Here is a 72,089-nt window from a genome sequence, read left to right on the forward strand (position 1 = left end):
GGTAAGACGGGCATCAGAGTAACCTACTTGATTGTCCCGCCCTGACCTTAGATATCTCTGTTTTCTATATATTTTGGTTAGGTCAGGGTGTGACTAAGGTGGGTACTTTGTATGTCTAGAGTTTTTTGTATGTCTAGGTTTTTTGTATGTCTAGGGGTTTTGTATGTCTATGTTGGTCTGATATGGTTCCCAATCAGAGACAGCTGTTTATCGTTGTCTCTGATTGGGGATCATATATAGGCAGGCCTTTACCCCACTTTCTGGTGTGGGATCTTATCTACAGTTAGGTGCCTGTGTGCACACTAGTAGCGGCACGTTTCGTTCATTCGTTCGGTTGTTTGTTTGTTGTTTTGGTGAGTTTCAGTTCATTAAAAATATTGGTCTTCTTCATACAATGAACGTGACATTGATACACATTTCTGCTGGTTTTACAGTTCAGAGAGACTGTCTGTCCTTGGAAAACAGTTTTTGCTGCAGGAGTCTAAGTCAAACTGAACTGTCCTCTCGATTCTGAAACATAGAAAAACATTTTTTATATGAAATTAATATTACAGGGTCCTGTGTGGCTCAGTCGGTAGAGCATGGCGCTTGCAACGCCAAGCGTCGTGGGTTCGATTCCCGCTGGGGCCACCCATATGTAAAAAAAAAAAAAAAAGTAGTGGCCCCAGCCGACTTGTAAGTCGCTTTGGACAAAAGCGTCTGCTAAATGGGATATATATATATATACATATAGTAATCAATTGTTCTGAATAAAATATTAACATTAAAATACATTGTACTTTTGTGTAGATGTAATCATTTTCAAACAATAAACTCTGAAAATGGCAAAAAGCAAACTTCCAGATGAAGATGGTGATAAAAGTCAAGGTTGTATTGGGTTCTGTTCTCAGTCATGAAGTGTTAAACTCACAGGGCTGTAAACACTCATAGAGCCGTAGGACAGATGCATTTTGCAAATGAATATTTGCTCCCATCATTAGAATGCATTTTATCCTGCATGTGCTATCTTTAATAACTCAGATCACTAATGTCTGGCAAATTGTATGGCTCACTGTCGTATGTGTATTCTGATGATGATCAGATATAATGGACTGTCTGTTCACTCATGCTTGGTCTCTGATGTAAGTTCCTCTAATCAGTTAGTGAACACTTCTCTAAACTAAAGCTGGAAGGATTCCTCTGGTAGTGTTGTCTGTCCTCTGTGACTTTACCACCACTGTTAAATCAGAGATCAACATGTTTAATAAAGGATTATACAACATGGATCACTATCACTACTGCTGCTGCTGTTGTCTTTCATATGGACAATATGGAGGAATACTAGCAACACTGATCTAATGCTGGACTGTACCTCCGGACGAGGTGAACACCTGATACACAGAACGGAAAAAAGTATATACAAGGGATACACATATCTAATCTAATTGGGCTTTTTAAATGATGAGTGATTAGCCTATACTTTAGATTGGCTGTATGAATAAAAATACTGCACCCAGTAGGAAATGTACAATAAACAGTAGGTTTCTGCTCATTGTTAATTAAGGAAATCGAAAAATACAAAACACTGTTTTTCAAATTGATTAGGTGAAATCATCTTTGACAAGTATTCATAACATAGTAGAGTTAATGATTTGAACCACAGTGTAAGGGTTTTCCTCCTCTTCGTCTGAAAAGGAGGTGTAGCAAGGATCGGACCAAGATGCGGCGTGGTAAGTGTCCATGGTTGTTTATTTTAAAACATAAACTGAACACTCAATGAATACAAAACAATAACCGTGAACAAAACCGAAACAGTACGGTGTGGCGAACAAACACAGACACGGAAACAATCACCCACAAAACAACAGTGAAACCCAGGCTACCGAAGTATGATTCTCAATCAGAGACAACTAACGACACCTGCCTCTGATTGAGAACCATACTTGGCCGAACACAGAAAAACAACCTAGAAACACAAAACATAGAATGCCCACCTAACTCACTCCTGACCAACTAAAACAAACAAATAACACAAGAACTAGGGTCAGAACGTGACACACAGTCTAAAGCTTGACCAATGGTCAGGAGGTGTTTGTACCAGCAGTGATAGGGATTGTATCACCGTGGGACACTTTTGGTAGAGGCACCAGACTTGATGTTGGAAATAAGTAACAAGCTCTCTTGATTTTTCTTTCTAATAAAGAAATATGTATTTAACTTTCTTAAACGCTGTCTCTAAAAAAATACTGTTATTTTAGATACTTTACTTGCTAAAAATGTTTTTTTCTATTGCCACTGACTGATCCTGCCTTCAAACAACATTTTATTAAATCAAGGTCACCAAGAAAAAGAGCCTCATACAATTTAGACATACAAATAAACCTGCAATGTAAGGTTTATTTGTATGTGTGACTTGTATGATTGCAGACTTTATAACTCTTGAAGTGTGGTTTACTGTAGTCATTGTTGCATTGTGAAAGAGTCTCAGTTATGTTTGTGTTCAACCTCTTGGATTCTGCAAATACTGTAGATTTACAGAGTGTTCTGATCAGACACATTCCTAAAATACCTGTATGACATACTAGTAACGCTAAAGTTAACCACTTAGTAGATGTTATGTTTTGTGTTTTCTTTACAACCTTTCACCAATCTAACTTGTCCATTCATATTTAGAGTGCATTTCTAAATACATTTATTTTGATGTGTACTGCTTTCAGAAATCTTTTAGCCATAGTTGATGAAGTTGATATGTTCTTTATTCCAGGTAACAGTGTCCCCACCCTCACCATCCTCCCCCCTCTAGTGAGGAGCTGTCCAGTACAACAACAGCCACACTGATGTGTCTGGCCAACAAGGGCTTCCCCTCAGACTGGGGGGAGGACTTCCTAGCCACCATTCTAGGGAGTTTTTCCTAGCCACCAAGCTTCTACACCTGCATTGCTTGCTGTTTGGGGTTTCCGGCTGGGTTTCTGTACAGCACTTTGAGATATCAGCTGATGTACGAAGGGCTATAGAAATACATTTGATTTGATTTGGACCGTGAGCTGGAGAGTGGATGGGACAAGCAAGAAGCAGGAGGCCAGTCCCGGGGTCCTGGAGAAGGATGGTCTGTACAGCTGCAGCAGCACCCTGACACTCACTGCCCAGGACTGGAACAAGACAGTGTCAGTGATCTGTGAGGCCCACCAGAGCTCCCAGCCTACAGTCACCAAGACCCTGAAGAGGGCTGACTGTTCTGGGTAGGACCCCTCAGTCACACACCCCTGTGGAGAGAGGACGCTGGTTCCTCTGCTTTGACTCTGTTCTGAGATCAGATGTTTTCTGTCTTATTGATCACTGGCATGTAGACTAACAGAGGGCTTTGCTTGAGTCATTGTGTCAATCCTCTCTGTCGACTTAGTTTGTATCAGTGTTAGATTTGATGTGTTCTGCTTTATTACTACTAGATGTTGTAGGTATGTTTGCTTTGATGCTTTGATGAATAAGTGAAAAAAATATTTGCCTTTGGAGCAAATATGTAACGCGGTTCTTCTAACTCCTCTGACGAAGAGGTGGAACAAGGATCGGACCAAAATGCAGCGTGGTTTGTTAGATACATCTTTTAATGATGAAGTAAACACGAACAATACAAAACAACAAACGTCGAAAACCGAAACAGCCCTGACTGGTGCAACAAACAGAGACAGGAACAATCACCCACAAACACACAGTGAAACCCAAGCTACCTAAGTATGATTTTCAATCAGAGACAACTAATGACACCTGCCTCTGATTGAGAACCATACTAGGCCGAAACATAGAAATACCCCAAAACAGAAAAACAAACAGACTACCCACCCAACTCTCGCCCTGACCAAACCAAATAAATACAAAGCGTGACAGTACCCCCCCAAAGGTGCGGACTCCGGCCGCAAACCTTAACCTATAGGGGAGGGTCTGGGTGGGCATCTGTCTGCGGTGGCGGCTCTGGCGCGGGACGCGGACCCCACTTCACCATTGTCTTTGTCCGCTTTATGTCCGCCTCCGTGGCTTTCTAACCATGTCCACCCCTCTCAATGACCCCACTGGACAGAGGGGCAGAAGCTCTGGCGCCTCAGACTCCGGCAGCAGCGCCGGACAGGCGGGAGACTCCGGCAGCAGCGCCGGACAGGCGGGAGACTCCGGCAGCAGCGCCGGACAGGCGGGAGACTCCGGCAGCACTGGAGAGAAGGAAGGCTCCGGCAGTGCTGGACAGACGGGAGCACCTGTATGGATGAACCGGAGAGACAGCCTGGTGTGGGGGGCTGCCACCGGAGGGCTGGTGCGTGGAGGTGGTGACGGATAGACTGGACCGTGCAGGCGCACTGGAGCTCTTGAGCACCGAGCCTGCCCAACCTTACCCGGTTGAATGGTCCCGGTCGCCCTGCCAGTGCGGCGAGGTGGAATATCCCGCACTAGGCTATGCAGGCGAACCTGGGACACCATGCGCAAAGTTGGTGCCATGTAAGCCGGCCCAAGGAGACGCACTGGAGACCAGATGCGTAGAGCCGGCTTCATGGCACTTGGCTCGATGCCCAATCTAGCCCGGCCGATACGCGGAGCTGGAATGTATCGCGCCGGGCTATGCACCGCACTGGGGACACCATGCGCTTCACAGCATAACACGGTGCCTGCCCGGTCTCTCTCGCCCCCGGTAACCACAGGAAGTTGACGCAGGTCTCCTACCTGGCTTCGCCATACTTCCTGTGAGCCCCCCCCCCCAATACATTTTTGGGGCTGACTCTCGGGCTTCCATCCACGCCGCTGTGCTGCCTCCTCATACCAGCACCTCTCCGCCTTTACCGCCTCTTCTTTGGGGCAGCAATATTCTCCAGACTGTGCCCAGGGACCTTTTCCGTCCAATATCTCCTCCCAAGTCCAGAAGTCCTGTGATCGCTGTTGCTGCCTTTGTTGCTTCTCCTGTGGCTCCTGCCTGTTGACACGTTCCTTGGTCCGTTTGTGGTGGGTGATTCTGTAATGCTGTTCTTCTAACTCCTCCTCTGACGAAGAGGTGGAACAAGGATCGGACCAAAATGCAGCGTGGTTCGTTAGATACATCTTTTAATGATGAAGTAAACACGAACAATACAAAACAACAAACGTCGAAAACTGAAACAGCCCTGACTGGTGCAACAAACACAGAGACAGGAACAATCACCCACCAACACACAGTGAAACCCAAGCTACCTAAGTATGATTCTCAATCAGAGACAACTAATGACACCTGCCTCTGATTGAGAACCATACTAGGCCGAAACATAGAAATACCCCAAAACATAGAAAAACAAACATAGACTACCCACCCAACTCACGCCCTGACCAAACTAAATAAATACAAAACAAAGGAAATAAAGGTCAGAACGTGACAAAATATTTGTGTTGTCTATTTTAATAATTAGACTGCAGTCTTGAATGTTGAGTGATATATAAATATATTAATAAAGCCTGGTTCACAGTTTCATTGCAGACTATCAGACCTAAACCTCATTGCTTATTTATGTTCTCACTTTAAAAACATATTGTCCTCAACCAGTAGTCCATACTAACACAAGATACTACAATGTTAACAGATTAACAGGAGAGGTCTAGATACTACAATGTTAACAGATTAACCAGAGAGGTCTAGATACTACAATGTTAACAGATTAACAGGAGAGGTCTAGATACTACAATGTTAACCGTTTAACCAGAGAGGTCTAGATACTACAATGTTAACAGATTAACAGGAGAGGTCTAGATACTACAATGTTAACAGATTAACAGGAGAGGTCTAGATACTACAATGTTAACAGGTTAACAGGAGAGGTCTAGATACTACAATGTTAACAGGTTAACAGGAGAGGACTAGATACTACAATGTTAACAGATTAACAGGAGAGGTCTAGATACTACAACGTTAACAGGTTAACAGGAGAGGGTCTAGATACTACAATGTTAACCGTTTAACCAGAGAGGTCTAGATACTACAATCTAAACAGATTAACAGGAGAGGTCTAGATACTACAATGTTAACAGATTAACCAGAGAGGTCTAGATACTACAATGTTAACAGATTAACAGGAGAGGTCTAGATACTACAACGTTAACAGGTTAACAGGAGAGGTCTAGATACTACAATGTTAACAGATTAACAGGAGAGGTCTAGATACTACAATGCTAACAGATTAACAGGAGAGGTCTAGATACTACAATGTTAACAGATTAACCAGAGAGGTCTAGATACTACAATGTTAACAGATTAACAGGAGAGGTCTAGATACTACAATGTTAACATATTAACCAGAGAGGTCTAGATACTACAATGTTAACAGATTAACAGGAGAGGTCTAGATACTACAATGTTAACAGATTAACAGGAGAGGTCTAGATACTACAATGTTAACAGATTAACCAGAGAGGTCTAGATACTACAATGTTTACAGATTAACAGGAGAGGTCTAGATACTACAATGTTAACAGATTAACAGGAGAGGTCTAGATACTACAATGTTAACAGATTAACCAGAGAGGTCTACATACTACAATGTTAACAGATTAACAGGAGAGGTCTAGATACTACAATGTTAACAGATTAACCAGAGAGGTCTAGATACTACAATGTTAACAGATTAACAGGAGAGGTCTAGATACTACAACGTTAACAGGTTAACAGGAGAGGTCTAGATACTACAATGTTAACAGATTAACAGGAGAGGTCTAGATACTACAATGCTAACAGATTAACAGGAGAGGTCTAGATACTACAATGTTAACAGGTTAACAGGAGAGGACTAGATACTACAATGTTAACAGATTAACAGGAGAGGTCTAGATACTACAACGTTAACAGGTTAACAGGAGAGGTCTAGATACTACAATGTTAACCGTTTAACCAGAGAGGTCTAGATACTACAATGTTAACAGATTAACAGGAGAGGTCTAGATACTACCATGTTAACAGATTAACAGGAGAGGTCTAGATACTACAATGTTTACAGATTAACAGGAGAGGTCTAGATACTACAATGTTAACAGATTAACAGGAGAGGTCTAGATACTACAATGTTAACAGATTAACCAGAGAGGTCTACATACTACAATGTTAACAGATTAACCAGAGAGGTCTAGATACTACAATGTTAACAGATTAACAGGAGAGGTCTAGATACTACAATGTTAACAGATTAACAGGAGAGGTCTAGATACTACAATGTTAACAGATTAACAGGAGAGGTCTAGATACTACAATGTTAACAGATTAACAGGAGAGGTCTAGATACTACAATGTTAACAGATTAACAGGAGAGTTCTAGATACTACAATGTTAACAGATTAACAGGAGAGGTGTAGATACTACAATGTTAACAGATTAACAGGAGAGGTCTAGATACTACAATGCTAACAGATTAACCAGAGAGGTCTACATACTACAATGTTAACAGATTAACCAGAGAGGTCTAGATACTACAATGTTAACGGATTAACAGGAGAGGTCTAGATACTACAATGTTAACAGATTAACAGGAGAGGTCTAGATACTACAATGTTAACAGGTTAACAGGAGAGGTCTAGATACTACAATGTTAACAGATTAACAGGAGAGGTCTAGATACTACAATGTTAACAGATTAACCAGAGAGGTCTACATACTACAATGTTAACAGATTAACCAGAGAGGTCTAGATACTACAATGTTAACAGATTAACAGGAGAGGTCTAGATACTACAATGTTAACATATTAACCAGAGAGGTCTAGATACTACAATGTTAACAGATTAACAGGAGAGGTCTAGATACTACAATGTTAACAGATTAACAGGAGAGGTCTAGATACTACAATGTTAACAGATTAACAGGAGAGGTCTAGATACTACAATGTTAACAGATTAACAGGAGAGGTCTAGATACTACAATGTTAACAGATTAACCAGAGAGGTCTAGATACTACAATGTTAACAGATTAACAGGAGAGGTCTAGATACTACAATGTTAACAGATTAACAGGAGAGGTCTAGATACTACAATGTTAACAGATTAACAGGAGAGGTCTAGATACTACAATGTTAACAGATTAACCAGAGAGGTCTAGATACTACAATGTTAACAGATTAACAGGAGAGGTCTAGATACTACAATGTTAACAGATTAACAGGAGAGGTCTAGATACTACAATGTTAACAGATTAACAGGAGAGGTCTACATACTACAATGTTAACAGATTAACAGGAGAGGTCTACATACTACAATGTTAACAGATTAACAGGAGAGGTCTAGATACTACAATGTTAACAGATTAACAGGAGAGGTCTAGATACTACAATGTTAACAGATTAACCAGAGAGGTCTAGATACTACAATGCTAACAGATTAACAGGAGAGGTCTAGATACTACACTGTTAACAGATTAACCAGAGATGTCTAGATACTACAATGTTAACAGATTAACAGGAGAGGTCTAGATACTACAATGTTAACAGATTAACAGGAGAGGTCTAGATACTACAATGTTAACAGATTAACCAGAGAGGTCTACATACTACAATGTTAACAGATTAACAGGAGAGGTCTAGATACTACAATGTTAACAGATTAACCAGAGAGGTCTAGATACTACAATGTTAACAGATTAACAGGAGAGGTCTAGATACTACAACGTTAACAGGTTAACAGGAGAGGTCTAGATACTACAATGTTAACAGATTAACAGGAGAGGTCTAGATACTACAATGCTAACAGATTAACAGGAGAGGTCTAGATACTACAATGTTAACAGGTTAACAGGAGAGGACTAGATACTACAATGTTAACAGATTAACAGGAGAGGTCTAGATACTACAACGTTAACAGGTTAACAGGAGAGGTCTAGATACTACAATGTTAACCGTTTAACCAGAGAGGTCTAGATACTACAATGTTAACAGATTAACAGGAGAGGTCTAGATACTACAATGTTAACAGATTAACCAGAGAGGTCTAGATACTACAATGTTAACAGATTAACAGGAGAGGTCTAGATACTACAACGTTAACAGGTTAACAGGAGAGGTCTAGATACTACAATGTTAACAGATTAACAGGAGAGGTCTAGATACTACAATGCTAACAGATTAACAGCAGAGGTCTAGATACTACAATGTTAACAGATTAACAGGAGAGGTCTAGATACTACAATGTTAACAGATTAACAGGAGAGGTCTAGATACTACAATGTCAACAGATTAACCAGAGAGGTCTAGATACTACAATGTTTACAGATTAACAGGAGAGGTCTAGATACTACAATGTTAACAGATTAACAGGAGAGGTCTAGATACTACAATGTTAACAGATTAACCAGAGAGGTCTACATACTACAATGTTAACAGATTAACCAGAGAGGTCTAGATACTACAATGTTAACAGATTAACAGGAGAGGTCTAGATACTACAATGTTAACAGATTAACAGGAGAGGTCTAGATACTACAATGTTAACAGATTAACAGGAGAGGTCTAGATACTACAATGTTAACAGATTAACAGGAGAGGTCTAGATACTACAATGTTAACAGATTAACAGGAGAGGTCTAGATACTACAATGTTAACAGATTAACAGGAGAGGTCTAGATACTACAATGTTAACAGATTAACAGGAGAGGTCTAGATACTACAATGTTAACAGATTAACAGGAGAGGTCTAGATACTACAATGTTAACAGATTAACAGGAGAGTTCTAGATACTACAATGTTAACAGATTAACAGGAGAGGTGTAGATACTACAATGTTAACAGATTAACAGGAGAGGTCTAGATACTACAATGCTAACAGATTAACCAGAGAGGTCTACATACTACAATGTTAACAGATTAACCAGAGAGGTCTAGATACTACAATGTTAACAGATTAACAGGAGAGGTCTAGATACTACAATGTTAACAGATTAACAGGAGAGGTCTAGATACTACAATGTTAACAGGTTAACAGGAGAGGTCTAGATACTACAATGTTAACAGATTAACAGGAGAGGTCTAGATACTACAATGTTAACAGATTAACCAGAGAGGTCTACATACTACAATGTTAACAGATTAACCAGAGAGGTCTAGATACTACAATGTTAACAGATTAACAGGAGAGGTCTAGATACTACAATGTTAACATATTAACCAGAGAGGTCTAGATACTACAATGTTAACAGATTAACAGGAGAGGTCTAGATACTACAATGTTAACAGATTAACCAGAGAGGTCTAGATACTACAATGTTAACAGATTAACAGGAGAGGTCTAGATACTACAATGTTAACAGATTAACAGGAGAGGTCTAGATACTACAATGTTAACAGATTAACAGGAGAGGTCTACATACTACAATGTTAACAGATTAACAGGAGAGGTCTACATACTACAATGTTAACAGATTAACAGGAGAGGTCTAGATACTACAATGTTAACAGATTAACAGGAGAGGTCTAGATACTACAATGTTAACAGATTAACCAGAGAGGTCTAGATACTACAATGCTAACAGATTAACAGGAGAGGTCTAGATACTACACTGTTAACAGATTAACCAGAGATGTCTAGATACTACAATGTTAACAGATTAACAGGAGAGGTCTAGATACTACAATGTTAACAGATTAACAGGAGAGGTCTAGATACTACAATGCTAACAGGTTAACAGGAGAGGTCTAGATACTACAATGTTAACAGATTAACAGGAGAGGTCTAGATACTACAATGCTAACAGATTAACAGGAGAGGTCTAGATACTACAATGTTAACAGATTAACAGGAGAGGTCTAGATACTACAATGTTAACAGATTAACAGGAGAGGTCTAGATACTACAATGCTAACAGATTAACAGGAGAGGTTTAGATACTACAATGTTAACAGATTAACAGGAGAGGTCTACATACTACAATGTTAACAGATTAACAGGAGAGGTCTAGATACTACAATGGTAACAGATTAACAGGAGAGGTCTAGATACTACAATGCTAACAGATTAACAGGAGATGTCTAGATACTACAATGTTAACAGATTAACAGGAGATGTCTAGATACTACAATGTTAACAGATTAACAGGAGAGGTCTAGATACTACAATGCTAACAGATTAACAGGAGATGTCTAGATACTACAATGTTAACAGATTAACAGGAGATGTCTAGATACTACAATGGTAACAGATTAACAGGAGAGGTCTAGATACTACAATGCTAACAGATTAACAGGAGATGTCTAGATACTACAATGTTAACAGATTAACAGGAGATGTCTAGATACTACAATGTTAACAGATTAACAGGAGAGGTCTAGATACTACAATGTTAACAGATTAACAGGAGAGGTCTAGATACTACAATGTTAACAGATTAACAGGAGAGGTCTAGATACTACAATGTTAACAGATTAACAGGAGAGGTCTACATACTACAATGTTAACACTAGAGGTCTAGATACTACAATGTTAACAGATTAACAGGAGAGGTCTAGATACTACAATGTTAACAGATGAACAGAAGAGGTCTATTCGTATTTTTGGAATGTTTTCGACCTGCTTGATTTATAGATTTATAAAGACAGTAATATAATGTTATTGAACATTTGATGCACATAATAATACAAGTATCACAGCATCAACATAGTCATTGAGTATTCTCTACCTCCAACCCCTTGAGGACAGAGTGACCGTCTGGTGACTGTGCTGCTCTATTCTGGGACAAGCAGAACCACTCAGCCCAGTCCATGCCATTGCAGTTGAGCAGTTTCATTGCCTGAAATACCTTGGACTGAGTGAGATGTGAGGTAATGGACTGGTTTTAACCTCGATGGAGGATTAGTAACAGATCAAATTGATATGAATGTAGATATGTCTAATGCCTGAACCCAGCATCATGTCTCATTCACAGATCTAACAGTCAGTAACCTGCTCATCAAAATAGTTCATATAATGCTAGATGATCACATCAATATTTGGTTGTGAGGTCTGGTTGTGAGGTGTATATAGGGATTTGATGTAATGGGGCTGATGCTGATGTAATAGTACTATTACTGGTGTAGTCCTCAACACTATCACTGGTGTAGTCCTCAACACTATCACTGGTCTAGTCCTCAACACTATCACTGGTGTAGTCCTCAACACTATCACTGGTCTAGTCCTCAACACCATCACTGGTGTAGTCCTCAACACTATCACTGGTGTAGTCCTCAACACTATTACTGGTGTAGTCCTCAACACTATCACTGGTGTAGTCCTCAACACTATCACTGGTCTAGTCCTCAACACCATCACTGGTGTAGTCCTCAACACTATCACTGGTGTAGTCCTCAACACCATCACTGGTGTAGTCCTCAACACTATCACTGGTGTAGTCCTCAACACTATTACTGGTGTAGTCCTCAACACTATCACTGGTGTAGTCCTCAACACTATCACTGGTCTAGTCCTCAACACCATCACTGGTGTAGTCCTCAACACTATCACTGGTGTAGTCCTCAACACTATTACTGGTGTAGTCCTCAACACTATCACTGGTGTAGTCCTCAACACTATCACTGGTCTAGTCCTCAACACCATCACTGGTGTAGTCCTCAACACCATCACTGTTCTAGTCCTCAACACCATCACTGTTCTAGTCCTCAACACCATCACTGGTCTAGTACTGAACACTATAACACTGTGTCTAGTCCTCAACACCATCACTGTTCTAGTCCTCAACACCATCACTGGTCTAGTACTGAACACTACAACACTGTGTCTAGTCCTCAACACCATCACTGGTCTAGTACTGAACACTATAACACTGTGTCTAGTCCTCAACACTATCACTGGTCTAGTCCTTAACATTATCACTGGTCTAGTCCTCAACACTATTACTGGTCTAGTCCTCAACACTATCACTGGTCTAGTCCTTAAAACTATCACTTGTCTAGTCCTCAACACTATTACTGGTGTAGTCCTCAACACTATCACTGGTCTAGTCCTTAACACTATCACTGGTCTAGTCCTCAACACTATTACTGGTCTAGTCCTCAACACTATCACTGGTCTAGTCCTCAACACTATCACTGGTGTAGTCCTCAACACTATTACTGGTCTAGTCCTGAACACTATCACTGGTCTAGTCCTCAACACTATCACTGTGTCTAGTCCTCAACACTATCACTGTGTCTAGTCCTGAACACTATCCCTGTGTCTAGTCCTCAACATTATCGCTGGTGTAGTCCTCAACGCTGTCACTGGTCTAGTCCCTAACAGTATCACTGGTCTAGTCCTCAACACTATCACTATGTCTAGTCCTAAACCCGATCACTGTGTCTAGTCCTCAACATTATCACTGGTCTAGTCCTCAACGCTATCACTGGTACAGTCCCTAACACTATCACTGGTCTAGTCCAGAACACTATCACTGGTCTAGTCCTCAACACTATCACTGGTCTAGTCCAGAACACTATCACTGGTCTAGTCCAGAACACTATCACTGGTCTAGTCCTCAACACTATCACTGGTCAAGTCCTCCCCCTCAGCACCTGCAGCTAAGACTGTCTGAGAGGGGTCTGAGTGGGGAGGTGAAAACTGAAAACTATCTGCTATTGGCAGAGAGATTTGAAACTCTCTTTGTTACTGGTCTATTAACCCATTTGCCACATGGTAACGTCCCCATGGAAAGCCGAAACTCCCTCCAATGCAAACCTGCTAATTAGAAGTACTGTATGTACAGTACATCACATTTTCAACCAGGAACAATCAGGAAATAACACTGATCCATTTTTTTCACACTTTTACAATGTTAGTTTAATCAGCTGTTGTTCAATATGATATAAAACACAGGAAAAAACTGAATTTTGACTGCACAGGGCCTTAATTGGATTACGGCTGGTTTTACAGAAGTGGAGAATAACTACACTATGCGACCTGAAAAACAGCTTTCCCTGCAGGAGTCTGAGTCACAGTGATCTGCCCTCTGGATACTGAGAAAAGAATAACACATTGTCAAGATCAGATTCCATTTAAGTTCAGTTTTCTGAAATATCATATGCTTTAGAATTCAACAGCAACTTTACCTTGAAATCAAACGGCAAGCATCAAGATGAAGGAATCTACTCAATCTGTATCGCGGGAGTTCAGCATTACAGCGTGATTGTCATTTAAAAGCACTGTTCTTGCATTAGCGGAGACTGCTTTCACCGTAAAAGCTGCATGTGGGGCTGCAGGTAGCCTAGTGGTTAATAGGTTGCTGGTTCAAGTCCCTGACTTGACTTGGTCAAAAATATGTCACCTAGGCACTTCACTCTAATTCCTCCTGTAAGTCCCTCTGGATAGGAGCCTCTGCTAAGTGAAATAAATGTAATATGTTGAATCAATTGAAAATGATCTTCACATTCTATTGTGCAATCTGTAATGCTTCAGCGATACAAATTGAACAGAGCCCGAAAATGATGATAAAATCATAGGTTGTTGTGGGTTCTGTTGTCATGACGGACAGCTCTCAGTCATGACGTGTTAAACCCAAATGTTTATACACTCTAGCGGGCATATGCATATTCATGTTTTAAATCTATTTCAGTTTCCAAGTAGACTACTATCATTAAAACTGTATTTTATCCTGCACATGTTAGCTTTTATAACAACAAACATCATGCGTTTTACTCTAATATATTGTATATGACAACTTTTCTATTCCATCCATATCGCTGAAGTTCACAGCTAAAACCCGATTCAAATGTAAAGGCTTCAGCGATACAGATTGAATACAGCCCTAACTGTCAGTTCACTCATGCTTGGACTCTTACTTAAGTTCCTCAAATCAGTTTGTGAACCCTTCTCAAAACTAAAGCTGATCAGATTCGTCTGGTAGTGGTGTCTGTTCTCTGTGACTTTACAACCGGAGATATATCTGAGATAAACAGGGAATATACACAACATGAATCAATATTACTGCTGTTACTTTTTCTCCTGGACAAAATGGAGGAACAAAAATGCTGGATTTAATGTTGAACACTGACTGTTCTGTTCCTAAGAGGAAATCTGATACACAGAAGAAAGTCTAATGACAAATATCTAGATTTGAGATACAATTTATATTTTTTATGAATTGTATAAACAGCCCATATGAAGTGTTTATTTTACCTCGAAAGATGTTAAATGGTATTTGTGTTTAGTGTGATTCTGTATGAGGGATTTTCACTGTTACAGCTGAAGCATCACAGCACAGAGAGGTTTTTGTATCAGCAGTAATAGGGATTGTATCACTGTGGTGGACTTTTGGTAGCGGCACCAGACTAGATGTTGGAAGTAAGTAAACAACACAATTAACCACTTTTTAAAAAACTTTTTGATATCACTGTAATTTCTCTGTCAACTGTATGACTTTAAGTTTAGCAATTTTTTTGTTTGTTTTACACCTTTATATTTCATAATAATACTGTAGTGTTTTTCATTTAATCAAAAAACTATTTCAAATTAAGAATATAACATTATATTTGACCAGTATTCATATGAGTTCATGAATTACAACACAGTCTGAAATGTGTAAGTATTCAGCTTTCCCAATGAGTGTTAGGTTTCTGTATGAGCAGTAATAGGGTTGTATCACTGTGGCACACTTTTGGTAGCGGTACCAGACTTGATGTTGGAAGTAAGTTTCTTGATGTTTGTCTGATTCCATTTTTTTTCTTAAACTCTTTATTCTCTATTAAAACATTTTGATTTGAGATATTTTACTTTCCAAAAATATTGTTATATATTGATTTTGACTGAGTCTTCTTTCAACAGCTGATTTAATCAAAATGTTAAATTGTAGGCATTTATTATTTTATTTGTATGATTGCAGACTATATAACTTTTATTCTGTTTCGATAACTATAATATTTGTTTTTGTAGTCATCAGTACATTGTGTTCATGATAGTCACATTGGTAATGTGAACATAAAAGGTCTCTGTTATGTTCATATCCAACCTCTTTGATTCTGCAAAATACTACAAATATGAGTATTGTGATCAGATACGTTCCTAAAAAAATATCTGCATGACAAAGTAATGCTAAAGTTAAACACGTCATACTTGTATACTTTATACTTGTAATCTACTTTATATCTTTTGACTGTTTGTGTTTTCGTCACGTCATTTAGCAATCTAACTTCCATATTAAGTCATTTCCAAAGTACTGTGTTTTGATATAGATGATGCGTTGTGTTTCTTTCAGGTAACAGTTCCCCCACCCTCACCGTCCTGCCCCCCTCTAGTGAGGAGCTGTCCAGTACAACAACAGCCACACTGATGTGTCTGGCCAACAAGGGCTTCCCCTCAGACTGGACCTTGAGCTGGAAAGTGGACGGGACCAGCCAGAACCAGGAGACCAGTCCCAGGGTCCAGGAGAAGGATGGTCTGTACAGCTGGAGCAGCACCCTGACTCTCACTGTCCAGGAGTGGACCAAGGCAGGAGAGGTGACCTGTGAAGCCCAGCAGAATTCCCAGCCTACAGTCACCAAGACCCTGAAGAGGGCTGACTGTTCTGGGTAGGACTCCTCAGTCACACACCCCTGTGGAGAGAGGACGCTGGTTCCTCGGCTTTGACTTGCTTTGTTCTAAGATCAGTTGTTCTCTGATTTAGTGATCACTCTCGTGTAGAATAACAGGGAGCTTGGCTTGAGTTTATGTGTCAATCCATTCTGTAGAATGAGATTTTGTTCGTTTTAGATTTGATGTGATCTGCTTTTATTCACTATTATGTTCGCTTTGATTCTTCGATTATGTAATAATGGATTAAAATAAAGTTTTCTTTTTGGAATGCATATTTGTGTTGTTTCTATTAATGAACTTGATAATATATATATATTTGTAATATTGTGGAAAATAAATGTAATCAACTAGGCTGGTTAATGGTGTATTTGAAAACTGTCAGGCCTAAACCTTATCCTCGCGTAACATCATCATTGACCAGTAATTCATATCATCACAATATAATATGTTATGGTCTGTGCTTTGAAGCTAAAAACACTACTTCAAGATATAGAGTAGAGAGATAGTCTTCTCTACCTCCAACACCCTGGGAACAGAGTGAACATCTGGTGACAGTGCTGCTCTATTCTGGGACAAGCAGAACCACTGAGCCCTGTCTATGTAAATCTGTTTCACTCCCACTGCTACCAGTCTAGTTTCAGTTTCACTGCCTGAACTGGACCAGATGTGAGTGGGTGGACTAGTTTTACTGCAACCTCTATGGTGGATTCAAGGAGGGGACATTCTTACATTGAATAAACCACCATGTAATAGATTACATATAAAATGGGTATTTACTAAAGACAGACATTGACAGTTACTGACATCAAATTCTAATTCATAATTGGTTACGGACGTCTGTGTATTGTCTGAGCTCAACATCTTTTTCCTGAAAGCAGAGGGAAAGTGTTAAACTCACAGGGCTATAAAACCTCCCAGAGCACTGAAGCATGTGCTGGCAATGCAATGGGTTCTCTCTATGCAACCAGACTTTCATGGTCCCCCAGGGACTAGCAGAATCCTTTTTCTTCTTTCACGACTCTGACAAGCCCAAGGCAGAGGATATATGTCTCCCTCGGGAACAGGCCCACGACCACAGCTATCTGCGTGAACAGGAGGCGGAGAAAGAGAGGTCAGAGAAAGAGAGGCCATAGGGCGGGCTGCCTTCTGAGGAACAGGCAGCGATCAAATGAATCACACTCCCCTCAATTCTGCTCGCCAACATGCAATCTTTGGATAATAAATTGGACGAGTTATTGGGAAGATTAAACTACCAACGGGACATTCAAAACTGTAACATCTTATGCTTCATGGAGTCGTGGCTGAACGACGACAATATCAGCATACAGCTGGCTGGTTATGCGATGTACCGGCAGGATATAACAGCGGCTGGTAAGACAAGGGGCGGCGGTCTATGTATTTTTGTAAACAACATCTGGTGCACGATTTCTTAGGAAGTCTCGAGCCATTACTCACCTGAGTTAGAGTTTCTCATGATAAGCTGCAGACCATATTACCTACCGAGAGAGTTCTCATCTATATTCTTTGTAGCTTTTTTGTAGCATTGAATGAGCTGTATTCTGCCATAAGCAAACAAGAAAACACTCGAGAATCGAGAACTTTAATGCAGGGAAACTTAAATCAGTTTTACCAAATTTCCATCAACATGTTAAATGTGCAACCAGAGGGAAAAGAACTCTGGACCACCTATACTCCACACACAGAGATGCATACAATGTCACGCCCTGGCCGTAGAGAGCATTTTAAGTCTCTATTTTGGTTTGGTCAGGGTGTGATTTGGGTGGGCAGTCTATTTTCTATGTTCTATGATTTTCTATTTATATGTGTTTGGCCTGGTGTGGTTCTCAATCAGGGGCAGCTGTCTATCGTTGTCTCTGATTGAGAACCATACTTAGATACCCTTTTCCCCCACCTGTTTTGTAGGAAGTTAACTTTGTCTTTGTTCAGGGCACATAGCCCAAAGCTTCGCGGTTTGGTTTTTGTTCTTCGTTTTGTCGGCATCATTTTTAATAAAGAGAAAATGTTCGCTTACCATGCTGCACCTTGGTCCAGTCCTTCAGCCAGCCGTGACAGAACTTCCCACCACCAACGGACCAAGCAGCATGGTAAGGTGGACTCCTGGACATGGGAGGACGTTCTGGACTGCAAGGGAGTCTACACATGGGAGGAGATCCTGGCGGGAAGGGATCGCCTTCCATGGGAACAGGTGGAAGCAGCTAGGAGAGCAGAAGCAGCCGGAGAAAGGAACCAGCGGTATGTGGGAACACGGCTGGCAAGGAAGCCCGAGAGGCAGACCCAAAACATTTTGGGAGGAGGCACACGGGAGTGTGGCAGAGTCAGGAAGCAGACCTGTGGTTCTCAATCAGAGGCAGCTGTCTATCGTTGTCTCTGATTGAGAACCATACTTATATACCCTTTTCCCCCACCTGTTTTGTGGGAAGTTAACTTTGTCTTTGTTCAGGGCACATAGCCCAAAGCTTCACGGTTTGTTGTTGTTCTTCGTTTTGTTGGCGTCATTTTTTAATAAAGAGAAAATGCACGCTTACCATGCTGCACCTTGGTCCAGTCCTTCAGCCAGCCGTGACATACAAACCTCTCCCTCGCCCTCCATTTGGCAAATCTGACCATAATTATTTCCTCCTGATTCCTGCTTACAAGCAAAAATTAAAGCAGGAAGCACCAGTGACTAGACAAATAAAAAGTGGTCAGATGAAGCAGATGCTGCTTTGCTAGCACAGACCGGATATGTTCCCGGGATTCCTCCAATGGCATTGAGGAGTACATCACATCTGTCATTGGCTTCATCAATAAGTGCATCAATTTTTTTTAAACATTTTTTTGACGTTGTCCCCGCGGTGACTGTACGTACATACCCCAACCAGAATCCATAGATTACAGGCAGCATCCGCACTGAGCTAAAGGCTATAGCTGCCGCTTTCAAGGAGCGGGACTCTAACCCGGGCGCTCATAAGAAATCCCGCTATGCCCTCCGACGAACCATCAAACAGGCAAAGCATCAATACAGGGCTAAGATCGAGTCTTACTACACCGGCTCTGATGCACGGCATATGTGGCAGGGCTTGCAAACCCTTACCTACCTGACGAGCTAAACTACTTCTATGCTCGCTTCGAGGCAAATAACACTGAAACGTGCATGAGAGCACCAGTTGTACCAGAAGACTGTGGGACCACACTCTCCGCAGCCGATGTGAGTAAGACCTTTAGACAAGTCAACATTCACAAGGCCGCAGGGCCAGATGGATTACCAGGACGTGCACTGTGAGCATGCGTTGACCACCTAGAAAGTGTCCTCACTGACATTTTCAACCTCTCCTGTCCGAGTCTGTAATACCAACATGTTTTAAGTAGATCACTATAGTCCAAGAACACTACCAACCCGTAGCACTCACGTCTGTAGCCATGAAGTGCTTTGAAAGGCTGGTCATGGCTCACATCAACACCATCATCCCAGAAACCCTAGACACACTCCAATTTGCATACCGCCCCAACAGATCCACAGGTGATGCAATCACTATTGCACTCCACACTGCCATTTCCCACCTGAACAGAAGGAACACCTATATGAGAATGCCATTCATTGACTACAGCTCAGCGCTCAACAACATAGTGACCTCAAAGCTCATCAATAAATTAAGGACCCTGGGACTAAACACCTCCCTCTGCATCTGGATCCTGGACTTCCTGACGGGCCGACCCCAGGTGGTAAGGGTAGGTAACAACACATCCGCCACGCTGATCCTCAACACAGGGGCCCCTCAGGGGTTCGTGCTCAGCCCCCTCCTGTACTCCCTGTTCACTCATGACTGCACGGCCAGACACAACCCCAACATCATCCTTGAGTTTGCCGATGACACAACAGTGGTAGGCCAGAACACAGACAACAACGAGACAGTCTATATGGAGGAGGTCAGAGACCTGGCAATGTGGTGCCAGGACAACAACCTCTCCCTCAACGGGATCAAGACAAAGGAGATTATTGTGGACTACAGGAAAGAAAAGAGGACCGAGCACGCCCCCATTCTCATCGATGGGGCTGTAGCAGAGCAGGTTCAAGTTCCTTGGTGTCCACATCACCAACAAACTAACGTGGTTCAAGCACACCATGACAGTCGTGAAGCGGGCACGACAAAACCTATTCCCCCTCAGGAGACTGAAAAGATTTCCATGGGTCCTCAGATCCTCAAAAGGTTCTACAGCTGCACCATCGAGAGCATCCTCACTGGTTGCATCACTGCCTGGTATGACAACTACTCAGTCTCCGACCGCAAGGCACTACAGAGGGTAGTGCGAATGGCCCGGAGCACAAAGTCCAGGTCCAAGAGGCTTCTAAACAGCTTCTACCCCCAAGCCATAAGACTCCTGAACATCTAGTCAAATGGCTACCCAGACTATTCACATTGCCTCCCCTCCCCTCTCCACACCACTGCCACTCTCTGTTGTCATCTATGCATAGTCACTTTAATTAACTCTACCTACATGCACCTACTACCTCAACTAACCGGTGCCCCTGCACATTGACTCTGTACCTGCACCCCCCTGTACTCATTGTTATTTTTTACTGCTTCTCTTTAATTACTTGTTACTTTTATCTCTTATTCATATCCGTATTTTTTTCGACTGCACTGTCGGTTAGGTGCTCGTAAGTAAGCATTTCACTGTGAGTTCTACACCTGTTGTATTCAGAGCACGTGACTAATACAATTTGATTTGATTTGACTTGTGGTTGTTATTGCTTCAGGAATGCTTTAATGTGACGGTGCATGAGTTGACATATTATCATCATTACTGGTATAAACAGAGTGTACAAAACATAAGGAACGTCTGCTCTTTCCATGACATAGACTGACCAGATGAGGTTGAAGTAATTCTCAGTAGAGCTCCAAGACAGGATTGTGTCGAGGGCACATATCTGGGGAAGGGTACTAAAACATTTCCACAAGAACACAGTGGCCTCCATCATTCTGAAATGGAAGAAGTTTGGAACAACCAAGACTCTTCCTTGAGATGGCTGCCCGGTCAAACTGAGAAATCGGGAGAGAGGGCCTTTGTCTGGGAGGTGACCAAGAACCTGATGGTCACTCTGACAGAGCTCTAGAGTTCCTCTGTGGAAATGGGAGAGCCTTACAGAAGAACAACTATCTCTGAGTGGCCAGACGGAAGCCACTCCTCAGTAAAAGGCACGACAGCCCGCTTGGAGTTTGCTAAAATGCACCTAAAGGACTTTCAGACCATGAGAAACAAGATTCTCTGGTCTGATGAAGCCAAGATGGAACTCTATGGCCTGATTGCCAAACCTCACGTCTCGAGGAAACCTGGCACCATCCCTACGGTGAAGCATGGTGGTGGCAGCATCATGCTGTGGGCATGTTTTTCAGCAGCAGGGACTGGGAGACTAGTCAGGATAAAGGGAAAGATGAACAGAGCAAGGTACAGAGAGATCCTTGATGAAAACCTGCTCCAGAGCGCTCAAGACCTCAGACTGGGGCAAAGGTTCACCTTACAACAGGACAAAGACCCTAAGCACACAGCCTGGCTTCGGGACAAGTAGGTACCCTGAACTGGACCCGATGTGAGGGAGTGGACTAGTTTGAACCTCTATGGTGGATTCAGGGAGGATGCCTGATAAAATTGACATTATACGTAATGTAGATATGTCTAATGCCTGAACCCAGCATTGGGTCTTATCCATAGATCTAACCGTCAGTAAACTGCTATTCAAAATAGTTAATATAATGCTAGATGATCACATCAATATCTAGTTGTGAGGTGTATAAGGGGATTGTATCTAGGGGGGCTGATGCTGATGTAACATCACCTTTTTCTTTACTTCTGAACATCTTATTATGCATATTGGACTGGTATTGTGGGAATTTCAATACTTCAAATAACTATTGTAGGTGCACAATAATGATGATGATGATGATGGGGAACATGTGATCTGAATGATGCTTTCTAAACATATTCAAAGTTGACTTCACTACACCAGTGGTCCATGTCACTGTCTCTTCTATGACAGAACCTCAGGTTGTTTTGATGGATTATGATGATGTTATTTCATCTCAATCAATATGGTTGAATCCTTGCAGAGACTGGGATATTTATTCGGAAATAATGTGAGACATGCTTTCACATAGATGGAGTCCATTCAACTTATTGTATGAAATGTTAATTAAAGGTTTGTTTGACATAACTAAAGGGAAGGACTTTTTATGCAGTCTAGACCTATGGGTGTTGTCAGTTCAGGAATGATTTAACATGAAGGTGGATAAGTTGACATTATAGTCACCATCACTGAAATATTTATCTCCGTGTATTTTAGTTCAGTCAATCTTCCATGTCACTGTCTCTTCCCCCTCAGCACCTGCAGTAGGTCCCAGCTGTATCAGTACAGTCACTGTGCAGTCTGACTGAGGGAGGTTTTGTATGGCTCTGTATCACTATGAGTTCCACTACCACTGAATCTAGATGGGGTCCCAGACTGAAGTGTTGTAGCAGAGTAAATAAGGAGTTTAGGAGCTCCTCAAGGTTTCTGTTGGTACCAGGCAAGAAGGTGAGAAGAGGTCCCTGCATTATACACATTACTGCTGTTTTTACAGGTCAGATAGACTGTCTGTCCTGGGAGAACAGCTTTCACTACAGGAGTCTGAGACAGTGTACTGTCCTCTGGATTCTGAAACAGATACATTTAAGATCTCAGAGAACATTTGGTCATGTTGTCTAAATCTCTGAAGTCTAATTTTCTCAATTTGAGACAAAAATAAGATGAAACATTTAAATAATAAACAGATTTTAGACCAGCAAAATGTAAATCATACCTTGAATTAAAGACATCAATATCCACACAAAGCTCATAATAAAAGTCATTGTTGAAGTTCTGTTGTTATGTAGGACAGCTCTCAGTCATGATGTGGTAAACTCACAGGTCTATGAACACCCCCAGACCACTGAAGCATGTGCTGCCAATGCAAAGTGTCCTATGTAAATATTATTCCTGGTAAGGACCCACTTTCAACTGCTAACTATGATTCAGATTATACAGATTATTTTCTTTTAAATAACTACTACTGTAAATCAGTGATTCAAGATGACTGTTGTCATAATTCAGAACTATCAGTACCAATAGTATTAAACTAGTACTTCATGATTATCAGTCTCTATTGTATTATACAAGTACTTCAGCACTATCAGTGCCTATTGTATTACACTAGTACTTCAGTAATATCAGTCCCAATTGTATTATAATAGTACTTCAGTACTGTCAGTCCCTATTGTATTATACTAGTACATCAGTACTATGAGTCCCTATTGTATTATACTAGTACTTCAGTACTATCAGTCCCTATTGTATTATACTAGTACATCAGTACTATGAGTCCCTATTGTATTATGCTTGTACTTCAGTACTCTCAGTCCCTATTGTATTATACTAGTACATCAGTACTATGAGTCCCTATTGTATTATGCTTGTACTTCAGTACTCTCAGTCCCTATTGTATTATATTAGTACATCAGTACTATGAGTCCCTATTATATTATACTAGTACTTCAGTACTATCAGTCCCTATTCTGCCCTACAAAGGCAAAACTTAGTAACAACGAATTCTGGTCTGTAGTAATGGCCAGGTATATTATCTGATTAATGTGATATTTAGTTTCTGTCACACCCTGATCAGTTTCACCTGTCCTCATTATTGTCTCCACCCCCTCCAGGTGTCGATGGTTTTCCCCAGTGTATTCATTGTAACGGGCGCGTACTGGCAGCAGAGAAGTCAGGCGCAGGAGAGCGAAAACTGATTTACAACGGTGTTGTTTAATAAACATAACAAACCACATTAAACAGAACAATCAAATCAATGGGTCAAACAAAACCCGGTATCCACCAGCATAACGTACACAAGCACTATAAGAAAGAATTCCGGACAAGGAAATGGGGGAACAGAGGGTTAAATACACAACATGTAATTGATGGAATTGAAACCAGTTGTGAGGGAAGACAAGACAAAACCAATGGAAAGTGAAAGGTTGATCGGCGATGGCTAAAAGGCTGGTGACGTTGACCGCCTAACGCCGCCCGAACCAGGAGAGGGACGACTTCGGCGGAAATCGTGACATTATTCTTGTGTTTCCTGTCTCTCTGTGCCAGTTCGTCTTGTATCTTTCCAAGTCAACCAGTGTTTTTCCCATTCTCCTGCTTTTTGTATTCTCCTTTTTCTAGTCCTCCCGGTTTTGACCCTTGTCTGCTTCTGGACCCGCCTGCTCGACCATTCTACCTGCCTTGACCACGAGCCTGTCTTCCACTCTGTGCCTTCTGGACTCTGATCTGGTTTTGTCCTTTTCGCCTGTCAACGACCATTCTCTTGCCTACACCTTTGGATTAATAAACATTGTAAGACTCCAACCATCTGCCTCCTGTGTCTGCATTTGGGTCTCGCCTTGTGCCGTGATAGTTTCTTGACACAAAAACAAGCCAGTTGATCAGAATATATCATGGGTTATCAGAAATTGATGTCTGTCTATACAGAAAAAGACTTTGAAGTCAGATTTCGCAGAAAAAATAAAAATGACAGTTATTGCATTTTGCCTTTATTGGACAGTATTGTGTTATCATAGTAGTTCAGTACTATCAGTCCCTATTGTATTATACTAAAACTTCAGTACTATCACGCTTAAGGTAAGACCCAGATGCAGACAGTGTCAAGGAGACAAAGTTTAATTCCAAACAGGGACAGGCAAAAGACAGGTCAAACAGGTAGGGGTCAATAATCAAGTACAGTGAGGTAAGGTATAAAACGGCAGGCAGTCTCAGGGTCAGGGCAGGCTGAATGGTCAAAACCATGAAGGACTAGAAAACAGAAGCAAGAAACATGCAGGAGCAAAGAAACAAACACTGATAGGTTTTACGAAACAAAACGAACTGGCAACAGACAAACAGAGAACATAGGTATAAATACACAGGGGATAATAGGGAAGATGTGCGACACCTGGAGGGGGGTGGAGACAAGCACAAAGACAGGTGAAATAGATCAGGGTGTGACAAGTACTATCAGTCCCTATTGTAGTGTACTTCCGTACTATGAAGGTGGTGCTGAGAGTTCTCTGTCTGTGAATGTGCTCACTCTTATGTGAAGGACTTCACCAGCATGAACCACTGTGGTGGACTTTTGGAAGCGGCAAAAAGTGGTGCTGAAAAGTAAGTCCATTTTTGTATTCTCTCATTAAAACAAAATGTAATCATGCAATTGAACAACGTTATGAGATGTTATCTTCTCCACAGGAAAGACTTTCAGGCTGTTTCTTTTTAATAATGTCTGTGGACAGGCATCTCACCAAAGTGAGAGAGTTGTTCACATTCCACCAATAATAAAAAATAAACCTCTAACATCTGCTCTCATAACATATCTGCGCTCAAAGGTTGCTTTCATTACATATATATTTATCATGATTAATTCCTGATATGATTTTATTAAATTATATGTTTTTTCAATGGTTTTCAACAATGCGTGGTCTACGCTTTTCCATTATATTTTCCCAGGTCTTCTCTACCTCCAACCCCCTGGGGACAGAGTGAACATCTGGTGACAGTTCTGCTCTATTCTGGGACAAGCAGAACCACCCAGCCATGTCTATGTAAATCTGTTTCACTCCCACAGCTACCTGTCTACCAGTTGACCTGTTTTACTGCATGGTTTAACCTCTATGGTGGATTCAGGGAGGGAGACATTACAAATATACCATCATGTAATTAATGACAGACACAACGGATATTATACTTTATGATAATAGTGTGTAGTGTATGTCTCTACATAAATGTGTCATGTTTGAGCCCAGCATCATTTCTCATTCACAGATCTAACAGCTCATGAAAAGGGTTAATACATGCTAGATGATCACATTATTAACTGGTTGTGAAGTGCATGTAGGGAAATGGTTTAGGGGGCTGATACTTTTCCTCTTACTTCTGTACATCTTACTCTACTATGGACTGGTATTGTCTTCCAAAACTACAAATAACTTTTATATACACTTTCAGTTCATGTCCAATATAACAAGTTACAACCATGATGATGATAATAATGACGATGATGATGACGATGATGAAGACGATGTTGGAGAACGTATGATTCTTTCTGTTTTCAAAGTTGACCTCTTCTACTGATCAGTGTTCCATGTCACTGTCTCTTCCCCCTCATCACCTGCAGTAGGTCCCAGCTGTATTAGTACAGTCACTGTACAGTCTGACTGAGGGAGGTTTTTGTATGGCTCTGTATCACTGTGTGAACACATTACCACTGCTGTGGTAACTCTGACAGTAGTAATCTCCTGCATCTTCAGCCTGGACTCCACTGATGGTCAGAGTGAAGTCACTCCCAGATCCACTGCCACTGAATCTAGATGGAGTCCCAGACTGAAGGGTTTTAGCCCAGTATATTAGGAGTTTAGGAGCTCCTCCAGGTTTCTGTTGATACCAGTGCAAAAAGTGTCCATTGCTGTTACTGTATACAGCACTGCTGGTCTTACAGCTGAGACTGACTGAGTGACCCACTGAAACAGCTTTCACTGCAGGAGTCTGAGTCACTGTGACCTGGCCTCTGGACTCTGAAACAGAGATGCAATGTATATTTATAATTTAATTGTTCATTCATTTGTCCAGTATAAAATAATTCCTTTATATTGTCAGGGTAATTTTCTGTAAATTATATTACCTTGGAGACAGAGGGCAAGTGTCCAGATGAAGATGGTGATAAAAGTCATGGTTGTTGTGTGTTCTGTTGTCATGAAGGACAGCTCTCAGTCATGAAGTGTTAAACTCACAGGGCTATAAACACTACCAGAGCACTGACGCATGTGCTGGCTATGCAAAGCCTCCTCTCTATGCAAATGATGTTCCGAGGGACAACGAACACCATCAATGAATGATGAAAACGGCTATCTCACGTGTTATCTAAAAATAGCGTATGAGTAAGCAGGAAGTAGGTGTCTGTGCTTCCAGAATTCTAGTGGCTACTTACAACAGACAATCTGTTGAGCATAAATTAGGATTTGGTCTCAATCTCTCCCCAGCGGTTAGAGCTGGTAACAACATAAACCTCAGTGTTTCAGTGAATCTAGATAGATGTTAAAACACACTGAGAGAAAAATATACCTCAGAAATGATACAGAAGCCAAACAGTCAGGCAATCAAACTCCGCTCAAAGGAATTTCATCTAAATTGGTTCACTTGAAAAAAGGACTAAAGCACAGAGTTGGCTAAAACACAAATGTACATAAAATACACATATACAGCCTTTTGTTTGGCAAATAATAGTGAAAAAATATAGATGTTTAGAATATCATGTGGTTTTGATCAATTCTCAGAGAATTCACTCAAGCCAATCCCTTTAAAATGTTTAGTTAAATTCAGGGAATAGGGCCTTAAATCACGACACATGTACACTTACAGTGAAATACATGACAAAAAAACATTCTGTCCATTACACTTAGATTTAAGCACCAATACAAAGGTTAAATACATGTGTGAGCGGTCGCATCTACACTTTGGTCCGCAGGTAGTATAACTTTTCATTACATTTCATTACATTTCGTTATAGTACAACGGTTTGATTTGTCTTATCTTAGCAATTTCTTCTTAGCTAGCTACATAGCCGTCTTTGTATCAACGACAATTGCATATTATCGTATTTCGTCGTCCTAACGTATCTGCCCAGCAGCTAGCTAAGCAGCTAGCTAACATCCACTGTCCACTAGCACTGTAGAAACTATTACACTCAACTGAACGACTCGATTAGCGTAGTGTCAGCTAGCTACATAGTTGTCTTCGCTGTCTTCGTATCCAAGATAATTGTGCAGTTTAGAGTGTGTAGACTTAGAGTGATTATCTTAATTTACCGAGGTTAGCTAGCCAGCTATTTGTCGTCCTTAACGTAGGAAATGCTGCTAGCTAGCTAGCCAACAGCTAGCCAACCTCTACCGAATTGAACCCCAACTACCCGGTCAACATTCCGCGTCGCTCCATAGGTAGTATCACATTTTTCATTTCACTTCATTACAGTACAACGGTTTGATTTGTTTGATCGTAGCTAGCCAGCTACATAGCCGTCTTTGTATCTAAGACAATTGTGTAGTCTAGAGCGATTTTCTAGGTTAGCTGGCCAGCTATTGTCGGTCTTTCAACGTAGCTAGCCAGCTAGCCCCCGAATAGCAGCACTGTAGTAACTATTACAGTACAACGGTTTGTTTTGTTTGATCGTAGCTAGCTAGCTACATAGCCGTCTTTGTATCTAAGACAATTGTGTAGCCTAGAGCGATTTTCTAGGTTAGCTGGCCAGCTATTGTCGGTCTTTCAACGTAGCTAGCCAGCTAGCCCCCGAATAGCAGCACTGTAGTAACTATTACAGTACAACGGTTTGTTTTGTTTGATTGTAGCTAGCTAGCTACATAGCCGTCTTTGTATCTAAGTCAATTGTTTAGCCTAGAGCGATTTTCTAGGTTAGCTACATCGCAGCCACTACCAGCTAGCCTACTCCAGCAGTACTGTATCATTTCAATCATTTTAGTCTATAAGATTCTTGCTACGTAAGCTTAACATTCTGAACATTCGAGACGTGTAGTCCACTTGTCATTCCAATCTCCTTTGCATTAGCGTAGCCTCTTCTGTACCCTGTCAACTATGTGTCTATCTATCCCTGTTCTCTCCTCTCTGCACAGACCATACAAACGCTCCACACCGCGTGGCCGCGGCCACCTAATCTGGTGGTCCCAGCGCGCACGACCCACGTGGAGTTCCTGGTCTCCGGTAGCCTCTGGAACTGCCGATCTGCGGCCAACAAGGCAGAGTTCATCTCAGCCTATGCCTCCTCCAGTCCCTCGACTTCCTGGCACTGACGGAAACATGGATCACCACAGATAACACTGCTACTCCTACTGCTCTCTCTTCGTCCGCCCACGTGTTCTCGCACACCCCGAGAGCTTCTGGTCAGCGGGGTGGTGGCACCGGGATCCTCATCTCTCCCAAGTGGTCATTCTCTCTCTCTCCCCTTACCCATCTATCCATCGCCTCCTTTGAATTCCATGCTGTCACAGTTACCAGCCCTTTCAAGCTTAACATCCTTATCATTTATCGCCCTCCAGGTTCCTCGGAGAGTTCATCAATGAGCTTGATGCCTTGATAAGCTCCTTTCCTGAGGACGGCTCACCTCTCACAGTCCTGGGCGACTTTAACCTCCCCACGTCTACCTTTGACTCATTCCTCTCTGCCTCCTTCTTTCCACTCCTCTCCTCTTTTGACCTCACCCTCTCACCTTCCCCCCTACTCACAAGGCAGGCAATACGCTCGACCTCATCTTTACTAGATGCTGTTCTTCCACTAACCTCATTGCAACTCCCCTCCAAGTCTCCGACCACTACCTTGTATCCTTTTCCCTCTCGCTCTCATCCAACACTTCCCACACTGCCCCTACTCGGATGGTATCGCGCCGTCCCAACCTTCGCTCTCTCTCCCCCGCTACTCTCTCCTCTTCCATCCTATCATCTCTTCCCTCTGCTCATACCTTCTCCAACCTTTCTCCTGAGTCTGCCTCCTCAACCCTCCTCTCTTCCCTTTCTGCATCCTTTGACTCTCTATGTCCCCTATCCTCCAGGCCGGCTCGGTCCTCCCCTCCCGCTCCGTGGCTCGATGACTCATTGCGAGCTCACAGAACAGAGCTCCGGGCAGCCGAGCGGAAATGGAGGAAAACTCGCCTCCCTGCGGACCTGGCATCCTTTCACTCCCTCCTCTCTACATTTTCCTCCTCTGTCTCTGCTGCTAAAGCCACTTTCTACCACTCTAAATTCCAAGCATCTGCCTCTAACCCTAGGAAGCTCTTTGCCACCTTCTCCTCCCTCCTGAATCCTCCTCCCCCCTCCTCCCTCTCTGCAGATGACTTCGTCAACCATTTTGAAAAGAAGGTCGACGACATCCGATCCTCGTTTGCTAAGTCAAACGACACCGCTGGTTCTGCTCACACTGCCCTACCCTGTGCTCTGACCTCTTTCTCCCTCTCTCTCCAGATGAAATCTCGCTTCTTGTGACGGCCGGCCGCCCAACAACCTGCCCGCTTGACCCTATCCCCTCCTCTCTTCTCCAGACCATTTCCGGGGACCTTCTCCCTTACCTCACCTCGCTCATCAACTCATCCCTGACCGCTGGCTACGTCCCTTCCGTCTTCAAGAGAGCGAGAGTTGCACCCCTTCTGAAAAAACCTACACTCGATCCCTCCGATGTCAACAACTACAGACCAGTATCCCTTCTTTCTTTTCTCTCCAAAACTCTTGAACGTGCCGTCCTTGGCCAGCTCTCCCGCTATCTCTCTCAGAATGACCTTCTTGATCCAAATCAGTCAGGTTTCAAGACTAGTCATTCAACTGAGACTGCTCTTCTCTGTATCACGGAGGCGCTCCGCACTGCTAAAGCTAACTCTCTCTCCTCTGCTCTCATCCTTCTAGACCTATCGGCTGCCTTCGATACTGTGAACCATCAGATCCTCCTCTCCACCCTCTCCGAGTTGGGCATCTCCGGCGCGGCCCACGCTTGGATTGCGTCCTACCTGACAGGTCGCTCCTACCAGGTGGCGTGGCGAGAATCTGTCTCCTCGCCACGCGCTCTCACCACTGGTGTCCCCCAGGGCTCTGTTCTAGGCCCTCTCCTATTCTCGCTATACACCAAGTCACTTGGCTCTGTCATAACCTCACATGGTCTCTCCTATCATTGCTATGCAGACGACACACAATTAATCTTCTCCTTTCCCCCTTCTGATGTCCAGGTGGCGAATCGCATCTCTGCATGTCTGGCAGACATATCAGTGTGGATGACGGATCACCACCTCAAGCTGAACCTCGGCAAGACGGAGCTGCTCTTCCTCCCGGGAAGGACTGCCCGTTCCATGATCTCGCCATCACGGTTGACAACTCCATTGTGTCCTCCTCCCAGAGCGCTAAGAACCTTGGCGTGATCCTGGACAACACCCTGTCGTTCTCAACCAACATCATGGCGGTGGCCCGTTCCTGTAGGTTCATGCTCTACAACATCCGCAGAGTACGACCCTGCCTCACACAGGAAGCGGCGCAGGTCCTAATCCAGGCACTTGTCATCTCCCGTCTGGATTACTGCAACTCGCTGTTGGCTGGGCTCCCTGCCTGTGCCATTAAACCCCTACAACTCATCCAGAACGCCGCAGCCCGTCTGGTGTTCAACCTTCCCAAGTTCTCTCACGTCACCCCGCTCCTCCGCTCTCTCCACTGGCTTCCAGTTGAAGCTCGCATCCGCTACAAGACCATGGTGCTTGCCTAGGGAGCTGTGAGGGGAACGGCACCGCAGTACCTCCAGGCTCTGATCAGGCCCTACACCCAAGCAAGGGCACTGCGTTCATCCACCTCTGGCCTGCTCGCCTCCCTACCATTGAGGAAGTACAGTTCCCGCTCAGCCCAGTCAAAACTGTTCGCTGCTCTGGCCCCCCAATGGTGGAACAAACTCCCTCACGACGCCAGGACAGCGGAGTCAATCACCACCTTCCGGAGACACCTGAAACCCCACCTCTTCAAGGAATACCTAGGATAAGATAAGTAATCCTTCTCACCACTACCACCCCCCTTAATGATTTAGATACACTATTGTAAAGTGGCTGTTCCACTGGATGTCAGAAGGTGAATTCACCAATTTGTAAGTCGCTCTGGATAAGAGCGTCTGCTAAATGACTTAAATGTAAATGTAAATGTGTGATTTCCAACAAAGATAAGTGGGATGGATGTTGAGTCTCTTCAGCAATATTCAAAATAGCAACACTGCCTCTTTTATAGAATACAGTACATCTCCGAAAACAACGCAGGAGACAGGAGACGCAGGTCATTGCAATTGTTTATACACCTCTTTTCCAGAAGTCATTGTTGAGTCATTGCATCTTTCCTGGAACGCTACAAAAATGTCTTCAGATAAACTCCCTCGTCGTCAGATTGGAATAATTCTCAGGTTCAGTTGCGTCGCTCTTGTCTGGCACTGCTCTGCTTGTTTTCATTAAGTCATGGTCTGCAATCATTAGAGCGATCTCTGTATCAATTTGTTCCAGTTCAGTGTTTCCCCTCAGGTCCTCTTGGATTCTGACACTGCCCCATATGTCAAGGAGGGCTTCAGTCTCCTCAATGCTCCAGGGGAGAACAAGTTCCCATGGTGATGGACAGCTGCCTGATTCTGGAGAGACTGAAAAAATTGATAGTATAACGTAAAAATAGTATTTACTGTACAGAGATTAGGAGATTGTTTCCCTTACCAGTTCCTTGGACTTGGCCACCTGGGACCTCTCCCATGTCTGTGGCCCCATTCGATTCCTCAGCCAGAGAGTCACAGGGAAGATACTTGTTCCCGAATATTTGCACAAACTGATCGTAGAATTTGCACTCCACTTTTTCCGCTCCAATCCTGGGAAAATAGAACATAACATTTGGTTGTTGATTCAATGCTTATTCCTCATATCTGGTTAGTTAATGAGCTTTGCTTGTCTAACATGAGCATAGCAAACCTCTGACCATGAATGCACAACTTTTCCATCAGTATGTGCTTATCTGACATGAGCATAGCAAACCTCTGACCATGAATGCACAACTTTTCCATCAGTATGAAGTCTTCATAATCAATTCAGAATTATAAATAGTGGTTATCAATTTCATAACCATATCTTTTCCCCCATGGCTTACTGTTTGCTCTCGCAGAACTAGAGGAAGTTGGCCTTTAGCTGCTTCACTCTAGACTGGCACTGTTCGGCTGTCCTCAGGTAGCCCTCGTTGGCCATGGCCTGAGAGATCTCAGTGAAAATGTGTCTGTTTTGGTGCAGCCCTTCAGATCCTCCTGGACCTCGTCACTCCCCAGATACCGAGGAGGACCTGGGTCTCACTGTCGCTCCAGAGGAACTTGGAGCCATCAGTTAAAGGACGGCTAGCTGAAGACAAAGACACCCAATGAACACATTGTTTACAATGGGAAGGGGGTTAGGTTAGTTGAAATAAGACAACTCCTAGAACATTTGGTCAACCTCAAGTGTAGGCTCCCAGATAGCAGCTTCCTCACTGTCTAACGAATCTTCAGCCAAACTGTCGACGTTGAGCTCCCTTGAGAAATTCTCTTCCATCTGGTCATAGAACTTACATTCCCTTCTGAGGAAATACTGTTAGACATACTGTTTAGAGGGAATTTCAGTTGGACAACAGCGATGTCACGCCCTGGCCATAGAGAGGCTTTATATTCTATATTATGGTTAGGCCAGGATGTGACTAGGATGGGCATTCTATGTTCTTTTTCTATGTTTTTGTATTTCTTTGTTTTTGGCGAGGTATGGTTCTCAATCAGGGACAGCTGTCTGTCGTTGTCTCTGATTGAGAAACATACTTAGGTAGCTCTTGCCCACATGGGTTTTGTGGGTAGTAGTTTTCTGTTATGTGTCTGCACCAGACAGAACTGTTTCGGTTTCATTCTCTTGTTGTTTGATGCGGGTGTTGCACTGCTCAGCCGTCCTTCTGAACCCCTGGGCCGTCATCCTCCATGAGATGTACTCAAACACATGCCTGTTCTTCAAGCAGCCGCGGAGGGAGAGTATATTAGGTGGCTACTAAGTACATTTTTAGAAGATTTATTATGACTAGGGTAAAAGTCACACATTAAACTTCTTATGGCTGCAATCCCGTTAACGGGATCGATATGACAACAGCCAGTGAAAGTGCAGGGCGCCAAATTCAAAACAACAAATCTCATAATTAAAATTCCTCAAACATACATGTATTTTATGCCATTTTAAAGGCAATCTTGTTGATAATCCCACCACAGTGTTCCGATTTCAAACATACTTTACGGCGAAAGCACCACAAACGATTGTTAGGTCACCACCAACTCACAGAAAAACAGCCATTTTTTCCAGCCAAATAGAGGAGTCACAAAAAGCAGAAATAGAGATAAATAACCATGCAATAATCTGAGACGGTGCTCAGAAAACAAATAAAATTATCTGCCATGTTGGAGTCAACAGAAATCAGAAATAACATTATAAATATTCCCTTACCTTTGATGATCTTCGTCAGAATGCACTCCCAGGAATCCTAGTTCCACAATAAATGCTTGATTTGTTCGATAATGTCCAATATTTATGTCCAAGTAGCTACTTTTGTTAGGGCTTATTGAATTCACAGTGGGATATGGATGAAGTTACACTTTCTAGGGCTTCCACTAGATGTCAACCGTCTTTAGAAACTTGAATGAGGCTTCTACTGTTTTGAAAATAACCATGTGAAATACCAACACAAACGAAACAGTCCCGTGTGTCACTAACGGAAAATAATCACCCACAAAACACAATAGAAAACAGGCTACCTAAATATGGTTCTCAATCGGGGACAACGATTGACAGCTGCCTCTGATTGAGAAACATACCAGGCCAAACACAGAAATAGCAAATCATAGAAAACGAACATAGACAACCCACCCAACTCATGCCCTGACCATACTACAACAAAGACATAACAAAAGAACTAAGGTCAGAACGTGACATTGATTTTCAACACCTGTCAGGTGGATGGATTATCTTGGCAAAATGCTCACCAACAGGTATATAAACAAATCTGTTCACAAAATTTGAGAGAAATATGCCTTTTGTGCATGTTACTGTAATTTAATTATACCAATGTGTTTTCATTAATTGAATTCCCTTAATCTATTTTATGAGAATTTGTGAGATTCTTGTTTGCATAAAATAGACGGAGACCAGTCTTATCAATCATAGGTAACAGAATTTATTCTCGGAGTGCGCTGCCACGTTACCACGAGCAACACTTTATATACAATAACATGACGTCATTTCATTGCTTCTAGAATGAATCCCCTCCTCCCGACCTAGAATCAAGTGAGGTTAAAAGTTCATTCTAACTCACTAACACACTCACAGGTCACACAACATAACTTAATTAACTTTTGACCCCTCAACATTATCGATCACCACTTAACTGACAGTTCTAATTTACAGAAAACCTAGGAATGCACTCACTGTCTTATCTAAAACACCCCAGAGCTAGGTTTCGTTGGTTCAACCATAGGTTAACTACCTTATCTGTTTACTTAATCCACAACCCATTTCTTTCTTCCTAGTTGGACTAAAAACCAAGCTCAATGAATAATCTTCAATGAAAGTTATTTTAGGACTAGTCTTCAACCCCATTCTAGTGTTTTGTTGTTGTTGGTGTGTTAAACTGTAGAGCATGAATGTAACATACATTTATCTGATGTATTGTTTTGACAAAAAATATTTTCAGAGTTTATTTTTGCCTTTATCTTTATAGATTGTGTTTTGTTGTTGTTGTTGTTGTTCTCAGTACTGTAGCGAGTTGTTTATCCCTTGTGTATTGCCTCTCCTCTATTTTATTGTAGAGTATATTATATAGGATTATACAGTAGTGCTGTGTGCTAAATTAACCATTTTGAGAGTAAGTTGTGCATGTCCTCTTGACTCAGAGTTTAATTAAATAACTTGTTTTGATTGGGAAAAAAATACAGAAAGTGTTCATTTAATCATGATTCCAGTCTTCACTATCTCATGAATAGGCAGCACATTTCATACTAATTTATATCAATCAGCTTCATTATTTCATTATTGTAGCATTAGCTACTCTCATCATTTCAAACAGAATTAAAAGTGCATCTGATCCAACAAATACTATGCAATCATTTCAACAACTGAATGATCCTGTTATACTATAGCACCAATACCAGTAAGAAAAATGTGATATTTGGTAATAAACCTCTAAGATCTGCTCTCAGAACTCACACTGCTAAAGATTTACTTTCCATAACATATATATTTCAAATGTTTAATTGCTAATATGGTGACAGTGCTGCTTTATTCTGGGACAAGCAGAACAACCCAGCCCTGTCTATGCAAATCTCAGTTTCACTCTGTGTCACGCCTTGATCTGTTTCACCTGTCCTTGTGATTGTCTCCACCCCCTACTACAGGTGTCGCTTATTTTCCCCGGTGTATTTATCCCTGTGTTTCCTGTCTCTCTGTGCCAGTTCGTCTTGTATGTTAAAGACAACCAGAGTGGTTCCCTGTGCTCATTCTTTTTCTATTCTCTTTTTGCTAGTCCTCCCGGTTTTGACCCGTGCCGGTTTCTGGACTTTGTACCTTCCTGCCTGACCATTCTGCCTGCCTTGACCTCGAGCCTGCCTGCCACTCTGTACCTCCTGGACTCTGAACTGGTTTTGACCTTTTGCTTGTCCACAACAATTCTCTTGCCTACCCTTTTGGATTAGAATAAAAAATGACTCAAACCATCTGCCTCCCGTGTCTGCATCTGGGTCTCGTCTTGTGCCCTTATAGTCTGACAGCTATCAGTCTAGCAGTTGAACAGTTTCACTGCCTGAAATACCATAGACTGGGCCAGATGTGAGGGAGTGGACAGGTTTAACCTCTATGGTGGATGCAGGGAGGTAGACATAACAGATATGCCACCATGTAATTAATGACAGCTAAAATGGAAATTATACTTTATGTAGATAGTGTCTCATGTTTGAACCAAGCGTCATGTCTCATTCACAGATCTAACAGTCAGGAACCTGCATATTGAAAATAGTTAATATAATCCTGTAAAATCAAATCCATTTGAATCAGACATTTGGAGACTTGTTTTGGGGGCTTAAGTGATTGTAACGTTGAAGCAATGTTGAGGTCATGACACCTTTTCTTTTACTTCTTATTTTGTATTTGGCAGGTATTGTGTTTTCAAAACCTCATAACTTTTAGATGATCTTTCAGGTCATAACAAATATAATGAGTCGCAACCATGATGATGATGATGATGAGGGAGAACATGTGATTTGAATTACGCTTTCTACCCTTATTCAATGTTTCCTTGCTGCTCAGTGTTCCATGTCACTGTCTCTTTCCCCTCAGCACCTGCAGTAGGTCCCAGCTGTATCAGTACAGTCACTGTACAGTCTGACTGAGGGAGGTTTTTGTACAGCTCTGTATCACTGTGTGAACACATTTTTACTATTGATGTAGTGGTAACTCTGACAGTAGTAATCTCCTGCATCTTCAGCCTGGACTCCACTGATGGTCAGAGTGAAGTCACTCCCAGATCCACTGCCACTGAATCTAGATGGAGTCCCAGACTGAAGGGTTTTAGCCCAGTATATTAGGAGTTTAGGAGCTCCTCCAGGTTTCTGTTGATACCAGTGCAAATAGTGTCCATTGCTGTTACTGTATACAGCACTGCTGGTCTTACAGCTGAGACTGACTGAGTGACCCACTGAAACAGCTTTCACTGCAGGAGTCTGAGTCACTGTGACCTGGCCTCTGGACTCTGAAACAGAGATGCAATGTATATTTATAATTTAATTGTTCATTCATTTGTCCAGTATAAAATAATTCCTTTATATTGTCAGGGTAATTTTCTGTAAATTATATTACCTTGGAGACAGAGGGCAAGTGTCCAGATGAAGATGGTGATAAAAGTCATGGTTGTTGTGTGTTCTGTTGTCATGAAGGACAGCTCTCAGTCATGAAGTGTTAAACTCACAGGGCTATAAACACTACCAGAGCACTGACACATGTGCTGGCTATGCAAAGCCTCCTCTCTATGCAAATGATGTTCCGAGGGACAACGAACACCATCAATGAATGATGAAAACGGCTATCTCACGTGTTATCTAAAAATAGCGTATGAGTAAGCAGGTGTCTGTGCTTCCAGAATTCTAGTGGCTACTTACAACAGACAATCTGTTGAGCATAAATTAGGATTTGGTCTCAATCTCTCCCCAGTGGTTAGAGCTGGTAACAACATAAACCTCAGTGTTTCAGTGAATCTAGATAGATGTTAAAACACACTGAGAGAAAAATATACCTCAGAAATGATACAGAAGCCAAACAGTCAGGCAATCAAACTCCGCTCAAAGGAATTTCATCTAAATTGGTTCACTTGAAAAAAAGGACTAAAGCACAGAGTTGGCTAAAACACAAATGTACATAAAATACACATATACAGCCTTTTGTTTGGCAAATAATAGTGAAAAAATATAGATGTTTAGAATATCATGTGGTTTTGATCAATTCTCATCAGAGAATTCACTCAAGCCAATCCCTTTAAAATGTTTAGTTAAATTCAGGGAATTGGGCCTTAAATCACGACACATGTGCACTTACAGTGAAATACATGACAAAAAAAACATTCTGTCCATTACACTTAGATTTAAGCACCAATACAAAGGTTAAATACATGTGTGATTTCCAACAAAGATAAGTGGGATGGATGTTGAGTCTCTTCAGCAATATTCAAAATAGCAACACTGCCTCTTTTATAGAATACAGTACATCTCCGAAAACAACGCAGGAGACAGGAGACGCAGGTCATTGCAATTGTTTATACACCTCTTTTCCAGAAGTCATTGTTGAGTCATTGCATCTTTCCTGGAACGCTACAAAAATGTCTTCAGATAAACTCCCTCGTCGTCAGATTGGAATAATTCTCAGGTTCAGTTGCGTCGCTCTTGTCTGGCACTGCTCTGCTTGTTTTCATTAAGTCATGGTCTGCAATCATTAGAGCGATCTCTGTATCAATTTGTTCCAGTTCAGTGTTTCCCCTCAGGTCCTCTTGGATTCTGACACTGCCCCGTATGTCAAGGAGGGCTTCAGTCTCCTCAATGCTCCAGGGGAGAACTAGTTGCCATGGTGATGGACAGCTGCCTGATTCTGGAGAGACTGAAAAAATTGATAGTATAACGTAAAAATAGTATTTACTGTACAGAGATTAGATTGTTTCCCTTACCAGTTCCTTGGACTTGGCCACCTGGGACCTCTCCATGTCTGTGGCCCCATTCGATTCCTCAGCCAGAGAGTCACAGGGAAGATACTTGTTCCCGAATATTTGCACAAACTGATCGTAGAATTTGCACTCCACTTTTTCCGCTCCAATCCTGGGAAAATAGAACATAACATTTGGTTGTTGATTCAATGCTTATTCCTCATATCTGGTTAGTTAATGAGCTTTGCTTGTCTAACATGAGCATAGCAAACCTCTGACCATGAATGCACAACTTTTCCATCAGTATGTGCTTATCTGACATGAGCATAGCAAACCTCTGACCATGAATGCACAACTTTTCCATCAGTATGAAGTCTTCATAATCAATTCAGAATTATAAATAGTGGTTATCAATTTCATAACCATATCTTTTCCCCCATGGCTTACTGTTTGCTCTCGCAGAACTAGAGGAAGTTGGCCTTTAGCTGCTTCACTCTAGACTGGCACTGTTCGGCTGTCCTCAGGTAGCCCTCGTTGGCCATGGCCTGAGAGATCTCAGTGAAAATGTGTCTGTTTTGGTGCAGCCCTTCAGATCCTCCTGGACCTCGTCACTCCCCCAGATACTGAGGAGGACCTGGGTCTCACTGTCGCTCCAGAGGAACTTGGAGCCGTCAGTTAAAGGACGGCTAGCTGAAGACAAAGACACCCAATGAACACATTGTTTACAATGGGAAGGGGGTTAGGTTAGTTGAAATAAGACAACTCCTAGAACATTTGGTCAACCTCAAGTGTAGGCTCCCAGATAGCAGCTTCCTCACTGTCTAACGAATCTTCAGCCAAACTGTCGACGTTGAGCTCCCTTGAGAAATTCTCTTCCATCTGGTCATAGAACTTACATTCCCTTCTGAGGAAATACTGTTAGACATACTGTTTAGAGGGAATTTCAGTTGGACAACAGCGATGTCACGCCCTGGCCATAGAGAGGCTTTATATTCTATATTATGGTTAGGCCAGGATGTGACTAGGATGGGCATTCTATGTTCTTTTTTCTATGTTTTTGTATTTCTTTGTTTTTGGCGAGGTATGGTTCTCAATCAGGGACAGCTGTCTGTCGTTGTCTCTGATTGAGAAACATACTTAGGTAGCTCTTGCCCACATGGGTTTTGTGGGTAGTAGTTTTCTGTTATGTGTCTGCACCAGACAGAACTGTTTCGGTTTCATTCTCTTGTTGTTTGATGCGGGTGTTGCACTGCTCAGCCGTCCTTCTGAACCCCTGGGCCGTCATCCTCCATGAGATGTACTCAAACACATGCCTGTTCTTCAAGCAGCCGCGGAGGGAGAGTATATTAGGTGGCTACTAAGTACATTTTTAGAAGATTTATTATGACTAGGGTAAAAGTCATCACACATTAAACTTCTTATGGCTGCAATCCCGTTAACGGGATCGATATGACAACAGCCAGTGAAAGTGCAGGGCGCCAAATTCAAAACAACAAATCTCATAATTAAAATTCCTCAAACATACATGTATTTTATGCCGTTTTAAAGGCAATCTTGTTGATAATCCCACCACAGTGTTCCGATTTCAAACATACTTTACGGCGAAAGCACCACAAACGATTGTTAGGTCACCACCAACTCACAGAAAAACAGCCATTTTTTCCAGCCAAATAGAGGAGTCACAAAAAGCAGAAATAGAGATAAATAACCATGCAATAATCTGAGACGGTGCTGAGAAAACAAATAAAATTATCTGCCATGTTGGAGTCAACAGAAATCAGAAATAACATTATAAATATTCCCTTACCTTTGATGATCTTCGTCAGAATGCACTCCCAGGAATCCTAGATCCACAATAAATGCTTGATTTGTTCGATAATGTCCAATATTTATGTCCAAGTAGCTACTTTTGTTAGGGCTTATTGAATTCACAGTGGGATATGGATGAAGTTACACTTTCTAGGGCTTCCACTAGATGTCAACCGTCTTTAGAAACTTGAATGAGGCTTCTACTGTTTTGAAAATAACCATGTGAAATACCAACACAAACGAAACAGTCCCGTGTGTCACTAACGGAAAATAATCACCCACGAAACACAATAGAAAACAGGCTACCTAAATATGGTTCTCAATCGGGGACAACGATTGACAGCTGCCTCTGATTGAGAAACATACCAGGCCAAACACAGAAATAGCAAATCATAGAAAAACGAACATAGACAACCCACCCAACTCACGCCCTGACCATACTACAACAAAGACATAACAAAAGAACTAAGGTCAGAACGTGACATTGATTTTCAACACCTGTCAGGTGGATGGATTATCTTGGCAGAGGAAAAATGCTCACCAACAGGTATATAAACAAATCTGTTCACAAAATTTGAGAGAAATATGCCTTTTGTGCATGTTACTGTAATTTAATTATACCAATGTGTTTTCATTAATTGAATTCCCTTAATCTATTTTATGAGAATTTGTAAGATTCTTGTTTGCATAAAATAGACGGAGACCAGTCTTATCAATCATAGGTAACAGAATTTATTCTCGGAGTGCGCTGCCACGTTACCACGAGCAACAGTTTATATACAATAACATGACGTCATTTCATTGCTTCTAGAATGAATCCCCTCCTCCCGACCTAGAATCAAGTGAGGTTAAAAGTTCATTCTAACTCACTAACACACTCACAGGTCACAAAACATAACTTAATTAACTTTTGACCCCTCAACATTATCGATCACCACTTAACTGACAGTTCTAATTTACAGAAAACCTAGGAATGCACTCACTGTCTTATCTAAAACACCCCAGAGCTAGGTTTCGTTGGTTCAACCATAGGTTAACTACCTTATCTGTTTACTTAATCCACAACCCATTTCTTTCTTCCTAGTTGGACTAAAAACCAAGCTCAATGAATAATCTTCAATGAAAGTTATTTTAGGACTAGTCTTCAACCCCATTCTAGTGTTTTGTTGTTGTTGGTGTGTTAAACTGTAGAGCATGAATCTAACATACATTTATCTGATGTATTGTTTTGACAAAAAATATTTTCAGAGTTTATTTTTGCCTTTATCTTTATAGATTGTGTTTTGTTGTTGTTGTTGTTGTTCTCAGTACTGTAGCGAGTTGTTTATCCCTTGTGTATTGCCTCTCCTCTATTTTATTGTAGAGTATATTATATAGGATTATACAGTAGTGCTGTGTGCTAAATTAACCATTTTGAGAGTAAGTTGTGCATGTCCTCTTGACTCAGAGTTTAATTAAATAACTTGTTTTGATTGGGAAAAAAATACAGAAAGTGTTCATTTAATCATGATTCCAGTCTTCACTATCTCATGAATAGGCAGCACATTTCATACTAATTTATATCAATCAGCTTCATTATTTCATTATTGTAGCATATAGCTACTCTCATCATTTCAAACAGAATTAAAAGTGCATCTGATCCAACAAATACTATGCAATCATTTCAACAACTGAATGATCCTGTTATACTATAGCACCAATACCAGTAAGAAAAATGTGATATTTGGTAATAAACCTCTAAGATCTGCTCTCAGAACTCACACTGCTAAAGATTTACTTTCCATAACATATATATTTCAAATGTTTAATTGCTAATATGGTGACAGTGCTGCTTTATTCTGGGACAAGCAGAACAACCCAGCCCTGTCTATGCAAATCTCAGTTTCACTCTGTGTCACGCCTTGATCTGTTTCACCTGTCCTTGTGATTGTCTCCACCCCCTACTACAGGTGTCGCTTATTTGCCCCGGTGTATTTATCCCTGTGTTTCCTGTCTCTCTGTGCCAGTTCGTCTTGTATGTTAAAGACAACCAGAGTGGTTCCCTGTGCTCATTCTTTTTCTATTCTCTTTTTGCTAGTCCTCCCGGTTTTGACCCGTGCCGGTTTCTGGACTTTGTACCTTCCTGCCTGACCATTCTGCCTGCCTTGACCTCGAGCCTGCCTGCCACTCTGTACCTCCTGGACTCTGAACTGGTTTTGACCTTTTGCTTGTCCACAACAATTCTCTTGCCTACCCTTTTGGATTAGAATAAAAAATGACTCAAACCATCTGCCTCCCGTGTCTGCATCTGGGTCTCGTCTTGTGCCCTTATAGTCTGACAGCTATCAGTCTAGCAGTTGAACAGTTTCACTGCCTGAAATACCATAGACTGGGCCAGATGTGAGAGAGTGGACAGGTTTAACCTCTATGGTGGATGCAGGGAGGTAGACATAACATAACAGATATGCCACCATGTAATTAATGACAGCTAAAATGGAAATGATACTTTATGTAGATAGTGTCTCATGTTTGAACCAAGCGTCATGTCTCATTCACAGATCTAACAGTCAGGAACCTGCATATTGAAAATAGTTAATATAATCCTGTAAAATCAAATCCATTTGAATCAGACATTTGGAGACTTGTTTTGGGGGCTTAAGTGATTGTAACGTTGAAGCAATGTTGAGGTCATGACACCTTTTCTTTTACTTCTTATTTTGTATTTGGCAGGTATTGTGTTTTCAAAACCTCATAACTTTTAGATGATCTTTCAGGTCATAACAAATATAATGAGTCGCAACCATGATGATGATGATGATGAGGGAGAACATGTGATTTGAATTACGCTTTCTACCCTTATTCAATGTTTCCTCGCTGCTCAGTGTTCCATGTCACTGTCTCTTCCCCCTCAGCACCTGCAGTAGGTCCCAGCTGTATCAGTACAGTCACTGTACAGTCTGACTGAGGGAGGTTTTTGTACAGCTCTGTATCACTGTGTGAACACATTTTTACTATTGATGTAGTGGTAACTCTGACAGTAGTAATCTCCTGCATCTTCAGCCTGGACTCCACTGATGGTCAGAGTGAAGTCACTCCCAGATCCACTGCCACTGAATCTAGATGGAGTCCCAGACTGAAGGGTTTTAGCCCAGTATATTAGGAGTTTAGGAGCTCCTCCAGGTTTCTGTTGATACCAGTGCAAATAGTGTCCATTGCTGTTACTGTATACAGCACTGCTGGTCTTACAGCTGAGACTGACTGAGTGACCCACTGAAACAGCTTTCACTGCAGGAGTCTGAGTCACTGTGACCTGGCCTCTGGACTCTGAAACAGAGATGCAATGTATATTTATAATTTAATTGTTCATTCATTTGTCCAGTATAAAATAATTCCTTTATATTGTCAGGGTAATTTTCTGTAAATTATATTACCTTGGAGACAGAGGGCAAGTGTCCAGATGAAGATGGTGATAAAAGTCATGGTTGTTGTGTGTTCTGTTGTCATGAAGGACAGCTCTCAGTCATGAAGTGTTAAACTCACAGGGCTATAAACACTACCAGAGCACTGACACATGTGCTGGCTATGCAAAGCCTCCTCTCTATGCAAATGATGTTCCGAGGGACAACGAACACCATCAATGAATGATGAAAACGGCTATCTCACGTGTTATCTAAAAATAGCGTATGAGTAAGCAGGTGTCTGTGCTTCCAGAATTCTAGTGGCTACTTACAACAGACAATCTGTTGAGCATAAATTAGGATTTGGTCTCAATCTCTCCCCAGTGGTTAGAGCTGGTAACAACATAAACCTCAGTGTTTCAGTGAATCTAGATAGATGTTAAAACACACTGAGAGAAAAATATACCTCAGAAATGATACAGAAGCCAAACAGTCAGGCAATCAAACTCCGCTCAAAGGAATTTCATCTAAATTGGTTCACTTGAAAAAAGGACTAAAGCACAGAGTTGGCTAAAACACAAATGTACATAAAATACACATATACAGCCTTTTGTTTGGCAAATAATAGTGAAAAAATATAGATGTTTAGAATATCATGTGGTTTTGATCAATTCTCATCAGAGAATTCACTCAAGCCAATCCCTTTAAAATGTTTAGTTAAATTCAGGGAATAGGGCCTTAAATCACGACACATGTGCACTTACAGTGAAATACATGACAAAAAAACATTCTGTCCATTACACTTAGATTTAAGCACCAATACAAAGGTTAAATACATGTGTGATTTCCAACAAAGATAAGTGGGATGGATGTTGAGTCTCTTCAGCAATATTCAAAATAGCAACACTGCCTCTTTTATAGAATACAGTACATCTCCGAAAACAACGCAGGAGACAGGAGACGCAGGTCATTGCAATTGTTTATACACCTCTTTTCCAGAAGTCATTGTTGAGTCATTGCATCTTTCCTGGAACGCTACAAAAATGTCTTCAGATAAACTCCCTCGTCGTCAGATTGGAATAATTCTCAGGTTCAGTTGCGTCGCTCTTGTCTGGCACTGCTCTGCTTGTTTTCATTAAGTCATGGTCTGCAATCATTAGAGCGATCTCTGTATCAATTTGTTCCAGTTCAGTGTTTCCCCTCAGGTCCTCTTGGATTCTGACACTGCCCCGTATGTCAAGGAGGGCTTCAGTCTCCTCAATGCTCCAGGGGAGAACTAGTTGCCATGGTGATGGACAGCTGCCTGATTCTGGAGAGACTGAAAAAATTGATAGTATAACGTAAAAATAGTATTTACTGTACAGAGATTAGATTGTTTCCCTTACCAGTTCCTTGGACTTGGCCACCTGGGACCTCTCCATGTCTGTGGCCCCATTCGATTCCTCAGCCAGAGAGTCACAGGGAAGATACTTGTTCCCGAATATTTGCACAAACTGATCGTAGAATTTGCACTCCACTTTTTCCGCTCCAATCCTGGGAAAATAGAACATAACATTTGGTTGTTGATTCAATGCTTATTCCTCATATCTGGTTAGTTAATGAGCTTTGCTTGTCTAACATGAGCATAGCAAACCTCTGACCATGAATGCACAACTTTTCCATCAGTATGTGCTTATCTGACATGAGCATAGCAAACCTCTGACCATGAATGCACAACTTTTCCATCAGTATGAAGTCTTCATAATCAATTCAGAATTATAAATAGTGGTTATCAATTTCATAACCATATCTTTTCCCCCATGGCTTACTGTTTGCTCTCGCAGAACTAGAGGAAGTTGGCCTTTAGCTGCTTCACTCTAGACTGGCACTGTTCGGCTGTCCTCAGGTAGCCCTCGTTGGCCATGGCCTGAGAGATCTCAGTGAAAATGTGTCTGTTTTGGTGCAGCCCTTCAGATCCTCCTGGACCTCGTCACTCCCCCAGATACTGAGGAGGACCTGGGTCTCACTGTCGCTCCAGAGGAACTTGGAGCCGTCAGTTAAAGGACGGCTAGCTGAAGACAAAGACACCCAATGAACACATTGTTTACAATGGGAAGGGGGTTAGGTTAGTTGAAATAAGACAACTCCTAGAACATTTGGTCAACCTCAAGTGTAGGCTCCCAGATAGCAGCTTCCTCACTGTCTAACGAATCTTCAGCCAAACTGTCGACGTTGAGCTCCCTTGAGAAATTCTCTTCCATCTGGTCATAGAACTTACATTCCCTTCTGAGGAAATACTGTTAGACATACTGTTTAGAGGGAATTTCAGTTGGACAACAGCGATGTCACGCCCTGGCCATAGAGAGGCTTTATATTCTATATTATGGTTAGGCCAGGATGTGACTAGGATGGGCATTCTATGTTCTTTTTTCTATGTTTTTGTATTTCTTTGTTTTTGGCGAGGTATGGTTCTCAATCAGGGACAGCTGTCTGTCGTTGTCTCTGATTGAGAAACATACTTAGGTAGCTCTTGCCCACATGGGTTTTGTGGGTAGTAGTTTTCTGTTATGTGTCTGCACCAGACAGAACTGTTTCGGTTTCATTCTCTTGTTGTTTGATGCGGGTGTTGCACTGCTCAGCCGTCCTTCTGAACCCCTGGGCCGTCATCCTCCATGAGATGTACTCAAACACATGCCTGTTCTTCAAGCAGCCGCGGAGGGAGAGTATATTAGGTGGCTACTAAGTACATTTTTAGAAGATTTATTATGACTAGGGTAAAAGTCATCACACATTAAACTTCTTATGGCTGCAATCCCGTTAACGGGATCGATATGACAACAGCCAGTGAAAGTGCAGGGCGCCAAATTCAAAACAACAAATCTCATAATTAAAATTCCTCAAACATACATGTATTTTATGCCGTTTTAAAGGCAATCTTGTTGATAATCCCACCACAGTGTTCCGATTTCAAACATACTTTACGGCGAAAGCACCACAAACGATTGTTAGGTCACCACCAACTCACAGAAAAACAGCCATTTTTTCCAGCCAAATAGAGGAGTCACAAAAAGCAGAAATAGAGATAAATAACCATGCAATAATCTGAGACGGTGCTGAGAAAACAAATAAAATTATCTGCCATGTTGGAGTCAACAGAAATCAGAAATAACATTATAAATATTCCCTTACCTTTGATGATCTTCGTCAGAATGCACTCCCAGGAATCCTAGATCCACAATAAATGCTTGATTTGTTCGATAATGTCCAATATTTATGTCCAAGTAGCTACTTTTGTTAGGGCTTATTGAATTCACAGTGGGATATGGATGAAGTTACACTTTCTAGGGCTTCCACTAGATGTCAACCGTCTTTAGAAACTTGAATGAGGCTTCTACTGTTTTGAAAATAACCATGTGAAATACCAACACAAACGAAACAGTCCCGTGTGTCACTAACGGAAAATAATCACCCACGAAACACAATAGAAAACAGGCTACCTAAATATGGTTCTCAATCGGGGACAACGATTGACAGCTGCCTCTGATTGAGAAACATACCAGGCCAAACACAGAAATAGCAAATCATAGAAAAACGAACATAGACAACCCACCCAACTCACGCCCTGACCATACTACAACAAAGACATAACAAAAGAACTAAGGTCAGAACGTGACATTGATTTTCAACACCTGTCAGGTGGATGGATTATCTTGGCAGAGGAAAAATGCTCACCAACAGGTATATAAACAAATCTGTTCACAAAATTTGAGAGAAATATGCCTTTTGTGCATGTTACTGTAATTTAATTATACCAATGTGTTTTCATTAATTGAATTCCTTAATCTATTTTATGAGAATTTGTAAGATTCTTGTTTGCATAAAATAGACGGAGACCAGTCTTATCAATCATAGGTAACAGAATTTATTCTCGGAGTGCGCTGCCACGTTACCACGAGCAACAGTTTATATACAATAACATGACGTCATTTCATTGCTTCTAGAATGAATCCCCTCCTCCCGACCTAGAATCAAGTGAGGTTAAAAGTTCATTCTAACTCACTAACACACTCACAGGTCACAAAACATAACTTAATTAACTTTTGACCCCTCAACATTATCGATCACCACTTAACTGACAGTTCTAATTTACAGAAAACCTAGGAATGCACTCACTGTCTTATCTAAAACACCCCAGAGCTAGGTTTCGTTGGTTCAACCATAGGTTAACTACCTTATCTGTTTACTTAATCCACAACCCATTTCTTTCTTCCTAGTTGGACTAAAAAGCAAGCTCAATGAATAATCTTCAATGAAAGTTATTTTAGGACTAGTCTTCAACCCCATTCTAGTGTTTTGTTGTTGTTGGTGTGTTAAACTGTAGAGCATGAATCTAACATACATTTATCTGATGTATTGTTTTGACAAAAAATATTTTCAGAGTTTATTTTTGCCTTTATCTTTATAGATTGTGTTTTGTTGTTGTTGTTGTTGTTCTCAGTACTGTAGCGAGTTGTTTATCCCTTGTGTATTGCCTCTCCTCTATTTTATTGTAGAGTATATTATATAGGATTATACAGTAGTGCTGTGTGCTAAATTAACCATTTTGAGAGTAAGTTGTGCATGTCCTCTTGACTCAGAGTTTAATTAAATAACTTGTTTTGATTGGGGAAAAAATACAGAAAGTGTTCATTTAATCATGATTCCAGTCTTCACTATCTCATGAATAGGCAGCACATTTCATACTAATTTATATCAATCAGCTTCATTATTTCATTATTGTAGCATATAGCTACTCTCATCATTTCAAACAGAATTAAAAGTGCATCTGATCCAACAAATACTATGCAATCATTTCAACAACTGAATGATCCTGTTATACTATAGCACCAATACCAGTAAGAAAAATGTGATATTTGGTAATAAACCTCTAAGATCTGCTCTCAGAACTCACACTGCTAAAGATTTACTTTCCATAACATATATATTTCAAATGTTTAATTGCTAATATGGTGACAGTGCTGCTTTATTCTGGGACAAGCAGAACAACCCAGCCCTGTCTATGCAAATCTCAGTTTCACTCTGTGTCACGCCTTGATCTGTTTCACCTGTCCTTGTGATTGTCTCCACCCCTACTACAGGTGTCGCTTATTTGCCCCGGTGTATTTATCCCTGTGTTTCCTGTCTCTCTGTGCCAGTTCGTCTTGTATGTTAAAGACAACCAGAGTGGTTCCCTGTGCTCATTCTTTTTCTATTCTCTTTTTGCTAGTCCTCCCGGTTTTGACCCGTGCCGGTTTCTGGACTTTGTACCTTCCTGCCTGACCATTCTGCCTGCCTTGACCTCGAGCCTGCCTGCCACTCTGTACCTCCTGGACTCTGAACTGGTTTTGACCTTTTGCTTGTCCACAACAATTCTCTTGCCTACCCTTTTGGATTAGAATAAAAAATGACTCAAACCATCTGCCTCCCGTGTCTGCATCTGGGTCTCGTCTTGTGCCCTTATAGTCTGACAGCTATCAGTCTAGCAGTTGAACAGTTTCACTGCCTGAAATACCATAGACTGGGCCAGATGTGAGGGAGTGGACAGGTTTAACCTCTATGGTGGATGCAGGGAGGTAGACATAACAGATATGCCACCATGTAATTAATGACAGCTAAAATGGAAATTATACTTTATGTAGATAGTGTCTCATGTTTGAACCAAGCGTCATGTCTCATTCACAGATCTAACAGTCAGGAACCTGCATATTGAAAATAGTTAATATAATCCTGTAAAATCAAATCCATTTGAATCAGACATTTGGAGACTTGTTTTGGGGCTTAAGTGATTGTAACGTTGAAGCAATGTTGAGGTCATGACACCTTTTCTTTTACTTCTTATTTTGTATTTGGCAGGTATTGTGTTTTCAAAACCTCATAACTTTTAGATGATCTTTCAGGTCATAACAAATATAATGAGTCGCAACCATGATGATGATGATGATGAGGGAGAACATGTGATTTGAATTACGCTTTCTACCCTTATTCAATGTTTCCTCGCTGCTCAGTGTTCCATGTCACTGTCTCTTCCCCCTCAGCACCTGCAGTAGGTCCCAGCTGTATCAGTACAGTCACTGTACAGTCTGACTGAGGGAGGTTTTTGTACGGCTCTGTATCACTGTGTGAACACATTTTTACTATTGATGTAGTGTAAACTCTGACAGTAGTAATCTCCTGCATCTTCAGCCTGGACTCCACTGATGGTCAGAGTGAAGTCACTCCCAGATCCACTGCCACTGAATCTAGATGGAGTCCCAGACTGAAGGGTTTTACCCAAGTATATTAGGAGTTTTGGAGCTCCTCCAGGTTTCTGTTGATACCAGTGCAAATAGTGTCCATTGCTGTTCCTGTTTACAGCACTGCTGGTCTTACAGCTGAGACTGACTGAGTGACCCACTGAAACAACTTTCACTGCAGGAGTCTGGGTCACTGTGACCTGGCCTCTGGACTCTGAAACAGATGGCATGTATAATTAGCATTACATTATTTGTTCATATAGCATATTCACTAAAACAGTAATAAGGTTATATAGCCTAATATTGCAGTGGTCCGGAAAATGCTGTGTTAAATATATTACCTTGGAGACAGAGGGCAAGTATCCAGATGAAGATGGTGATAAAAGTCATGGTTGTTGTGGGTTCTGTGGTCATGAAGGACAGCTCTCAGTCATGAAGTGTTAAACTCAGAGGGCTATAAACACTCCCAGACCACTGAAGCATGTGTTGCCAATGCAAAGTGTCCTCTATGCAAATCGCCCTCCTGGAGCAAGGCACTAGACAGGGCAAGACATTATATGGTGTAACTTCTGGATCACAACATTCCAATTGAATGCTTTTAGCCCTTACCATTCAATATTACACAAAACACACACACTCATAATTGTCATGTCTTGTTATGTCTGTTCCTGTCCTTTCTCTTCACTCTGTCTCTCTCTGCTGGTCTTTTTAGGTTACCTTCTCTGTCTCTCATTCTTCAGCTGTTCTACATCTTCCCTAACTAGCTCATTCACTCTTTCCCACCTGTTCTCTCTTCCCCCTCTGATTAGGTCTCTATTTCTCTCTCTGTTCCTGCTACTTTCAGTGTCTGATTCTTGTTTGTGTTTTTGATGCCAGAAGCAAGCTGTCGTCTCGTTTGCTTCCACCTTGTCCTATCCTGTCGGAGTCTGCCTGGCAGGTGCATCCTGCATTATACTAACGTTCTTTTTGTTCCATTGACTACGTTGGAAGAGGATTTATGCCATTCCTGTTTTTCATTAAAGAACTCTGTTTTCTGTTAAAACCGCTTTTGGGTCTTCACTCAAGTACATAACAGAAGAATCAGACCAAGAATGGACCCAGCGGCTCCGGACCCTTTTCACTCCGCCGTCGAGATCCAGGGAGCGATGCTAGGCAGACACGAGGAGGAATTGTCTGCTGCTCGACATGCCGTTGAGACCCTGGCCGTCCAAGTCTCCGACCTCACAAGACAGGTTCACCAACTCCACCTCGATCCACCGCCCACTTCCAGGGTTTCCGAGTCTCCGGAGCCCAGGATCAACAACCCGCCGTGTTACTCTGGGGAGCCCACTGAGTGCCGCTCATTCCTCACTCAGTGTGATGTGGTGTTCTCTCTCCAGCCCAACACTTACTCCAGGAGCGCAGCCCGCATCGCCTACGTCATTTCTCTCCTTACCGGACGGGCGCGTGAGTGGGGCACGGCAATCTGGGAGGCGAGGGCTGAGTGTATTAACCAGTATCAGGACTTTAAGGAGGAGATGATACGGGTTTTTGACCGTTCTGTTTTTGGGGAGGAGGCTTCCAGGGCCCTGTCTTCCCTATGTCAGGGGAATCGATCCATAACGGATTATTCTATTGAGTTTCGCACTCTCGCTGCCTCTAGTGACTGGAACGAGCCGGCTTTGCTCGCTCGTTTTCTGGAGGGTCTCCTCGTCGAGGTTAAGGATGAGATCCTCTCCCGGGAGGTTCCTTCCAGTCTGGACTCCTTAATAGCTCTCGCTATTCGCATAGAGCGACGGTTTGATCTTCGTCGCCGAGCTCGTGGAAAGGAGCTCGCGTTCTCCGTTGCTCCCCTCTCCACATCACTGCCACCTGCCGCATCACTGCCACCCTCCTCCGCCGGCTCGGATGCTGAGCCTATGCAGCTGGGGGTATCCGCATCTCGGCCAAGGAGAAGGAACGGAGAATCACCAATCGCCTCTGTCTCTACTGCGGCTCCGCTGGTCATTTTGTCACCTCATGTCCAGTAAAAGCCAGAGCTCATCAGTAAGAGGAGGGCTACTGGTGAGCGCAACTACTCAGGCCTCTCCTTCTGGATCACGCACTACCTTTCCGGTCCATCTCCGCTGGCCCGGTTCATCTGCTTCCTGCAGTGCCTTGATAGACTCTGGGGCGGAGGGCTGTTTTATGGACGAGACCTGGGCTCGGGAACATGACATTCCTCTCAGACAGTTAGGGAGCCCACGGCCTTGTTCGCTTTAGATGGTAGTTCTCTCCCCAAGATTCAGCGTGAGACGCTGCCTTTAACCCTCACTGTCTCTGGTAATCATAGCGAAACCATTTCTTTTTTAATTTTTCGTTCACCTTTTACACCTGTTGTTTTGGGTCATCCCTGGCTAGTGCGCCATAACCCTTCTATTAATTGGTCTAGTAATACTATCCTATCCTGGAATGTTTCTTGTCATGTGACCTGTTTAATGTCTGCTATCCCTCCTGTTTCCTCTGTCTCTTCTTCACAGGAGGAGCCTGGCGATTTGACAGGGGTGCCGGAGGAGTATCACGATCTGCGCACGGTGTTCAGTCGTTCCAAGGCCACTTCTCTCCCTCCACACCGGTCGTATGACTGTAGTATTGATCTCCTTCCGGGAACTACTCCCCCCCGGGTAGATTATACTCTCTGTCGGCTCCCGAACGTAAGGCTCTCGAGGATTATTTGTCGGTTTCGCTCGACGCCGGTACCATAGTCTCCTCCTCCTCTCCCGCCGGAGCGGGGTTTTTTTTTGTTCAGAAGAAGGACGGGTCCCTGCGCCCATGCGTGGATTATCGAGGGCTGAATGACATAACAGTTAAGAATCGTTATCCGCTTCCTCTTATGTCTTCAGCCTTCGAGATCCTGCAGGGAGCCAGGTTTTTCACCAAACTGGACCTTCGTAACGCCTACCATCTCGTGCGCATCAGGGAGGGGGACGAGTGGAAGACGGCGTTTAACACTCCGTTAGGGCACTTTGAATACCGGGTTCTTCCTTTCGGCCTCGTTAACGCTCCAGCTGTCTTTCAGGCACTAGTTAACGACGTCCTGAGAGACATGCTGAACATTTTTGTTTTCGTTTACATGGACGATATCCTGATTTTTTCACCGTCTCTCTCGATTCATGTTCAGCACGTGCGACGCGTCCTCCAGCGCCTTTTGGAGAACTGTCTTTATGTGAAGGCTGAGAAGTGCACTTTTCATGCCGCCTCTGTCCCTTTTCTCGGTTCCGTTATTTCCGCTGAGGGCATTAAGATGGATCCCGCTAAGGTCCAGGCTGTCATTGATTGGCCCGTTCCTAAGTCACGCGTCGAGCTGCAGCGCTTTCTGGGCTTCGCTAATTTCTATCGTCGTTTCATCCGTAATTTCGGTCAGGTGGCAGCTCCCCTCACAGCCCTTACTTCTGTTAAGACGTGCTTTAAGTGGTCCGTTTCCGCCCAGGGAGCTTTTGATCTTCTTAAGAATCGTTTTACATCCGCACCTATTCTTGTTACACCTGACATCTCTAGTCAGTTTGTTGTTGAGGTTGACGCGTCAGAGGTGGGCGTGGGAGCCATTCTTTCTCAGCGCTCTCTCTCTGACGGCAAGGTCCATCCTTGCGCGTTTTTCTCTCATCGCTTATCGCCGTCAGAACGTAACTATGATGTTGGTAATCGCGAACTGCTCGCCATCCGCTTAGCCCTAGGCGAATGGCGACAGTGGTTGGAGGGGGCGACCGTTCCTTTGTCGTTTGGACTGACCATAGGAACCTTGAGTACATCCGTTCAGCCAAACGACTTAATGCGCGTCAGGCTCGTTGGGCTCTGTTTTTCGCTCGTTTCGAGTTTGTTATTTCTTATCGTCCGGGCTCAAAAACACCAAGCCTGATGCTTTATCTCGTCTCTTCAGTTCTTCTGAGGTCTCCACCGACCCCGAGGGGATTCTCCCTGACGGGCGTGTTGTCGGGTTGACTGTCTGGGGAATTGAGAGGCAGGTAAAGCAAGCACTCGCTCACACTCCGTCGCCGCGAGCTTGTCCTAGGAACCTTCTGTTCGTTCCCGTTCCTACTCGTCCGGCCGTTCTTCAGTGGGCCCACTCTGCCAAGTTAGCCGGCCACCCCGGCGTTCGGGGTACGCTCGCTTCCATTCGCCAGCGTTTCTGGTGGCCCACTCGGGAACGTGATGCGCGTCGATTTGTCGCCGCTTGTTCGGTCTGCGCGCAGACTAAATCTGGGAACTCTCCTCCTGCCGGCCGTCTCAGACCGCTTCCCATTCCCTCTCGACCGTGGTCTCACATCGCTTTAGATTTTATCACCGGACTGCCTTCATCAGCGGGGAAGACAGTTATTCTTACGGTTGTCGATAGATTCTCTAAGGCGGCTCATTTCATTCCTCTCGCTAAGCTCCCTTCTGCTAAGGAGACGGCTCAGATCATTATCGAGAATGTTTTCCGAATTCATGGCCTTCCGTCTGACGTCGTTTCCGACAGAGGCCCGCAGTTCACGTCTCAATTTTGGAGGGAGTTTTGCCGTTTGATTGGGGCTTCCGTCAGTCTCTCGTCCGGCTTTCATCCCCAGTCTAACGGTCAAGCCGAACGGGCCAATCAGACTGTTGGTCGCATTTTACGCAGTCTTTCTTTTCGTAACCCTGCGTCTTGGTCAGAACAGCTCCCCTGGGCAGAGTACGCCCACAACTCGCTTCCCTCGTCTGCTACCGGTCTATCTCCTTTTCAGAGTAGCCTCGGGTACCAGCCTCCGCTGTTCTCATCTCAGCTCGCCGAGTCCTGCGTCCCTCCGCTCAGGCTTTTGTCCAGCGTTGCGAGCGCACCTGGAAGGGGGTCAGGTCGGCACTTTGCCGTAATAGGGCGCAGACTGTGAGGGCCGCTAATAAGCGTAGGACCAAGAGTCCTAGATATTGTTGCGGTCAGAGAGTATGGCTCTCCACTCAGAACCTTCCCCTTAAGACAGCTTCTCGCAAGTTGGCCCCGCGGTTCATTGGTCCGTTCCGTATTTCTCAGGTCATTAATCCTGTCGCAGTGCGACTTCTTCTCCCGCTATCTTCGTCGCGTTCACCCGGTCTTCCATGTCTCCTGTGTTAAGCCCGTTCTTCGCGCCCCGCTCGTCCCTCCCCCCCCATCCTTGTCGAGGGCGCACCCATCTACAGGGTTCGTAAGATTTTGGACATGCGCCCTCGGGGCCGTGGTCATCAGTACCTAGTGGATTGGGAGGGGTACGGTCCTGAGGAGAGGAGTTGGGTTCCCTCTCGGGACGTGCTGGACCGTTCGCTGATCGATGATTTCCTCCGTTGCCGCCAGGTTTCCTCCTCGAGTGCGCCAGGAGGCGCTCGGTGAGTGGGGGTACTGTCATGTCTTGTTATGTCTGTTCCTGTCCTTTCTCTTCACTCTGTCTCTCTCTGCTGGTCTTTTTAGGTTACCTTCTCTGTCTCTCATTCTTCAGCTGTTCTACATCTTCCCTAACTAGCTCATTCACTCTTTCCCACCTGTTCTCTCTTCCCCCTCTGATTAGGTCTCTATTTCTCTCTCTGTTCCTGCTACTTTCAGTGTCTGATTCTTGTTTGTGTTTTTGATGCCAGAAGCAAGCTGTCGTCTCGTTTGCTTCCACCTTGTCCTATCCTGTCGGAGTCTGCCTGGCAGGTGCATCCTGCATTATACTAACGTTCTTTTTGTTCCATTGACTACGTTGGAAGAGGATTTATGCCATTCCTGTTTTTCATTAAAGAACTCTGTTTTCTGTTAAAACCGCTTTTGGGTCTTCACTCAAGTACATAACAATAATATTGATTTATATGGAACTTGTTTCAGATAACGTATGCCTCATTTGGTAACTCATGGGATATACAATGAGTATACAAAACATTAGGAGCACCTTCCTAATATTGAGTTGCACCCACCCTTTTGCCCTCAGAACAGCCAACCTTTTTTTTGGGGCATGGACTCTACAAGTTGTCGAAAGCGTTCCACAGGGATGCTGGTCCATGTTGTCTCCAATGCTTCCCACAGTTGTGTCAAATTGGCTGGTAGTGGATCTCTACTCTGAATAACTTGTTCCGTCTCATCCCACAGATGGTCATTTGGATTGAGATGTGGTGACTGGGCAGGACACTGCAGTCAGCTGAATTCACTGTCATGTTCATACAGTTGAACCATTCCTGGACAATCCTAGCCTTGTGGCATGGGGCACTATCACTGTGTCTCGTCCTGAACAAAAAAAAATGCAGATGGATGCACTGCTGCCATGAAGGCATGTATCTGATTGGTAATGATGTTCAGATATCCTGTGGCATTCAAACGTTGCTCCACTTTTGTCAAGGGACCCAATATGTGCTATGAAAAGACACCCCACACCATCACCAACAGCCTGTAATGTTGACACACGGTATGATGGATCCATGTGCTTGTGGTTTTCTCCATACCCTAGTCCTCCACTCAGCGTGAAACAGCAGGAACTAGGATTCATCAGACCAGGCAAGGTTTTTCCAATTCTCCAGTGTCCAGTCTATTCGTTCCTTTGCCCACTGCAAACACAGTTTCTTGTTTTTTGATGAAAGAAGTGAAACTCTGTAAGGTTGTCGGCTGCCATATCCCATTCATGTCAAGGTAAGACGAGTTGCATATTTTTTTATGGGTCTTTGGGCACCAATTTTGTACTAGTCTGTCAGTTAACTAACTGTAGCCCGACTGTTGCTCTGCGCAATTCGTGTTAGCCTCCTTGGTCGTCTTGCATCAATGACCCATTTTCAACCACTTGCCTGTCGTTGGCTGGATGTGCTTTGGGTGGTGGACGATTCTTTTAACACACAGGAAACTGTTGAGCGTGAAAAACCCAGCAGCATTGCAGTTCTTGACACACTCAAACCGGTGTGCCTGACCCCTATCGCCATGCCCCATTCAAAGGCACTTTGAACCGGGCAATATTTGCTCTTACCCATTCTCCATCTGAATGGGACACATAAACAATCCATGTTTCCATTGTCTCAAGGCTTAAAAATCCTTTTATAATCTGTCTCCTCCCCTTCACTTACCCTAATTGAAGTGGATTTAATAAGTGACATCAATAAGGGATCATTGCTTTCACCTGGATTGCCCTGGTCAGTCTGACATGGAAGGTTCCTAATGTTTTGTCCATTCAGTGTGTATCATCCACTGAGTGACTGTTTTCAGTTTAAGATGTTGGTTGGTCAAATAATTAATGGGAACAAACCTATGATACTCTCTAGACTGTAGTCCTCAACACTATCACTGGTCTAGTCCTCAACACTATCACTGGTCTAGTCCTTAACACTATCACTGGTGTAGTCCTCAACACTATTACTGGTGTAGTCCTCAACACTATTACTGGTGTAGTCCTCAACACTATTACTGGTGTAGTCCTCAACACTATTTACTGGTGTAGTCCTCAACACTATTACTGGTGTAGTCCTCAACACTATTACTGGTGTAGTCCTCAACACTATCACTGGTGTAGTCCTCAACACTATCACTGGTCTAGTCCTCAACACCATCACTGGTCTAGTCCTCAACACCATCACTGTTCTAGTCCTCAACACCATCACTGGTCTAGTACTGAACACTATAACACTGTGTCTAGTCCTCAACACTATCACTGGCCTATTCCTAAACACTATCACTGGTCTAGTCCTGAACACTTTCACTGTGTCTAGTCCTGAACAATATCACTGGTGTAGTCCTCAACACTATCACTGTGTCTAGTCCTCAACCCTATCACGGGCATAGTACTGAACACTATCACTGGTCTAGTCCTCAACACTATCACGGGCATAGTACTGAACACTATCACTGGTGTAGTCCTCAACACTATTACTCGTCTAGTCCTCAACACTGTCACTGGTCTAGTCCTCAACAATATCACTGGTGTAGTCCTCAACACTATCACTGGTCTAGTCTTCAACACTATCACTGGTGTAGTCCTTAACACTATCACTGTGTCTCGTCCTCAACAATATCACTGGTCTAGTCCTGAACACTATCACTGGTCTAATCCTGAACACTATCACTGTGTCTAGTCCTGAACAATATCACTGGTCTAGTCCTGAACACTCTCACTGGTCTAGTCCTCAACACTATCCGGGCATAGTACTGAACACTATCACAGGTGTAGTCCTAACACTATCACGGGCATAGTACTAAACACTATCACTGGTCTAGTCCTGAACACTCTCACTGGTCTAGTACTAAACACTATCACTGGTCTAGTCCTTCCCCTCCGCTCTTACAGCAGGTTCTAGCTGTAGCAATGCAGTCACCGTACAGTCTGGTTGAGGGAGGTTTTATTACGACTCTCTATCCCTATGGAACGCATCTTTAGCATTGGGAAGGTGTAAAGTCTCCTGTATCTTCTGCCTGGGCTCCACTCATGATCAGAGTGAAGTCCTTCCTAGATCCACTACCACTGAATCTAAATGGAATTCCAGAGGTGCGAGTTCTAATAGAGTGGATGCAGAGTTTCGTTTTTTGTCCAGATTTCTGTTGATACCACAATAAACAATAATGTCCATGTGTGATGCACCATTGTAACAATAACTTAAAGGTCCAATGCAGCCGTTTTTATACCAAAATCAAATCATTTCTGGGTAACAAGGAACTACCTTGCTGTAATAAATTCCCATTAAAATAGGCAAAAATAGCTTTTAAGCAAAAAACTAGAATAATTTTGCTAGGACTGTTTAGGAGGGGTCTGAGTAGGGAGGAGAAAACTGAAAACTGGCTGTTATTGGCAGAGAGATTTGGAACTCTCTTTGTTATTGGTTTATTAACCAATTTGCCACATGGGGATGTCACCATGGAAAGCCGAAACTCCGTCCAATGCAAACCTGCTAATTAGGTGTACTGTAGTAGGATGTCCCTTGGGGGTATCCGTACCTATGTATGACATGCGAGGGTTAGGTTAGTAAACATACTGGAGCTAGAACATCATTGTTGTGCGTCCTTATTTTATATAATACTACATGGTGTCAGAAGTGTTTTTAAAATTCACATAAACGAGAAGGACGTACCAAGTAAATCATACATTCAGGCTGTTTCAAAGCAGGGAGGGCACATTGTTGGAGATAAAACAGCGCATATCATTATTTTGCTAGCTAACGAGCAAGGACTAAGTTACTGCTAAGCAACATGTTGCAAGAGGATGAAGCTGGCGGGATTTCAGGGTTTGCGACTCCAAGTTCAACGGGCTCTGGCACAAACACGGACAGGACAGTGGCTGGTGCTGACGGATTTTGCATTTGTCCCCCAAAAATGTTGATTGTATGGACATTCAAAACTGTCCAAAATGGATCAGGTGCTTTTGAAAGGTACAGGGTAGCATCAGGCTTAAAAGTGAAAAATGAGGCATTTCAAGTTAATACACTGATCTATTCTATGGATGATGAAGCTGAGGATATATTAAATGCTTCAACGTTGACTGGGGAAGAGAAACTTAACCACAGTGCCATTAAAGACTGTTTTGAAATGCATTTTGTATGGAGACACAACATTATATTTGAGAGAGCTAGGTTTAACATGCGCAAACAGGAGCAGGGTGAAACCACCGACAGTTTTATCACAGCTGTTGTAACAATTGTCGTCGGGAGAAGGAGAAGAGGACCAAAGTGCAGCGTGGTACGTGTCCATGATAACTTTAATAAACTGAACACTGAATATAAACAAACAAGAGAATAAAGGAAAACCGAAACAGTCCCGTATGGTGAAAACACTGAAACGGAAAATAACTACCCACAAATCATAGTGGGAAAACAGGCTGCCTAAGTATGGTTCTCAATCAGAGACAATGATCGACAGCTGCCTCTGATTGGGAACCATACCAGGCCAAACACAGAAATACAAAACCTAGACAACAAAATATAGAATGCCCACCCCAACTTACGCCCTGACCAAACTAAAACAGAGACATAAAAAATGAACTAAGGTCAGGACGTGACAGCTGTTCACAAACAAACAGAACATTGTCAGTGTGGGGCGCTCAGGGAAGAGCTGATCCGAGATCGGATTGAAGTGGGAATAAGAAATATATCACTTTACGAAAAGTTACAGTTGGATTCCCAGCTTACCTTGTCCAAAGCTGTAAACCAGGTTAGGCAGGGTGAGACAGTAAAAAGATGGCAGACGATGCTGCACGAAAGCAGCTCCTTGCAGAGCAAAGAGAGTGAGGAAATAAATGCATTTGCATACCGAGCTAAAGAAATGGAGGGGAACACAGAACAGAGACAGACGTGGAGAAAACAATCACAGACAGTACCCGTAGCTAGTTCAAATGTTTGTCTCAAATGTGGGAAATCCCCTTTCCACAGATGGAAAGATTGACCAGCAAAGGATGTGGAATGCAGGAAATGTTACAGGAGAGGACACTTTCAGCTGTCTGTCGATTAAAGCAAATGCATGAGGTCTCAGAGGAGGTACAGCAGGACAGCATCTTTCTGGGAGAAGTAAGGGAAAAGAGGGCTGGCATTCAGACATTAAACTCAATGGGGAGGTTGTGTCATTTAAACTAGACACTGGGGCAGCAGTGACAGCTATCCCAATTAGGCTGTATAGCTATAGCAGAGATGGCCCTTTGCTCTCTACAAACAAAAAACTGTACGGGTCCAGTAATAAGATTTTACCAGTTGTAGGGCAGTTGGAGATTAAACTGGAGAGTAAAGACAAAAGTGCCATCCAGCCTGTCTTCGTCATTGACTCTCTAGCCAGACCGTTGCTGGGGCTACCAGCAATTGAAGCATTGCATCTCATTGAGAGAGTGAGCAAACTGGAGGACCCAGGTGAGGTTTTCAAAAATAAATTACCAAAAGTGTTTTCTGGTCTAGGAAGGATAGAAGGTGACTACAAAATCTGCCTGAAAGAGGATGCTGTCCCCTACGCCCTTACCACCCCCCGCCGCGTGCCTATCCCTTTATTGGCCAGAGTAAAGGAAGAGTTGGGGAGGATGGAGGAAATTGGGGCGTATCTAAAATAGAGTCCCACAGACTGGTGTGCAGGGATGGTAGTGGTCCCAAAAGCCAATGGGGACATAAGGATCTGCGTGGACATGACTAACTTGAATGAGGCACTCTGCAGAGAGAGACACATCTTACCATCAGTGGAGCAGTCGCTGGCTCTGTTGGATGGCACACAAGTCTTCACAAAGCTGGATGCCCGCTCAGGTTTCTGGCAGATACCGCTGTCATCAGAGAGTAGGGGACTCAGAACGTTTACAACACCGTTTGGCCGTTACTATTTTAATGTTTTGCCATTTGGAATCGCTTCCTGTCACGTTCGTTGTAATGATGAGACCACGGCGCAGCGTGAGTAGAGTTCCACATAATTTTAATAAACTGAAACTCACTGAACAAAAACAACAAACAACCAAACGAAACGTGAAGACAATGTTGTGCACTCAGGCAACTAAATGTAGACAAGATCCCACAACACAAATGAGGGAAATGGCTACCTAAATATGTTCCCCAATCAGAGACAACGATAAACAGCTGTCTCTGATTGGGAACCATATCAGGCCAACATATACATACAAAAAACCCTAGACATGCAAAAACTAGAGTACCCACCCTAGTCACACCCTGACCTGACCAAAATATATAGAAAAACAGGGATATCTAAGGTCAGGGCGTGACAGTATCCCCCCCCCCCCACCCCCCTCAAAGGTGCGGACTCCCGACCGCAAACCTGAACCTATATCGGAGGGTCCGGGTGGGCATCTACCCTCAGTGGCGGCTCCGGTTCGGGGTGTAGTCCCCGCTCCCTACGCTGATCACTCCGCTTCTGTGGAACCAGACCGTGGATCATTGCCGGAGGCTCTGAACTGGGAACCACTGCTGGAGGCTCCGGACCGCAGATCGTTGCCGGAGGCTCTGGACTGGGAGCCCCCACTGGAAGCTCTGGACTGCAGCCCCCGCTGGAGACCCCGGACTGGGGACCATCGCTGGAGACCCCGGACTGTGGATCATCGTTAGAGGTTCCTGATTGTTGACCGTCGTTGGAGGTTCCGGTACTGTGGACCGTCGTCGGTGGTTCTGGACTGTGGACTGTCGTTGGAGGTTCCGGACTGGAAACTGTCGCCGGAAGCTCTGGACTGGGAACTGTCGCCAGAAGCTCTGGTCTGTGGAGGCACACTGGAGGCCTGATGCGTGGTACCGGCACTGGTGGTACTGGACTGGTGACACGCATCTCAGGGCGAGTGCGAGGAAGAGACACAGGAACTATTGGACTGTGGAGGTGCACTGGAGCCCTAATGAGTGGGACCGGTACAGGTGGCACCGGACTGATGACACTCACCTCAGGGCGAGAGCGAGAAAGATGCACAGGACGTACTGGACTGTGGAGGCGCACTGGAGATCTGGAGCATAGAGCTGGCACAACGCGTCCTGGCTGGATGTTCACTTTAGACTGGCAAGTGCGGGGCGCTGGCACAGGACGCACAGGGCTGTGCAGACGCACCAGGGTTTCCTGATTCGAGGAGACGTACTGGAGGCCAGGAGTGCTGAGCCGGCACCATCTGTCCTGGCTGGATGCCCACTCTAGCCCAGCCAATGCGGGGAGCTGGAATATAGTGCACCCGGTTGTGACTGCGCACTGGAGACATGGTGCGCATCACCGCATAACACGGTGCTCGACCGGTCACACACTCCTCACGGTAAGCACGGAGAGTTGGCTCAGGTCTGAACTTTGACTCTGCCAATCTCCCCGTGTGCCTCCCCAAAACTGTTTTGGGGCTACCTCTCGTGCTTGCCTCTTTGGTATAAATCCTCGTAATGTCGCTGTTCTGCTTTCGCTGCCTCTATCTCCTCCCTTAGACTGTGATATTCTCCGTCCCTTGTCCAGGGTCCTGCTCCCTCCAGGATTTCCTCCCAGGTCCAGTCCTCCTGATCACGCTGCTTGGTCCGTGTGTGGTGGGATCTTCTGTCTCGTTCGTCGTAATGATGAGACCAAGGCGCAGCGTGAGTACCAAACGAAACGTGAAGCTACTGTTGTGCACTCAGGCAACTAAATGTAGACAAGATCCCACAACACAAATGAGGAAAATGGCTACAAATTGGGAACCATATCAGGCCAACATATACAGTGGGGCAAAAAAGTATTTAGTCAGCCATCAATTGTGCAAGTTCTCCCACTTAAAATGATGAGAGAGGCCTGTAATTTTCATCATAGGTACACTTCAACTATGACAGACAAAATGAGAAGAAAAAATCCAGAAAATCACATTGTAGGATTTTTAATTAATTTATTTGCAAATTATGGTGGAAAATAAGTATAGTGCACCTGTACTGACCTCGCCTTCTGGATGATAGCAGGGTGAACAGGCAGTGGCTCGGGTGGTTGTTGTCCTTGATGATCTTTATGGCCTTCCTTCCTGTGACATCGGGTGATGTGGGTGTCCTGGAAGGCAGGTAGTTTGTCACCGGTGATGCGTTGTGCAGACCTCACTACCCTCTGGAGAGCCTTACGGTTGTGGGCGGAGCAGTTGCCGTACCAGGCGGTGATACAGCCCGACAGGATGCTCTCGATTGTGTATCTGTAGAGGTTTGTGAGTGTTTTTGGTGACAAGCCAAATTTCTTCAGCCTCCTGAGGTTGAAGAGGCGCTGCTGCGCCTTCTTCACGATGCTGTCTGTGTGGGTGGACCAATTCAGTTTGTCTGTGAGGAACTTAAAACTTACTACCCTCTCCACTACTGTCCCATCGATGTGGATAGGGGGGTGCTCCCTCTGCTGTTTCCTAAAGTCCACAATCATCTCCTTAATTTTGTTGACGTTGAGTGTGTTGTTATTTTCCTGACACCACACTCCGAGGGCCCTCACCCTCCTCCCTGTAGGCCATCTCGTCATTGTTGGTAATCAAGCCTACCACTGTAGTGTCGTCCGCAAACTTGATGATTGAGTTGGAGGCGTGCGTGGCCACGCAGTCGTGGGTGAACAGGGAGTACAGGAGAGGGCTCAGAATGCAGATGTTGTTACCTACCCTCACCACCTGGGGGCGGCCTGTCAGGAAGTCCAGTACCCAGGGTCTCGAGCTTGATGACGAGTTTGGAGGGTACTATGGTGTTAAATGCTGAGCTGTAGTCGATGAACAGCATTCTCACATAGGTATTCCTCTTGTCCAGATGGGTTAGGGCAGTGTGCAGTGTGGTTGAGATTGCATCGTCTGTGGACCTATTTGGGCGGTAAGCAAATTGGAGTGGGTCTAGGGTGTCAGGTAGGGTGGAGGTGATATGGTCCTTGACTAGTCTCTCACAGCACTTCATGATGACGGAAGTGAGTGCTATGGGGTGATAGTCGTTTAGCTCAGTTACCTTGGCTTTCTTGGGAACAGGAACAATGGTGGGCCTCTTGAAGCATGTGGTAACAGCAGACTGGGATAAGGATTGATTGAATATGTCCGTAAACACACCAGCCGCGCTGGGGATGCCGTCTGGGCCTGCAGCCTTGCGAGGGTTCACATGTTTAAATGTTTTACTCACGTCGGCTGCAGTGAAGGAGAGTCCGCATGTTTTGGTTGCGGGCTGTGTCAGTGGCACTGTATTGTCTTCAAAGCGGGCAAAAAAGTTATTTAGTCTGCCTGGGAGCAAGACATCCTGGTCCGCGACTGTGCTGGTTTTCTTTTTGTAATCCGTGATTGACTGTAGACCCTGCCACATACCTCTTGTGTCTGAGCCGTTGAATTGTGACTCTACTTTGTCTCTATACTGACGCTTAGCTTGTTTGATTGCCTTGCGGAGGGAATAGTTACACTGTTGTTATTCAGTCATGTTTTCGGTCACCTTGCCCTGATTAAAAGCAATGGTTCGCGCTTTCAGTTTCACGCGAATGCTGCCATCAATCCACGGTTTCTGGTTTGGGAATGTTTTAATTGTTGCTATGGGAACGACATATTCAATGCACGTTCCAATGAACTCGCCCACCGAATCAGCGTATTCGTCAATGTTGTTGTTCACCGCAATGCGGAACATATCCCAGTCCACGTGATGGAAGCAGTCTTGGAGCGTGGAATCAGATTGGTCGGACCAGCGTTGAACAGACCTCAGCGCGGGAGCTTCTTGTTTTAGCTTCTGTCTGTAGGCAGGGAGCAACAAAATGGAGTCGTGGTCAGCTTTTCTGAAAGGAGGGCGGGGGAGGGCTTTATATGCATCGTGGAAGTTAGAATAGCAATGATCCAAGGTTTTACCAGCCCTGGTTGCGCAATCGATATGCTGATACAATTTAGGGAGTCTTGTTTTCAGATTAGCCTTGTTAAAATCCCCAGCTACAATGAATGCAGCCTCAAGATATGTGGTTTCCAGTTTGCAAAGAGTCAAATAAAGTTTGTTCAGAGCCATCGATGTGTCTGCTAGGGGGAATATATACGGCTGTGATTATAATCGAAGAGAATTCCCTTAGTAGATAATGCGGTCGACATTTGATTGTGAGGAATTCTAAATCAGGTGAACAGAAGGACTTGAGTTCCTGTATGTTGTTGTGACCACACCACGTCTCATTAACCATAATGCATACGCCCCCGCCCCTCTTCTTACCAGAAAGATGTTTGTTTTTGTCTGCGCGATGCGTGGAGAAACCAGCTGGCTGCACCGATTCCGTTAGCGTCTCTCGAGTGAGCCATGTTTCCGTGAAGCAAAGAACGTTACAGTCTCTGATGTCCCTCTGTAATGCTACCCTTGCTCGGATTTCATCAACCTTGTTGTCAAGAGACTGGACATTGGCGAGAAGTATGCTAGGGAGTGGTGCGCGATGTGCCCGTCTCCGGAGCCTGACCAGAAGACCGCTTCGTTTCCCTCTTTTACGACATCTTTGTTTTGGGTCGCAGGGTGGGATCCATTCCGTTGTCCTGGGTGAAAGGCAGAACACAGGATCCGCTTCGGGAAAGTCATATTCCTGGTCGTACTGATGGTGAGTTGACGTTGCCGTTGCTCGTATATTCAGTAGTTCTTCCCAACTGTATGTAATGAAACCTAAGATGACCTGGGGTACCAATGTTAGAAATAACACGTAAAAAAAACTGCATAGTTTCCTAGGAACGCGAAGCGAGGCGGCCATCTCTGTCGGCGCTGGAAGATGAACCAAACCCCTGAGATACAACCAAACCCCTGAGAGACTTACTAGCCAAAGAAAATGACTGATCATGGGGTCACATGCAACAGGTGGCATTTGACAAAATCAAAGGAGACCTGGCCTCATAGAAAGTGCTGGCCCAGTACTGTCCCCACGCGAAGACAACGGTATCAGCAGATGCATCATCCTTTGGGCAAGGGGAGATCCTCAGATAGATGCAGGACAACAAGGAGTGGCGTCCAATAGCATACATCTCCCGAAGCTTATCCGACACAGAGCGAATGTATGCTCAAGTGGAGAAGGGGGCGTTGGCTATCACATGGGCATGTGAAATGCTCAGCCAATACCTTATTGGCCTGCAGTTTACAGCAGAGACTGACTACAAACCAATGTTGGCTCTGTTAGGGACAAAAGCACTGGACGACTTGCCTCCCAGGGTTCTGCGCTTCCGCCTCAGACTACTGAGGTTCACCTACAAGATGGTGCATGTGCCAGGGAAGGCACTGATCACAGCAGATGCACTCTCCAGGGCCCCAATTAAACATCCATTATCAGAAGAGGAGCAATGTCTAGAGGGTGAGGTACAGGTGTCCATTAATGCAATAAGGGACAGTCTACCTGCATCTCAGACCAAACTGCAGCAGATTGCAGAGGCTCAACAACGAGACCCCATCTGCCGACAGATAGTGCAGCAGTGCAAAAAGGGATGGCCCAGGCAGGAGGAACTGCCTCAGCTGCTGAGGCCCTATTGGGTGCACCAAAGTGACTTCCACTGTAACGGAGACCTCATGAAAGGACAACGTATAGTTATCCCATAGACTCTACAACCAGAAATGCTAGACAGAGTGCATGATGGACACATGGGGTTAACCAAATGCAGACTGAGGGCTCAACAGTCAGTGTGGTGGCTTGGTCTGAGTACTCAGATTGCCAAGTTGGTGGCCCAGTGTGAGGTCTGTACAAAGTGTCAACCTTGTCATCCAGAGCCAATGATGGCAACGGAGCTGCCAAAACGGCCATGGCAAAAGGTAGGGGCGAATATGTTCTATTGGAAAAATGACACTTATCTGCTCGTGGTAGATTACTATTCAAGACACATTGAAATAGCAAAGACACCCATAACCACATCAGCTGGTTAACCACATCATTCCAGGCAAGGGGTCGCTGAGTTCCTGGTTACAGATAACGCTCCCCAGTTCTCTGCAAGCTCCTTTTCTACTTTTGCCGCAGAATATGACTTCACACGTGACCAGTAACTCTTACCATGCACAGAGTAATGGTGAGGCAGGGAGAGCTGTGAAAACAGTCAAGGGGCTGCTGAAAAAGAACAAGGATCCATACAGGGCTCTGTTAGCTTACAGTTACACCACTGCATCATGGGCTGTCGCCTGCCGAGCTCCTGATTGGCAGGAGGCTACGTTCCACATTGCCTGTCTCCCCGGCTCAGCTTAAACCCCGTAGGCCGAACAGGAAGGCCTTCGCTGAGAGGGACAAACGACTGAAACAAACGCAAACTGGAGACTTTAATCGGAGACACTGTGCTAAGGAGAGGCCAGAGCTGACCGAAGGTCAACGTGTGTGGATTACAAACTCAGAGACACCAGCAATAGTGCTGAGGAAAGCGGATGACCCACGCTCCTATGTGGTGGACGCACCTCAGAGCTCTTCCAGATCTACCAGCCACACAGACTGAGGCCACAGGAAATGCACACAAAGAGGGTGGAGAGAGAATGTTCACAGAGCCACAAGCGCACCCAAAAAGGGATGTGAGGCCACCATAGTGGCTGAAAGACTGTTACGTGAAGAGAAAACCAACTCTTAGGGACCATACCCAGCAAAAAGAGACTGTACCTAAGTTAATGTTCATACTGTGTGATTGAATGCTTTCATACTGTTTCAGGATGTGAAGTAGCATGTTAGAGAATAATACTGGTTTCCAAATTGCATTTCAGTTATGCTTCAGTGGTTATGCATGTTGAGTTCTTGTTCATGGGAGAGGGTGAGATGTAGTAGGATGTCCCTTTGGGGTATCCGTACCTATGTATGACATGTGAGGGTTAGGTTAGTAAACATACTGGAGCTGGAACCTTGTTGTTGTGCGTCCTTATTTTAGATAATACTACAGTACAGTCGATCATATGTGTACAAGAGATCGTATTTTCAACCAGGAACTATCAGGAAATGACACTGATCCATTTTTTCACCCTTTTTACAAAGTAATGCTAACGTTAAACATGTCAAACTGGTATGCTTTCTGCTTGTATACTTTATACTTGTAATCTGCCCACCTTTAGTGAGGAGCTGTCCCGTAAGAAAATGGCCACGCTGACGTGTCTGGCCAACAAGGGCTTCCCTTCAGACTGGACTTTGAGCTGGAAGGTGGATGGCAACAGCAAGAAGCAGGGCGGCAAAGACGGCCTGTACAGCTGGAGCAGCACCCTGACTCTGTGAGGCCCACCAGAGCTCCCAGACTCCGGTCACCTAGACCCTGAAGAGGGCTGACTGTTCTGGGTAGGACTCCTCAGACACACACCCCTGTGGAGAGAGGATGTTGGTTCCTCGGCTTTGACTTTTTTTGTTCTAAGATTAGTTGTTCTCTGATTTAGTGATCACTCTCATGTAGACTAACATGGGGCTTAGATTGAGTTTATGTGTCAATCCATTCTGTAGACTGAACTTTTGTTTGATATAGATTTAATGTGATCTGCGTTTATTCACTATCATGTTTGCTTTGATGCTTTGATCATGTAATAATGGATTAAAATAAAGATTTATTTTTGGAATGCAAATTTATGTTGTTTCTATTAATAAACTGGATCATATATACTAAACCTCATTTTCACTTAACATCATCGTTGACCAGTAATCACAATATAGCATATTATAGTCTGTGATTTGAAGCTTAATACATGTAAAAAAAAAGATTTTAAAAATTCTACAAGTGCCACTATTTCAAGAAATATAGAGCAGAGTGATAGTCTTCTCTACCTCCAACCCCCTGGGCACAGGGTGAACATCTGGTGACAATGCTGCTCTATTCTGGGACAAGCAGAACCACCCAGCTCTGTCTATGCAAATCTGTTTCACTCCCATAGTTTCAGTTTCACTGCCTGGACTGGGCCAGATGTGAGTAGGTGGACTCATTTTACTGTAACCTCTATGGTGGATTCAAGAAGGGAGACATTCTTACAATGAATAAAGCACCATTTAATAGATGACAAATAAGATGGGCATTACTAAAGACAGGCATTGACCGTTACTGACATGTGTCTAATGTCTGAGCTCCACATCGTTTTCCTGAAAGCAGAGGGCAAGCATCCAGATGAAGATGGTGGAAAAATGAATTGTTGATGTGGGTTCTGTTATCATGAAGGACAGCTCTCAGTCATGAAGTGTTAAACTCACAGGGTTATAAACACTCCCAGACCACTGAAGCATGTGCTGCCAATGCAAAGGGTTCTCTCTATGCAAACAGACTTTCATGGTCCCCCAGGGAAATTGTAGTTGAATAGAGCTGTGTGAGCAGCAGAACTTTGAAAGTGTTGAGAGCTGATTGTCCAGCCAATCATGGCCTTGATTGATAAACATGCCTCTGCTGGAATCAATTACAGACTGGGAAGGTGCTGGAAGATTTAATCAGGTTGTAGCAGGAACAAGGTGTTGTTTTACGGGTTTACAATCATCTTCTCAACATATATGGTTGAATTGTTAATCAAAACCTAGGAGAACCAAGGCACTCTTAATATTGTTAGAATGCCTTTATTATGAATGCATGTTCAATAAAACAAAATATTTTCAACTCTGATGTGTTTCGACATGGCCGTCAGGTTGAGGACTATTCAACCACCCCCGAGACTGTTTTTTTTAAATTCTGAAATGATGTGAGACACTTATTCCACACAGATGGAGTCCATTCAAAATATTTTGTGACAATTTGAGGCAGTGTTTGCATATGAACTAATTAAGGTTTGCCATAGCAAAGCGTAGGAAGAATTATGCAATCTAGAGACACATGGTTGTTATTGCTTCAGGAATGGTTTCACCTGACGGTGTATGAGTTGACATATCATCATTACTGGTATACACTCAGTTTACTCTTTTCATGACAAAGACTGACCAGGTGAAAGCTATGATCCCCGTATTAATATAACTTGTTATAACTTGTTCAATCAGTGTAGATGAAGGGGAAGAGACAGGTTAAAGAAGGATTTTTAAACCTTGAGACATGGAGTGTGTGGTAACACTTCACTTGACACCAAGCATCATAATGCTATGACACGGTCATAACCATGTCATATGTCCTAACAGCTGACATATCTTGTCATAACCTGTCATAATGGGGTCATAACACATATATTTAGACCTATTGTGACATATATATTGCTTTATTTTATGGCTGGTTATGACACCTACATAAGAGTGACAAAACCCACACAACCTACCACACAAGGCAAAACATTCCATTACACCCTAGCCTACTTGTCAACAGTATGTTTATGTTATATAACATTTCCTGAAATGTACCTTATCAAGTACGGTAGTATGGGTATTTGGACACGGCCACTGTCTCTTCCCACTCAGCACCTGGAGTCAAACCCAACTAGCGCAGTCACTGTGAAATCTGAGGGGGGTTTTTGTATGGCTCTGTATCACTGTGTGAACACCCAGACACTGTTGGGAAGGTGGAAACTCTGACAGTAGTAATCTCCTGCATCTTCAGCCTGGACTCCACTGATGGTCAGAGTGAAGTCACTCCCAGATCCACTGCCACTGAATCTAGATGGAGTCCCAGAGTTACGGGTGCTAATGAAATATGTAAGGAGTTTAGGAGATTCTCCGAGTTTCTGTTGATACCAGGCCAACCTCTGTCCATGTGTATCACTGTATACAGCACTGCTGGTCTTACAGCTGAGACTGACTGAGTGACCCACTGAAATAGCTTTCACTGCAGGAGTCTGGGTCACTGTGACCTGGCCTCTGGACTCTGAAAAATAAATGTAATTAACATTCAATCGCGCATCAATTTGCTCATTGCTTTACAAAAGAATGACTTTACAATAACATAATGGTATTTACTTTAATAAGGTTAAGTAACTACAGTCAGGGTAAATGTATGTAAAATATATTACCTTGAAAGCAGAGGGCAAATATCCAGATGAAGATGGTGATAAAAGTCATGGTTGTTGTGGGTTCTGTTGTCATGAAGGACAGCTCTCAGTCATGAAGTGTTAAACTCACAGGGTTATAAATACTCCCAGAGCACTGAAGCATGTGCTGCCA

General features: G+C 43.3%; 2 long non-coding RNA genes and 2 gene segments (V, D, J or C); 3 read left to right on the forward strand and 1 right to left on the reverse strand.

Annotated features, from left to right (window-relative positions):
* The first annotated feature begins 2,777 nt into the window (after window positions 1–2,777).
* LOC135515293 (Ig kappa-b4 chain C region-like) lies at window positions 2,778–3,407 on the forward strand. The segment is given in 2 exon segments: window positions 2,778–2,848; window positions 3,012–3,407. Coding segments are annotated over 2 exon segments (243 nt in total).
* Window positions 3,408–14,813: 11,406 nt separating this feature from the next.
* LOC135515294 (Ig kappa-b4 chain C region-like) lies at window positions 14,814–16,763 on the forward strand. The segment is given in 2 exon segments: window positions 14,814–15,264; window positions 16,175–16,763. A coding segment is annotated over 1 exon segment (243 nt).
* Window positions 16,764–25,399: 8,636 nt separating this feature from the next.
* Window positions 25,400–36,836, forward strand: LOC135515296 (uncharacterized). Its single transcript, XR_010451777.1, has 3 exons — window positions 25,400–25,702; window positions 26,045–26,139; window positions 36,661–36,836. It is a non-coding gene; the product is annotated as an uncharacterized LOC135515296 (long non-coding RNA).
* Window positions 36,837–70,425: 33,589 nt separating this feature from the next.
* LOC135515297 (uncharacterized) lies at window positions 70,426–72,034 on the reverse strand. The gene is made up of 2 exons (XR_010451778.1): window positions 71,939–72,034; window positions 70,426–71,793 (listed from the first exon to the last, which is right to left on the reverse strand). It is a non-coding gene; the product is annotated as an uncharacterized LOC135515297 (long non-coding RNA).
* Between the last annotated feature and the right edge of the window lie 55 nt (window positions 72,035–72,089).

This window comes from Oncorhynchus masou, chromosome 27, assembly GCF_036934945.1.
Source record: "Oncorhynchus masou masou isolate Uvic2021 chromosome 27, UVic_Omas_1.1, whole genome shotgun sequence".
NCBI lineage: Eukaryota > Metazoa > Chordata > Actinopteri > Salmoniformes > Salmonidae > Oncorhynchus > Oncorhynchus masou.